The 63,639-nt window shown below is 34.4% G+C and overlaps 8 protein-coding genes across 22 annotated transcripts in view; 4 read left to right on the top strand and 4 right to left on the bottom strand.

Moving 5' to 3' along the window:
- Positions 1–13,449: 13,449 nt before the first annotated feature.
- LOC109188034 (polygalacturonase At1g48100) lies at positions 13,450–16,157 on the top strand. The gene is made up of 6 exons (XM_019338511.1): positions 13,450–14,060; positions 14,156–14,323; positions 14,434–14,478; positions 14,571–14,778; positions 14,922–15,003; positions 15,244–16,157. Exons 1-6 carry the CDS (start codon positions 13,620–13,622, stop codon positions 15,740–15,742), a joined length of 1,443 nt encoding a protein of 480 aa, XP_019194056.1. The 5' UTR covers positions 13,450–13,619; the 3' UTR covers positions 15,743–16,157.
- A 2,680-nt stretch (positions 16,158–18,837) lies between these two features.
- LOC109188038 (acetyl-CoA acetyltransferase, cytosolic 1-like) lies at positions 18,838–23,983 on the top strand. Its single transcript, XM_019338527.1, has 14 exons — positions 18,838–18,958; positions 19,546–19,610; positions 20,254–20,352; positions 20,468–20,641; positions 20,780–20,885; positions 21,311–21,449; positions 21,538–21,615; positions 21,725–21,790; positions 22,106–22,191; positions 22,660–22,759; positions 22,849–22,959; positions 23,068–23,109; positions 23,501–23,587; positions 23,696–23,983. Exons 2-14 carry the CDS (start codon positions 19,574–19,576, stop codon positions 23,783–23,785), a joined length of 1,215 nt encoding a protein of 404 aa, XP_019194072.1. The 5' UTR covers positions 18,838–18,958; positions 19,546–19,573; the 3' UTR covers positions 23,786–23,983.
- Positions 23,984–25,791: 1,808 nt separating this feature from the next.
- Positions 25,792–28,243, top strand: LOC109188039 (RPM1-interacting protein 4-like). The gene is made up of 3 exons (XM_019338528.1): positions 25,792–25,954; positions 26,711–26,893; positions 27,922–28,243. Exons 1-3 carry the CDS (start codon positions 25,949–25,951, stop codon positions 27,964–27,966), a joined length of 234 nt encoding a protein of 77 aa, XP_019194073.1. The 5' UTR covers positions 25,792–25,948; the 3' UTR covers positions 27,967–28,243.
- Positions 28,244–28,529: 286 nt separating this feature from the next.
- LOC109188035 (GPCR-type G protein 1) lies at positions 28,530–33,964 on the bottom strand. Of its 2 annotated transcripts, XM_019338512.1 has the most exons (13): positions 33,640–33,964; positions 32,881–32,981; positions 32,608–32,715; positions 32,107–32,227; positions 31,719–31,848; positions 31,187–31,265; positions 30,789–30,877; positions 30,367–30,459; positions 30,044–30,070; positions 29,839–29,925; positions 29,496–29,567; positions 29,090–29,220; positions 28,530–28,965 (listed from the first exon to the last, which is right to left on the bottom strand). In XM_019338512.1, exons 1-13 carry the CDS (start codon positions 33,852–33,854, stop codon positions 28,812–28,814), a joined length of 1,407 nt encoding a protein of 468 aa, XP_019194057.1. In that variant the 5' UTR covers positions 33,855–33,964; the 3' UTR covers positions 28,530–28,811. The 2 variants fall into 2 exon arrangements, with proteins under 2 accessions (XP_019194057.1, XP_019194058.1); XM_019338513.1 differs by lacking the exon at positions 32,881–32,981 and having other exon boundaries at positions 33,640–33,951.
- Positions 33,965–35,593: 1,629 nt separating this feature from the next.
- On the bottom strand, positions 35,594–40,269 carry LOC109188036. Of its 11 annotated transcripts, none has more exons than XM_019338526.1 (6): positions 39,825–40,269; positions 37,345–37,641; positions 37,216–37,246; positions 36,822–37,110; positions 36,223–36,301; positions 35,594–36,073 (listed from the first exon to the last, which is right to left on the bottom strand). In XM_019338526.1, the coding sequence occupies exons 1-6, from the start codon at positions 40,128–40,130 to the stop codon at positions 35,879–35,881; spliced, it is 1,197 nt and encodes a 398-aa protein (XP_019194071.1). In that variant the 5' UTR covers positions 40,131–40,269; the 3' UTR covers positions 35,594–35,878. The 11 variants fall into 11 exon arrangements, with proteins under 11 accessions (XP_019194071.1, XP_019194070.1, XP_019194069.1 ...); XM_019338525.1 differs by having other exon boundaries at positions 36,822–37,116; XM_019338524.1 differs by having other exon boundaries at positions 37,210–37,246.
- Positions 40,270–42,299: 2,030 nt separating this feature from the next.
- LOC109188415 (ribulose-1,5 bisphosphate carboxylase/oxygenase large subunit N-methyltransferase, chloroplastic) lies at positions 42,300–46,440 on the bottom strand. Its single transcript, XM_019339081.1, has 12 exons — positions 45,949–46,440; positions 45,621–45,784; positions 45,389–45,472; positions 45,196–45,253; positions 44,472–44,525; positions 44,318–44,389; positions 44,143–44,223; positions 43,390–43,562; positions 43,109–43,211; positions 42,897–43,028; positions 42,617–42,739; positions 42,300–42,503 (listed from the first exon to the last, which is right to left on the bottom strand). Exons 1-12 carry the CDS (start codon positions 46,315–46,317, stop codon positions 42,417–42,419), a joined length of 1,500 nt encoding a protein of 499 aa, XP_019194626.1. The 5' UTR covers positions 46,318–46,440; the 3' UTR covers positions 42,300–42,416.
- A 731-nt stretch (positions 46,441–47,171) lies between these two features.
- On the bottom strand, positions 47,172–53,996 carry LOC109188225 (long chain acyl-CoA synthetase 8). Of its 3 annotated transcripts, none has more exons than XM_019338809.1 (13): positions 53,890–53,996; positions 53,614–53,683; positions 52,649–53,200; positions 52,472–52,552; positions 52,085–52,357; positions 51,408–51,539; positions 51,148–51,321; positions 50,812–51,041; positions 50,523–50,640; positions 49,700–49,831; positions 49,483–49,617; positions 48,859–49,065; positions 47,172–47,588 (listed from the first exon to the last, which is right to left on the bottom strand). In XM_019338809.1, the coding sequence occupies exons 3-13, from the start codon at positions 53,159–53,161 to the stop codon at positions 47,424–47,426; spliced, it is 2,160 nt and encodes a 719-aa protein (XP_019194354.1). In that variant the 5' UTR covers positions 53,162–53,200; positions 53,614–53,683; positions 53,890–53,996; the 3' UTR covers positions 47,172–47,423. The 3 variants fall into 3 exon arrangements, with proteins under 3 accessions (XP_019194354.1, XP_019194355.1, XP_019194356.1); XM_019338810.1 differs by having other exon boundaries at positions 53,587–53,683; XM_019338811.1 differs by lacking the exon at positions 53,614–53,683 and having other exon boundaries at positions 53,890–53,984.
- Positions 53,997–61,181: 7,185 nt separating this feature from the next.
- Positions 61,182–63,639, top strand: part of LOC109187197 (50S ribosomal protein L9) — a 3,156-nt gene continuing 698 nt past the window's right edge. The window contains exons 1-4 of one of the 2 annotated variants that reach the window (XM_019337323.1): positions 61,185–61,574; positions 61,690–61,824; positions 62,502–62,609; positions 62,862–62,933. In XM_019337323.1, the coding sequence (XP_019192868.1) occupies positions 61,440–61,574; positions 61,690–61,824; positions 62,502–62,609; positions 62,862–62,933 (450 nt within the window). In that variant the 5' untranslated portion in view covers positions 61,185–61,439. Of the gene's footprint in view, positions 61,575–61,689; positions 61,825–62,501; positions 62,610–62,861; positions 62,934–63,639 lie in introns of both variants that reach the window. The other variant, XM_019337324.1, reaches the window with a different exon arrangement.

Below are 63,639 nucleotides of genomic sequence, written 5' to 3' on the forward strand. Positions count from 1 at the left end.
ACTAATTAATAATAATAAGGATATGAAATTAACTTAATAATAATAATAATAATAATAAAATTAAGAATTAATAACAATAATAATAATTATTATTATGATTAATGCTAATAATAATTAGTAAAAAATTTAGCAGTACTAAAAAAAAAAAGAATTCCTAATTCACTGATTAGAAAAACGAAAAAATAAATCCTACAAAAAATTACTAATCTATATCTATATTCTATATATATAATTAAAAGTAAAATCCCCCTAGCCAAATTTCTCCCCAAAAATATAGGGACATTTCTGTAATATCATCCATTATTTATATATAGATATTATATATAATTAATAATATTTTATATAATAATCAGTATAAAAGTTAGCAGTAAAAATAGAAAAATAAAAAAAAATAAAATATCTAATTCACTGAAAATGGAAAAGAAAACAAAATTCACTAATTAATACTAATAACAATCAGTAAAAAAGTTAGCAGTAAAAATGGAAAAAAATCCCTAATTCACATTGAAAAAGAAAATTGATCAATACTAAATACTAATGTGTAAAAAATGAAAATAAAAAAGGATTCATAATTAACTCAAAATATAAAAGGAAACGGATTACACTAATTAATACTAATAATAATCAGTAAAAAAGTATGCCTAATTCACTGATTAATGGAAAAAGAAACAGAATTCAATGATTAATGAAAAGAAAAATCCTACCAAAAATAACTAATTAATAATAATAAGGATATGAAATTAATTTAATAATAATAATAATAAATTAATAATTAATAATAACAATAATAATAATAATAATAATAATAATAATATGATTAATGCTAATAATAATCAGTAAAAAAGTTAGTAGTACCAAAAAAAAAAAAAAAAGAATTCCTCATTCACTGATTAGAAAAAGGATACAGAATTCACTAATTAACGGAAAAATAAATCCTACAAAAAATTACTAATCTCTCTCTCTCTCTCTCTCTCTATATATATATATATATATATATATATATATATATATATATATATATATATATATATAAGAAGAATATTATTATTTGTGGTAAAGCTTATTTGGTAAGTAAATGTCAAATGGAAATTAAATAAAATCTATTAATTGATAATATTGTTGTTCAAATATAATAAAAATTCTATGTAATAATCTAATAATAATAAAATAAAAGTAAAATTAAAATAATAACAATAACAATAACAACAACAACAACAATAATAATAATAATAACAATAATAATAATCCAAATAAAACTATATATAAAATAAAATTAAAAAAATAAGAAGAAGACAAAAATTAAAATAATAACAATAACAATAATAATAACAACAACAACAACAACAATAACAATAATAATAATAATAATAATAATAATAATAATAATAATAATAATAATAATACTAATAATAATAAAACTATATACAAAATAAAATTAAAATTAAGAAAAAATAAGAAGACAAATGTGGCTCCCCTTTGTAAATGATGTGGGATAATATTGATCCCACATTAAAAATGTTTGGAAAGAGGACCTCTTGAGCTTCTCAATATAAGAGGAGCAATGCATATAATTTCTCCTCTTACAAACATATAATTTCTTGCCCATCAATATGGACAAATATTGAAAAGTCCAAAGACTTTTTTTTTTTTAGTCGTATTGACCCGACAAATTATGTTGTGGAACTGTGTCCAGCTTGCAAGGTAGACACGGTTCAAAAATAGTTCATAATTATGAATATATAGTTCAAAAATTATGAACATATAGTTCTATAATTAAGAACTTAGTGTTGTCAACATAATTATAAACGTATAGTTATGTAATTATGAATATAGAGATTAAATAATTGCGAATATGAAGTTAAAAAATTATTATGAATATATATCTTTATAATTATGAACATATAATTTAGTAACTATGAGCATATAGTTCTGCAATTATGAATATAGACTTCAATAATTATAAATAAGAAGTTCAAAAATTATGAATTTATAGCTTTATAATAATGAACATATAGTTCAGTAATTATGAACATAGAACTGTGTCCACCTTGCAAGGTGGACACAGTTACACCGCATAACTATTCGACGCAAATTATGCTGTGCAACCGAATGCACCTTGCAAGGTGCATACGGTTGCAAAACGTCGCCGTTTTGGTTAAAAAAACGCGCGTCCCACTTAAAGAAGAAATCAGGTTCGATTCCTGGCAATAGCATTTTTATATATCCAGAAATTCATAACTATATATCCATAAATTCATAACTATATATCCACAGTGAATAAATGAACTAAATATCCATAATGAATGAACTAAATATCCATAAATTCATAACTATATATCCACAAATTTATAACTATATATCCAGAAATTCATAACTATATATCCACAATAATGCTATTGCCGAGAATCGAACCTGAATTATTTTTTTTTTATTAAAGTGGGACGCGCGTTTTTAGTCAAAACGACGTCGTTTTGCATCGTATGCACCATGCGCATGGTACATTCAGTTGCACAGCATAACTATTGACTATTCGATTGACCCTATTACATGTAAACTTTCTCAACCTATTGAAGCCCAACGTGTCAAAAGGCTCTTATTTAAGAAACCTTATTTTAATGGCTTCTTATTTTAGTTTTTTTTTTTTAAAAAAAAAAAAATTAATTTATTAGGGGGTTTGAGAAAGATTAACCCAAAATGCATATGAGTTGTTTTAGTTTTTAGCAGTTTGGAGCAAATTGCTAAGTTACTAAATACTATTTTTAGTGTTTTGATTAAATATAAAAGGTTAAACAGCTGAATTTCTTAAAATTTTGACAAATTTGCCAAATAATCAAATTACAACAACAACAACAGTAGTAGTAGTAGTAGTAATAATAATAATAATAATAATAATAATAATAATAATAATAATAATAATAATAATAATATTAATATTAATATTAATATTAATATTAATATTAATATTAATCCAAACAAAACTATATACAAAATAAAATTAAAATTAACAAAAAAAAAAAAAAAAAAAAAAAAAGACAAAGGGGAGTCACGGGCTCCCTTTGTAAATGATTTGGGATCATTTTGATCCCACATTGGAAATGTTTGAAAAGATGCGCTTTTGAGCTCCTCTATATAAGAGGTACATACATAATTTTTTGCCCATCAATATAGCAAGTATTATGAAGTCAAAAGGTTCTTATTTAAGAAACATTAGTTTTGTCTTCTTATTTTAGTTATTTATTTATTTATTATTTATTATTAGTGGGGGTTGGGAAAGATTAATCCAAAATGTATGCGTTGTTTTAGTTTTTTCTTTGCAGTTTGGAGCAACTTACTGAGTTATTAAATAATATTTTTGGTATTTTGATTAAAAATAAATTGTTAAAATGACGAATTTGTCAATAATCAAATAATAATAATAATAATAATAATAATAATAATAATAATAATAATAATAATAATCCAAACAAAACGATATATAAAATAAAATTAAAAAATAATAATAGGAAGAAGAAGTCAAAATGGAGCCACGGGCTCCCTTTGTAAATGATGTGGAATCATTTTGATCTCACATTGAAAATGTTTGGAAATGTAAGCTCAGCTCCTCTGAGGAGCAATGCTCCTCTTACAAAGAAGTCCAAAGTGTGTTTTTTTTTTTTTTTTTTTTTTTTTTTTTTTTGAGAAGTAAAGGGAATGTTTCAATAATAATATTTTACATCATCAAATAGTAAATGCATATTTTAAAAAATAGTAAAGGTAAATTAAAAATGAAACGAAAATATTTCAATAATAATATTCTACATCATCAAATTAAAATGGAACGGAAATTATGTAAAAATATCACTGTATCTATATTTTAATTGACTAATAATTGACTGAAAATAAAAAAGAATAATTGACTACACATTAGCTATTAATTTGAGCAATTATTTGCACAAAATCAAGCAATAATAACATCAAAATATATAAACGATCCAAATGATATCTTTAATTGCATTATATAATATTTGATGTTCTAATTTAAATAATTATATATCAATTCATATATTCTTAATATATTACAAAAAATTCATTCCGTGCATCGCACGGGCGCAAATACTAGTGTTTTAAAAAATAAATTAAAAGTGAAATGACAATTATAAATTTAAGATAAAAATAAAATTAACTCTATTAAAAATATACCTTATTTAGTGGTCCACCTTATACTATGATATACGGAGTAATTGATTATATATATTATTAACTCCCCTCTTTAAATAATTCTACTTTGGAAGCCCATAACTTTGCATTGAAACCATCGCCCTCTGTATTACGTGATTAGCTTAACATAAAAAAGTTTCAAACAAACCGATCTGGATTGTAGGTGGCCTTCCCCATGCATGATTGAGGCTAATTGCCGTGAAGTTTCTTAAAAAGTAAGAACACAGATCAGACATGTTCGCAGCTTTAATTTCTGATTCAGAAATTAAATTAAAACTACTTTTATCTGCTCTGGGAAATTAAAGTTGCACATCAGATCAGATCGTCGTGCAGATGATGAGCCCAGAATTGAAATTTCCTGGCTGGCTGGCTAGCTTAACTTGCAGTGCTTTGATTATATATTTATTATATCTACGAGGTATATATTCCTTCAGATAAGCGGTCGGTAGCGAGTAGCGAAGAAATGGAAGATAATGCTTCAAGAATAATGATGGGAGAAACCAATATAATGAAATCAAAACAAACTAAATATAGGATTTGGGAATTGTATTACTAAATTTAATTTAGAACAAATTGCACTTTTGGTCCTGTGAGTATTAGGGTATTGGCAATTTGAATACGTGACTTTCAAAACTCCCAATTTAAACATTTAACTATGCAATTTTTGGCACATTTGGTCCTCCGGGCCAAATTGCCGGCCAATTTTGGCCGGAAAAAGATTTAATGTTTGGAATAAATTTATGATGAGGGTAAAAACGTCATTTTTTTATTGTATTTCACCACCGAAATTAATGTTTGGAATTAATTTCCGCTTCTTCTCATCGCTCATGATTGGGTTAGCGAAGAAATTGAACACCGATTCCTCCGTGAAGACTTTCTCGATCTTCTCCAAGTCGCCTACGGTTGTCTCCATAGTTCCGTTCGACTTGGAGACGTCGCAGAGCGCGAGAGTTTCTTCGAGGGGGCCCTGACGGTGAACTTCGGAAGCCTAAGGCCTCCGGAGAAGGAGAGCTTCGCCGTCGGCGACGATGATTTGAGTCGACGGCGGGGAGCGCTACTAGAATGTGATCGGAGTTTGTTGCAAAGCGCGACTGGAATGTGATCGGAGCGCGACTGGAATGTGATGATTAGTGGAAGAGCCGGCGCGGCAACCACCCTCCTGCTTCAACTGCAACTGTTTCAGCTGCTACATGAGCTACTTGGTGAGGTGAGACTCGTCGCCCAACCGGCAGCTCATCCACGAAATCATCGACGCTTATGAGGACAGCCCGTAATTGCAGAGCAAGAAAAACAAGAGAGAGAATAGAAGAAACAAGGCTAACAACAATGGCGTAGAGGAGGAGGAAGACGAAGTCGGAGGTGAGTTTAACCTCCGATGAGCACCGTCGCGCCAACGGCGGCGACGACAGTGGCGTAGACGAGGAGGAAGACGGCGGTGAGAAGGATTGTTAGCTTTCTGGGAGAGAGAATTTGGACCTGAAAAATCTCTCTCAAGGTCTCTGCTCATCATCATCTTCATCGTCTCTGCTCAATTTGGACCTGGGTTCTGCAATGAAAAGAAAGGGTGATAGGTTTTATATAGTAGTTGTTATGTCCGACATGAGCTTTATCCCTTTTACTTCCCTCCCTCGATTCGCCGGAAAAATCCACCGTCGCCGCGTGGGAAGCAAAGAACTACCGTGTGAGTCGCCGGAATGAAATCCGTCGCTGCAACGATGAAGAAGGGGGGAGAATGGAGAAGAAGAAAGAGTGTGAAAGGACTACTTTGCCCCTCTGATTAATTAATTAAAAATGATTTAAAATTTTCCGGTCAAAATTGGCCGGCAATTTGGCCTGGAGGACCAAATGTGCCAAAAATTGCATAGTTAAAGGTTTAAATTGGGAGTTTTGAAAGTCACGTACTCAAATTGCCAATACCCTAATACTCACAGGACCAAAAGTGCAATTTGTTCTTTAATTTAAATATGTTTCAGGTTGAGTGGAGGTTTCTAGTCTTCTAGGGTCGAGTTCAACATTCTTCCAAAAGGTTGAACACCAACCTTAAGGGTCCCCATACCCCGGCCCGACAGAACATTTGGGAGGATATAAATCATGGTCACTCAACTAAACATGAATTACAGAAGTTAGACCTTTACTCACTGCGTACAAGGAGCCCCCCTCATTTTGAGAGGTGATCCATGGTCATTCTTCTAAAATGTTACCTCTATGACCAGTTGAGTTACCCATACGGGTAGGGTCGAGTTCAACATTTATTAATGAGACGTGACATTGATTGTTATGCAAATATAGTATAAAAAAATAAAATTATATTGTTTGTTTTATTAAATTATTAATTATAATTTTTAGTGTAATAATAATAAACACTTAGTATATACGACTTATTTATGCTTGGACTATAGTCCTATGAACCCTTTGGTAGTAGTTAGTAGGGTTGAACAAGATTATTTTTGTTGATATTATTCGTGTTATTTAATAAAAATTTGTATAATTTTTATCATCATCATTATTAATTTTATAGATTCATGGTCTACACAACTGTGTAAATCACAAACAAAAAATATATTATTTATATATGTATATAAAATATATTCTATATTATTTAAAAGTACATTATTTAAATAATGAAATACATTATTTTAGTAATACAAGTTAAGTTATACCTTGTATTCATGCATATACTTAGGGTATATATATATATATATATATATATATATATATATATATAAGAGCGCTCATATGTGGTCATGTCATTAGGTGTGGTCGTGTGGTCGTATCTGTGTTGTTCAATCAGTTTCATCTAACGGCAGTTGTAATTCTGAGGATTTTCGCGCGTTTTGGTAAGTGGGGGTGTTATGGTAATTACAATGGCCATTTATAGCGGGCGGGTTTCAGAATACACCAACAGTGTTTACAACATACACCAATAGTGTAATAAAACACACCACAGTGAAACACACCAATGGTGTATTCCCGTGTTATGGTAATTACTGTGGCCACTTATAGCCGCCGGGTTCCAGAATACACCAACAGTGTTGACAACATGCACCAATAGTGTAATAGGACACACAACAATGTGATTTTCCTTATTCCAGTGTTTTATGACGAGTTTACCCTTGCAGTTCGCTGGGTAGGAGAATATGCACAAAAATACTGAAAAAATCTTGATTAGTATGATTCATTGGATCCATCTAATCTAATGGCCTATAATTGACCATATGACCACACCTAACAACATGGCCACATGTGATCACCCCTATATATATATATATATATATATATATATATATATATATATATATATATATATATATATATATAGTCATATTCTACTTTACACGCTTATTGTATTTTATTATTTAACAACTTCTAGAAAGCAAGTAAAATATATTTTACTTGATTTCTAAAAGTTGTGTTCATATTAAAAGTTAAAAATATACTCCGTATAATAATACAAATAAGAAAACAAAATGCAGGCCAGGGGAAGTGACGAGTGAAAGGATCCATGAACTTTTAATGGAATGCCATGGACATTTCACTTTACTTTGTATCAAAATTGTATGTCCCTAGTTGTTAATATTCCAAAAACAAACAAAATACATAAAATGGGAATTTTATTAAATTACGTGTTTTAGTCGATTTGTCTAATTATGTAGTCAGATAATGTCAAGATCAAACATTTATTACTATATCAAAAGTTATTGGTATCAAACATTTATTACTATGTCAAAAGTTATAAGTAGTAAAGATGTAATTTTATTCTTTCAAAAAGTTGAACCCCAATCTTAAGATGTAATTTTATTTCTTTATGGTTCGGAGGAGACCGACCAGTACGTGAAGGGTTAAGTCTAACAATTGGTAACTAAGAAAATTGTTAGGTGAAGATCAGCCGGTAAACAATCAGCACCACATTTCAATAAAGACAATAATAATAATAATAAGATATTAGACTGAGCGCTCAAAGTAGTCGCCCAACGGATAGAAATAGTCTCACATGCATATATATATATATATATATATATATATATATATATATATATAATTTTTGTTATTTAATAATTATTATGTGTGAATTCCTATGATAAAATTATGAACATAAATATATTTACAATTAAAATAATATTTAATGTGGATGATTACTACAAATCTTAAACTATATTAAAAAATTTTAGTACATAGTATTTAATATTACAAATTTTTAAGAACTTAGTAAACTACAATAGTAATTGAATTACAATTTTAGAGTCACCACGGATCAAAATTTTTAGACCTTTGAGATTTCTAACTCTAGATGTAGCAACTGCAATTGACCTTTAAAGACCAAACAATTACAATCTTAGTTCGAACATTGATTTTTTCTTCCAATTACTATCGAATTAAGTGTGTAATCAATAAAAAATGAGAACTAATAATTCGAGAATATAATCTTAATGTTACTAAGCATACTTCACGTGAATTAAGTTGGAGATTGTTGTTGGATAATATCCGATGAATCTATAAATAACGCATCTTTGTCTCCGTAGTCCTCGATATGCACATCAACAATTTTAAATATTAGGCTGCCTAGCTATGCTATATATTAATTTCAAACTTATGGACTTTGGGGTTGCACGTGTGGTGTGCATGCATGCTTCTTAAAGCCATATGGTCTTGTGAAAAATAAATGTTGTTAATACCAACATTTAACCATTAATATTAACATTTAATTTTCACAAGATCATATAACTTTATTATAATTAAGATTTGATCTTACTGGTGGATAAGTGTTATCATGTTTAATTGGGGAATGACTGGACTTCCATTTCAGATACAGTTGAAAGTTTCAAAACCACATCAACCAACTATGGTGGGCTGGGAACAACTTGGTCTAACCATGGTGCCTGCATTTTGTGGGCATCTAGATGGCCTTATGGCCCATGTAGCTCAATTTTGGAACCAAATTAAATCCGTTTAGATCAAAGGCTAAAAGTCCGGCAAATTATGGTCCACACAATGTTATATGAATCATAATAAAAAAGTATATTTTTAATATTCTAAATATACATTATTTTTGTACTGTATTTATAAAAATGACACTACATTTAAAAAAAATCAGTATTTCTCATCCATTAGATCTGAACACATGAACGGATAGCATACGTTCTCATTTTTTTTTCTGGACAGACCGTTCGCACCTGAACGCGCGCCCCTATATATAGGCATGCATGTATCATATTCCTAACATAGGAAAACCAGCAGCGCAATTATGGGTAATTGTGCATTATTAACTTTGTATTATGCAATAACTTTTTGTTGTTAATCCCTTTTAAAAGGCATGTTTTGGAATGACATTAGTGCATTACACGAGGCTTAAATAAAGATTGTTCCCAAATGGTGGCTGTCTTTTCCTTTGTTTTCTCTTTAGTTAGACACTGTACAAAGATATATTAGGGGTGAAGCCTACCTATAACTCTAATCGGTAAAGAATTATAAGAAGTTAAATTAGTCTAGTTTGTCTATAATTAATTAATTTAGACCTATAAAATCAAAAGACAATTCTTATAAGGAGTCGAATTTGAAACTATATGTAATTAACAAGTTGCTAATTGTCCGACCAACTCGACTAGATTGAGTTGCCCTTGTTACTTGTTAGACACCATATACTGAATCAATTTTTGGTGTCAACTTTTCTTAATTTTTTTATGGGCACAACTAAACAATTATTAGACAAATCCCAAATAATTTAGTGGCCGGATTGTTGTTTGTTGGTAGAGCGTAGACATGAACAGCTAATAAAAGTTCATTAATATTGAGTACGTGATGGGTACCCTTTTGATTCTATTGAGTCCGTGACTTTGAATTTCACCTGATGAAGACAATCTTCTCCCATTGTTTTCACACTTCAAAACCTTATTAAAAATGCATTTTGTGCATATATGGCTGTGTCTATCAGGGGCACCCATCCATTTGCCTATTGCATTATATTGCAGTCCCAATAGAATATTGAATATAGATAGTCCAGTCCAGAAGGCTCTTTATGTCGTTAGTTCTATTTTGTTATCGGTATTCATCCATAGACATAATCTCATTAAACATAATTTAAGAAATAGTTGATTCTATTTTTAATTATAGATTTATATGTGACAGTACACTTTTAGTCATTTTTTTAAATCAAAAATATTACTTTTTGGTCATAGTATTATTGTGACATGATCAATTTTGGTCCTCTATCAATAAAATCAATAAAATTGTTGAAATTTCGTTAAATGGAAGGACATTTTGATCTGTTTAATACAAAGTGCGTTGACTCATTATATATTTTATGTTTGTTTTTTTGAAAAAGTTCATAATTGAAGAGCAAAATGCTTTTGTACTTGACACAATTTCAATGATTTTTTTATAGAGAACTAAAATTGATCATGTTATAATAATACTACGATAAAAAAAAATACTCTGATAAAATACTAAAAGTGAACTACCACATATATGATTAAAAAATGAAATTATTTCTTTAAGAAATTTTAAAAATGAGTGTAATTCCCTAATCAGTTCACTATAATATTCTTCCAGCTGCCAATTTTTTTCTTTTTTTTTTTTTTTTTGTTGGCACAGACTCCACAGTGCAAAGGAGTTGAAAGGCCAAATTAATGGAGGCACGTGTCACCTCAAACATCACAACAGACGATTGCCGATTTGTGGTCTTTGCGCTCCCTTTTGCGGGCCCCACCTGAAAACGACGGCACGTGGCGATCAGATAGTGGCCACGGCGGATCCGAAAAGTTGGAAAAAATGAAATAAAGGGAAAAGAGTAAAAGAACAAAAATGCTAGTCATGTATGTCTTTAATAGTACATTAGTACTTCCTCTGTCTATGTAAGGTGTAAACCAATAGGATTTGTAAAAAAGATTTCACCCCATCTCGACGTCCCCACTTATTCTAGAAGGTTAGTAAATAAGTTGGTACGAGTTTAGTTTACTGGTTAACTAAACAGTATTAGACAGTATTTGAGAAAATAAGTCAAGGTTCAATCTTTCGTAGCGGCAGTATGAGAATTATGTATAAAGTGAATACCTTTCCTATTGTCTAGAAAAATGGATAATTTTTTAGCATCTTAACTTTTATGATAATAAAATTCTAAAAATACTATTAATAGAATTATTTGTAAAGTTCATTTTGATTAGACTGCATTTTAGGAACTATTAAAGATAAATATGGACATCTTTTGTAAGGTAAAGTAGTAACAAAGAGGGAATTCAAAATCTTCACTCTATTATTGTGCAAAGCAAATCTTTATGAGATTTAAAAGATTGTTTCTATTGTTTTTTTTGGTATACCCAGATTCCATCATCGGACACAGTGACTAATTCCCTCACTGAATTATAGACACCTCTTTTGGGGGATAACTTGCTTGGATATTTAAAGTTACTCCATTCTCAAGAGTCAAGGATCAAACTCTTGACCTTTGATTAAGGATATATGAGTCCATTCTACTCAATTACACCATCCAGGTTAAAGTGTTTGTATTATTGTGAACAAATGTGAAAAGACTTCTCAGTACAAATATCAAGAATGAATTAAATTTTAAATTAGTTAAAAACATAATGTAACATTAATATCAAAATTTAACAAAAAAATACTAGAAAAATCAGAATTATTTTACAAAAAAAAAAAAAAAAAAAAAAAAACTTCAGAATTATCTCTCCATGATGCAAAAGTAGCGCTGCATAATTTGGATGAGTTGAATGGCCCAACCACCAACACCACCCGTGAAATTGAAGTCGGCTAGTCCTGCCAAATTATGGTTCACGGGCTACTATCTCTTGGCTCTCGTTTTACCTCTTTTTTGTATTTTTTTCCCCCTTCTTCGTTGCACTAATTACATTGCTTTTCCCCCATTTTCCCTTTTCTTCTTGGGCAGTTATTTGTCAATTCTATTGGCACACGTCATTCTTAATGCGTTGTCTTTCACGAAACACTTCATGTGTCTCACGTTATGGTATTATGTTATTCTTGTCTGAATATACCATATTAATTACACCCGTTCAAACGTCGGCTTCCATGGCTGAAAACTACCCTTTTAATATAATTTTGAGATCAGAATCCTTCTTCTCCTAAAAGGTTGAATCTCCAATTTTAAGTGTATCCACATCCCAGCTTGACAAAGCATTCGGGATGTAAATTAGGGTGACTTACTCATGGCGAGCTTCCAATATGTAGCATGCACTATTGCACAACGCACAACCCAACTAAAACTAACCGGATATATTGTATATAGCCCCCGAACATTGATCAAGTGGATTAGAATTCTCATGCACATAAGATTTACTCTCAACAACAACAGGATGCAGTTCGATTTATGTAATTGCTCGCAATTTAACTGGTTGACCAATTTAAAGAGAGTTAATAATAATTATGTTTCATTGGTAGTTGAAAAGGGTAGTGTGGTGGAGTATAACTGACCGGGTGCCAAATTTAAAGAAAGTTAATATACAAAGTAATTTTTTTTAGTAATGAGTGAAATTCATAATTACTATTTGAGAGTATGTATTGGATAAATCCTACTTCTATGTAATTGATCGCAAATCATACTATGAACATCATATGCCATAAACTCATGCAAGAGGATATTAATAAAAATGAAATTCGTAACTTTTATATAAATGTATAAGAAGAGGGAGTACAGTCTAAAAGATATTGACAAAAATAAAACTGGTAACTTTCGTATGCAGGAAGAGGAAGAGGGAGTCTTTGGCAAAGGTAGATGATGGGCAGGAGTAGATGTCCTGCCAGATAACACGTGACATGCCATAATAATATTTGTTGTGCAGAGTAAAATCAAACAAGAACCAAGAGTTCATGAGATTCGGTTCTTCCTTAGCTTTCTGGTTTTTGGACCATCACAGGGGGAGTGGTCCTTCACCTCATTCCTCCATTCATCAACACATCCTTAAACGCAACAACTTAGCCATACAACAACCCAAAATATTCGGCGGCCTAGTGGCTAAGGGCGAGTTTGTAGATGACAATATATTGTTGAGCATATAATCATTAATGTGCAAAAGCACATGCTTCAATTTATATTACAGAGTAAATAATATATAGCTCCCGGCCTGATCTGAGACCAAGCTAGCTAGCTAGCTACAATCCTGCAGATAATCGAAACATTATTGTTTACAATGACACTTGGGTGAACGAGATCTCAACACGTGTCTTGTCACGCTTGCCGGAAAAGTTTGCCCTTTACTCACTATAAATTGCGCAGTTGAGCTTGTCGTCCACCTCATCATATATCATAGGTGGTTTTATCAACTGTTAACTGCCCTGCATTCCTCTCTGTTATCTTTTATGCTGTCTTCTTAAATCTTAAGCGTCACATCTCCGCATCTCCTCCCTGTGTCCAACACTTAAAAGGTGGTGGTGGTGGCCGGAATCTTGGATAATTAGCTATGGGAACCGTTACGCGCCGCCGGGTGTTGGCGTTTTCGGTGGTAGCTGCGGTGTTGCTGCTGAGCGTTATGGAGATGGGGAATGTGGAAGGGAGGCATCACATTTCCAAGAAGCAGAAGAGCAAGAAGCCTCGGCCTAGGCCTAGGCCGGAAGATGAGCCTGCTCCGCCACCTCCGGTTTACTCTCCGCCGCCCGGTGGCGTAGTCCCCTCCGACCCTGTTTCGCCGCCGCCGTCAGATGATTCGGGTCCCTGCATTTTTGACGTCACGGATTACGGCGCCGTCGGCGACGGCAACAGCGACGACACGGCGGCGTTCGTGGCGGCCTGGAAGGCCGCCTGCCAGGTTGAGTCGGCCGTCGTTTGGGCGCCGCCGGAGCATACCTTCATGATCACTTCAACCATTTTCTCCGGTCCCTGCAAGCCGGGGCTCGTCTTCCAAGTAAGAATTCCGATCTTTTACTTCATATTTTACCAATGCAGAGCCGCAGAATTGAAGTTACTTAATTAATTTTCCGGCTGGATTGTGAATGAAAGGTGGACGGAGTTCTAATGCCGCCGGACGGACCGGAGTGCTGGCCCAAAGAGGACAGCGCGAAACAGTGGCTAGTGTTTTATAGGCTCGATGATATGACTCTGAACGGTACCGGAACCATTGAAGGAAACGGACAGAAATGGTGGGATCTCCCCTGCAAACCTCACAAGGTAAATTCCACCATTTTTTCCGGCCATTTACTGCTTCGATTTTTTTTCTGTCAACAAGAATCATTAAGTGTCTTTGTCGATGATTAACACTGGTAAATGTAAATTTTCAGGGGCCTAATGGATCAACACTGCCAGGGCCATGTGACAGCCCTGTGGTAAGTGACAAATTAAACACTATAAATGCGAATTGAAGAAAACTATGAGGTTCCAAGGAATTGAATAAATGAGATTTAATTATTTTGTGCAGCTAATTCGATTTTTCATGAGCTCCAATCTGGTGGTGAAGGGTCTATGCATCCAAAACAGTCCCCAGTTCCACATCAAATTCGATGGCTGCGAGGGCGTAGAAATCCATGAATTGTCCATCAACTCCCCCAAGCTTAGCCCCAACACCGATGGCATTCACGTTCAGGACACCAAACATGTCAAAATCTACAACTCTGTCATAGCCAATGGTAACATCATATCATACACATCACCTCCTTCCATTTTTATTTTTTTTTCCTCGACTGATAACTGACCAGAAAAATTTACAGTCATTACTCAAGAGTACGTACTGAATAAAATTTTCTTATTTAACAATCCTTACTTTCAACAGGTGATGATTGCATTTCAATAGGCCCGGGATGTGCCAACGTTGAGATTGATGCGGTCACATGTGGACCTAGTCATGGAATCAGGTAAATTCTTGCCTACAAATTTAAAATTTTCTCGTTCTAAATTGTAAACAGTATGTAAATTGTGAACATTCACTATATAAAACTGTGAACATTCAACAGGTAAATTGTGAAAATTCTGTATGAAAATGGTATACTTTTGGACTCAGATCTACCTTACAAGGTGGACCCGAGTTCACGGAATAATTTGCCAAAAACCCCACACCTTGGCCTTTTTTATTAATCAATGTTAATTTACTGCAGCATTGGAAGCCTAGGAGTCCACAACTCCCAAGCCTGCGTGTCCAACATAACGGTAACCAACGCCGTGATAAAAGACTCCGACAACGGGCTGAGGATCAAGACGTGGCAAGGCGGCACGGGCTCCGTCACCGGAATAAGCTTCGACACCATCCAGATGGAAAACGTGCGCAACTGCGTCATCATCGACCAGTACTACTGCCTCAGCAAGGACTGCCGGAACGAGACCTCCGCCGTCTACGTCGCCGACGTGTCCTTCCGCAACATCAAGGGCACGTACGACGTCCGGAGCCCGCCGATACACTTCGCCTGCAGCGACACCGTCGCCTGCACCGGGATACTCATGTCGGAAGTCGAGCTGCTCCCGTTCGAAGGCGAATTAGTCGACGACCCTTTCTGCTGGAACGCTTATGGGATTCAGGCGACGCTCACTATACCGCCGATCGACTGCTTGCTCGACGGAATGCCCAAGTCTATATCCGAAGCAGAATATACCTGCTGACATAGTTCATACATAATAAATAAATAATATATATATACACATATATAGACACTAGCTACTAGCTACTAGCTAGGGTCAAGTTTCTGTCCGGCCACTCATTATTAACTAGGTATAAATACACCACAAAGTGTTTAGAAATGTACATTAGATCTGGTGCATTTTTTAATACTGTGTGGTGCATTTATGCATACCTGATGGTGAATCTGCACCGACAACATGGGAAACACTGTCCGCATTTGAACTGGTATCATAGGCATAAGACAATATATGTTTATGGATGATATGTAGATGGATTTTAATTTGTAGGTGTTGGGTGTTGGGTGTAGGCTCCATCCCAGTGGGATTCATTTCAATTCCCTTCTTGTGTGATGTGATCCATATGAACCATATATATAGATATGCTATTTTCTGGATACCTTTTGCAAGGTTAATTCTTGATCCAACATCTAACATCTGCATATATACTAAGAATAGGTACAAAAGCCCAGTTTATAGTTGAAATATGATTAACAAATGTTTGAACTCAAGGCAAGGCCCAACACTATTGATTCTGAAATTAAATTCTTTCTTCAAGCTCCCACTCACTCTTGAAACAGACGTTATGCCATGGAACCGTGTTCACCATTCATGGTGAACACGGTTCCAACGGTGTTAGTGCACCGTTATTTTTTTTTTTTTAATTAATTACGTGACTGCCTACACATTCACATTGGAATCATGCCTACACATTCACTTTGGAACCATGAGATTATGAATTTTCTGTTATGAGATTATGAACTTTCTGTTATGAGATTATGAATTTTCAGTTATGAGATTATGAATTTTCTGTTATGCGATTATGAATTTTCTGTTATGAGATTATGAATTTTCATTACATTCATAATTTCGGAGTTTCGGACATTCATAAATTATGAATTTATGCATGCACATTCACTTTGGAACCATGCCTACATATTCCCGTCCGAAATCACGGACATTCATAAATTATGAATCCATGCCTGCACATTCACTTTGGAACCATGCCTACACATTCACTTTGGAACCATGAGATTATGAATTTTCTGTTATGAGATTATGAATTTTCTGTTATGCGATTATGAATTTTCTGTTATGCGATTATGAATTTTCTGTTATGCGATTATGAATTTTCTGTTATGAGATTATGAATTTTCATAAAATTCATAATCTCATAACAGAAAATTCATAATTTGATCAGTAACGCGCCGTTAACTCCACATCCGCGATTTTTATTTTTTTTTTGCCTAAAAACGACGTCGTTTTGACTTGTGTTCACCATTCTCGGTGAACACGATTCCACGGCATAATTTGCGCTCTTGAAATGAATGTGACGTGGAATAAAATTCTGTCTTACTATGAAAGTGATGAGTCAAGGAAGGCGACTTCGGCGGCGTATTAGTTAATCTTGATCAAATATTTTGGGCACAAATTGCAAATTCATAGCGGTGGGGCAAATACTCTGATTTTGATGCGTCCATGTATCTAATTATATGCCATCACATTCTTATTTATCATTTCAAAAACATCTCACATAATTACAACAATATACACGCTAAAAACAATAAATTAGTGTTCATAATACAAAGCGAGCACAACTAAATACATGATGGATATGAGATGCGATAGATGTTAGATGATACATGACATTAGGACATATAGTTGTGAAGCCTAAATATATATATAATTGTAGATTGAATCTATGTCATGATGACACCTTACAAACAGGGTTGTAAAAATCGGTCTAGGCGCCTCTAGACCGTGGCGATTTTCTCCCTAGGCGCCCGCCTAGGCGTCCGCCTAGCGCCTAACTCGGCCGATTTGGCCGCCTAGCGCCTAACTCGGCCGATTTGGCCGCCTAGCGTCTAAGTTAGTCGAGTTAACTCGTCCATTTCGGTCGAGTTAACCCGATCGGCTCGGCCTATTTTTTTATTATATTATATATATGTGTGTGTGCGCGCGCGCATACATATATATAATATGACATATATACACTCATAGACTAGTTTGATACTTTGAATCTTTGAATGATTGAAGTATTTGAGTATTTTTAATTTTTAATATTGTTTTAATGTTCTTTCAAAAAAAATATTGTTTTAATGTTTTTTTTTTTTTGAAAATCATTGTTTTGATGTTATGACTTATGAATTATCATTAATTCATTTATTTGGATGTGTTGTTTGATTAAATATTGAAAACAACCTTATTAAAATTGTCAAACTGCAAGTCTACCACTATTTTTTTGGCGCCCGCCTAGATTCTGCCTAGGCGCTGTCCGAATGCCCGACTAGCGCCTAGCGCCTACTGCAACCATGCTTACAAGTTGGTTGACGTTGTGTCTCGGATGGAGAGTAGTGACCAACTAGTCAGGTGTTAATGAAATAATATTCTTAAACGGTTATGATAGCCCTATGTCACTAACACTATAAGTATAGATCAATTAATTAATTAAAGTACTATAGACCTAGGCAAGCTTACTAACATTTTGTTTGAATATTTGACTTGAATTAATCTTTAAGAAAGCCTAATTCTTTAGCTTGAAAATCTATATTTACCGTTCAAGTCATTGTATTAGTTGAAAAATATAATTTCACAAAAGACGATCAAAAAAATAAAATTTCATAAATTAAGGTCATGTAACTCTCAACACAGCGATTGTGTGAGACGAGATGAACATTGTTTGAAAAGCATCCAATATTTGATAATCAATTGCAAGTTTTATAGCAAGTAGCTATCCATTTTTTTATAATATTAATTTAGTATTAGTGAATAAAATTTATATATTTAAAATTATCACACAAAATCATGTTTGAAAATTATAAAAATGCTATGAATTTTTTTAAAAGAATTAGTTTAACAAATGAAATGAAATAAAGTGTATAAAATATTAAATTTTTCTCAAAAATTATTAATTATTCAACTAAAGTCCATAACTAAATGACTAAATACTAGAGAGAAAAAAAAAAAAAAAAAAAAAACTAGAGAAAACAGTTAAACAGCCAGTCAACAAAGCCGGTCCAACAAAAAGCATAGGATACAATATAAAATGAAATTATTAGGTGTAGCTCGTGCGGCAGGCGGCCAGCCAGCCACCATGGCGGTCCACCCAAGCCAATATATATAGCCGCCTCTGTTTCCCATTCAATTCGCGTCCTTTCACTCATTCTCCCTCCCAAGGAACCAACACTACAATCAACACAGGTAAACGAACAAACCACTACTATACTCATTTCACCTCTTTACTTATCGTGTTCTTAAGCTTTCGTTTCGTGTTTATTCTTCCATTTCCTAGTCGAATTATGAATTTCTGGCACTTTTGATTGGATCCGATTATGAAATCAAGCTCTGAATGTATGGTTATGTGCTTTAATTTCAACAACTTTTGGTTGATATATATTCTGGATTAAGTGTTTGGAAGTTAGATCTAATTCGTCCATCATCTCTGAAACTGCTATGAATCAATCGTAGGTTAGGTGCGGAGTTAAGGCAACGATAACATTTTTTCATCTGCTGGTGGAATAATTATAAATAGAATGGCTAGTTAATGAATTAATGAGCCCGTGAAATGCCAGTTGAATGTTGTTTGATAACTTCAAGGTGGTCTAGTTAAAAGTGGTTGATGAGAAGATACTTCATGCTAATGCTATGATGTGGCTGTTATGTCATATTGCTAATTAGGAGTTTCCAGTGATTATAGGGTTGCATATTACCTACATGTTGTTAAGTTCTGCTGCAATCTTTCTCTCGAGAAAAATTGATTATGCTAATTGGGTTTTTTGTATGTGAAGGTCGTCCATTTGCATACACTAACTAGCTATGGCTCCAGCAACAGCAGAAACCATCAATGCTAGAGGTAAGTCTGCAGTGTGCTAACATATAGGCTTGGAATCTCTTATAGTTATTGAAATGTTCAATAATTTAACAATAACAAGACTTTGTTTTTGTTTTAAATGTACTTTTTCCCTCCATTTGATGAAGAAGTAAGTACTTTTCCTAAGATGAGTTCAGTAAATGGAACTTAGATTTCATAAAACTTGTAATTTCTAAAATCCACTTTAGTGTTAAGTTACCTATGACAAATCAAATGCATAGATATATTAAATATAATATATCTATATGACTATATATAATTTGAGAGGAGAAAAGAGAAAGGAAACTTAACAATATTTATTACTTCTCACAATATCAAAATGCTTTGTAATGCAACATATTTATAGTAAAAAGATGAAAACAACAATTGTTAAATTTAGGCCCACTAAATGCACCACCTATTGCCACTGCCAAAGCTACTCCGCGTACTGCTGCGTGCTTCCACATACCCACGTCCACTTGGTTTAATTAATAACCATAACAAAAATGGGTGGGTAACAGTTCATTAAAATTTCTATATCCAATTCGTTAAGTTTGTTGATCATTTACTCTGACTTTTGACTTTTGTTTCACCTTGAGTTTCTTATTCTTGTCTGATCATTACTTTTAACTTCTATTTTGACTAGATGTTTGCATTGTTGGTGTTGCCCGTACACCAATGGGTGGCTTTCTGGGCTCTCTTTCATCATTGCCAGCTACCAAGCTTGGATCCATAGCTATTGAAAGTAAGATTACTACCAAGTTCGTGTAGTTTTTTTTCCCACTATATATGGCTTCGTATTAAATGTCTCTCTGTTATCAAAAAATATTAAATGTCTCTCTTCTTCATTGTCATTTCAGGTGCTCTTAAGAGAGGGAGTGTTGATCCGTCTCTTGTTGAAGAAGTTTTCTTTGGAAATGTACTCAGTGCAAATCTGGGACAGGCTCCAGCCAGACAAGCAGCACTGGGTGCAGGAATACCAAACACAGTGGTCTGCTCCACTGTTAACAAAGTTTGTGCATCTGGAATGAAAGGTATGATCCTTGTTGAAAGCAGTGGATCTGCTTCCTAATGGATTTTCCCAATTGCCACCCCATCCCCTCCACCAAGATTCTGAACTATTATATAAAATACAATGGCTAATAACATGATTTATTTATTTCCCATTGCAGCAACTATGCTTGCTGCACAAAGTATCCAATTAGGCATCAATGATGTTGTCGTGGCCGGTGGAATGGAAAGCATGTCTAATGTTCCTAAATACTTTGCAGAAGCAAGGTTCGTGTTTTTTCTAGAGACAGCTTTTTACAATTTTGATATGTTAATTGAGCCCCAAATTCCCCTCAGCCCTTCCATTATCCCATGGGCCAAACAAAACGTATAACTGTACAAGGGCTTACCTCCACCCATCCCATAAACTTGTTCAATTTAACTTTGGGGTTTCTGAGTGCTCTGAATATTAACGAAGAACAAAGTTTGAACTTCAAAATTGGCTGTTATTGAACAACATCCATTGTCCCCCACCCCCTCCCATAAATTCAGATGCCTCGTGTTTATAAATATATAAACAGAAATGTAACCTGTAATCAATTGTTAAGTCTTCATTGTATACTACTCATTCAACATATCATATTGTTCTTGCAATTGTAGTAGTTCCAAGTGAGTTTATACTTTATCTAACCATAATCACTCTGTAATTGCAGGAAAGGATCTCGCCTTGGGCATGATTCTCTTGTTGATGGGATGCTTAAAGATGGTCTGTGGGATGTTTATAACAATTGTGGGATGGGAGTATGTGCTGAATTATGTGTTGAAACGCACAAACTCTCAAGAGAAGAACAGGTTTGTTTATAATCTATATGGTTTTTTTGGCCTCTTTCATATAAAGTCTTTATACTGAGGTTTGTACACACTTCAATTATATATGCAGGATGACTTTGCAATTCAAAGTTTTGAACGTGGGATTGCTGCTAACAATGCCGGTGCTTTTGCATGGGAGATTGTGCCGGTATAACAACTAGATCTTTGTCAATACACTCTTCTATAAGAAAGAGAACTCTTCCGTAATTCTTTTAAATCATTGTATAATTGTTTAATCATGATTTGGTAATTTGTAGGTTGAGGTGTCAGGGGGAAGAGGGAAGCCTTCCACTATTGTTGATAAGGATGAAGGCCTAGGGAAGGTAAACATATTAATCTGTATGTTGTACAGTCAGCACTTACAAGGAGAGTGCATAGATACTTCATGCACTAAAAGAGACAAAGGAGAAGAGAAGACAATGCTTCCTCACAATGGAATGCAAATTTTAGATGACTCTTCCATATAAAATTACTAGTTCTTCAAAGAGTTGCATTGTTTCGCTGCATTGCCCCTATATGGAAGTGTCATAACTCAAAAATGGATCAAATATGTGAAAATTTACAAAGCAGTTCTTAAAATGATGTTTGTTGTTATTTCCTTATTTCCTTTAACTATATATTCTTATCTGCCTTTGCAGTTTGATGCTTCAAAGCTGAGGAAACTTCGACCAAGTTTTAAGGAAGATGGAGGTTCCGTGACTGCTGGTAACTCTTCCAGCATAAGGTTTGTTAATATTCACTTAATATAATTGTGCTAACCACCATTCTGTAGGTTACTTCTCAGTCTGCATGTACTAAATTGCCATTATGTATTTATGTGAAGATTGTTTTGGTTGTGAGGTTGGGGTCTTAGGAATAGGGGTGGGGGGTGTTGGATAAATTGTTATTGTTAATATCAACAATAAATGGCTATACTTCACACATAAAACTAATTGCGTCCTTTTTCCTTTTTTTTTTCCCATCATCTTATTGAACTGCAATATCAGTTGTCTGGCTGCCTGCCTATGAGCTCAGTTCATAGGATTGTTAATCACAGATTATTTCATCATATTTGCTCCTTTTTCTTTTCAATCAGATTCCGGGGTTGCACTTCTTAAATAAATTCTTTTCCAATGGGAATTTACTGAATTTCTTCAAAAAATTCTGTCTCACATTTTATGAAATATTGCTAAGTAAATTAATCCCATTTCAGTGATGGTGCTGCTGCTTTGGTATTGGTGAGTGGAAAGAGAGCCATTGAGCTTGGTTTAACAGTGATTGCAAAGATCACGGGATATGCAGATGCTGCTCAGGTACTGCCTACATACTTAGAGATGGTTTATTAATTATTATTGTGTTGGCAATATTATTGATGCGCAAATAATTTTACGAAATCTTTCAGGCACCAGAATTATTTACAACTTCTCCTGCTCTTGCAATTCCAAAAGCAATAAAAAATGCTGGTCTAGAAGCCTCTCAAGTTGATTATTACGAAATCAATGAAGCTTTTGCGGTATATATGTTTCTTTCTTGCCTAGTTATTTGAAATGAAATTAAAGGCACTCATAAAATTTTCCTGTGATCTTATATTCATCTTATTCCACACACATGATGCATGCAGGCTGTAGCCCTCGCAAATCAGAAACTACTGGGGATTAATGCGGTGAGCTCCCTCAGCCTCTTTCTCTTCCTCTCCATGTCCCTCCGAGTCGCTTAAAATTAACTTATTACTCATTGGGCAACCCAGCCAAGTTGGTTAGGCTGTTAGCTTAGTAACTACAATGTTATAAATTTGACTCCTAGTTGATTTAAACATGCAATTTAAACTTGTTTACCTCTTTGTGGTCATTTATCGACTAGGGTCTTAACTCTCGGGTTCCTTGTCACTCAAAAAAAAAAAAAACAAGAATTATTACACATTGCTTCTTCCCGAGAATGCTTATTTGGGTCTATTGTATATTACACTTACACCTACAAGGCTACAACGCTTCTTCCCCATCCATTTTCTATAAATAAACGAGTCATCTTGTTAATGTGTGGTCTCCACTCTCCAGGACAAAGTAAATGTACATGGTGGAGCCGTGTCTCTGGGTCACCCTCTTGGATGCAGCGGAGCCCGAATATTGGTTACACTTCTCGGGGTATGTTCCACTATACTGTTTGGCTCAGATCTTAATTAATAGTGATGAAAATGGTGTTATTAGCTTAAAAATGAGTGGAACCATTTTATTCAATTGGGAATGCTGCAGGTCCTGAAGCAGAAGAACGGAAAATACGGAGTTGGTGGCATTTGCAACGGTGGAGGCGGCGCTTCAGCCCTTGTTTTAGAACTGCTGTAACCCAGTTTACGGCTATTTACAGATCGAGGCGGACTTTCCAACATAGATTATTGTTTACCAGACATGGTGATTTCGAGTATAAAATTATGTTCGAATTCCCTGTATCTTTACCCCTTTTTTTTGTATTCTTCACCAATAAATACTAGTGTGTTTAAATTATTGAAGAAATGTATACATGAATTATTATTTTTCGTCTGAGCTTTCATGGTTTAAATCTTCATTATTCTTTTGGTACATTCATAAACCCCTAAAACCGGACATAAAGTAAAAATGATGTGTGAAACTGTGGTTAAGAGTACACATCACACGGATATCGAACTTCGTAGCGGCGTGCGTGCGTGCTCCAGTTGTATTCTCGGAAAATACTATATTCCCTGCTGTCCAGCACGGCAGCACTCTTTTTTTAGCTATCCCGCTTTAAGAGCATCCACATCAATGGTGAAAGAGGAGATAATGTCAGATCTATTAACTTGGGTGGGGATAATAACAAATGTGGGGTGGGATTATTTGTGAAAAGAATTGCTCTGCAAATTCAAGCATAATGTCAGAAAAAAAAGAAAAAACAAAAAAAAAGAAAGAACACTGGCTGTGCGCGTTTGCGCACAGCCATGTCTACACGGGCGCGCCTGACGCGGCAGATTTTTTATTTTCAATTTTTGTTTTGTTATTTTTTTTTTCTTTCTTTTTCTCTCCCTCCCACATTCTCTTTCCTAATCACTCTTACATTATCTCCCAAATCTCTCCAACTAATGTGGATGCTCTAAGACATTCCTAATTCCAATTGGCATTTTTTTTTTTTTTTTGAAATTGTGAGTTTTTTTTCCAGCCTTTTGGTGAGATGGATGGGAAATGGGAGAGGGTGTGCAAGTTTTTCTGCTAGATGAGTTTTACTTTTTGGTGTGACTTTTAAATAAGGGAAAAAGTTGTGGCGCTTGCTAAGTAGTTACTAATTTACAGTCATCTTCTTTCAAACTAATAATCTTGTTCTTATGATCTTTACGAAATATTAACTGACTTTTTAATAAAGAATCTTAATTAAAAGATACATATCATGCTTGTTTTGTCTCGTCAAAACAAATTATAGATAATTAACTAAAACATACCATATTATGTGAGATTTGACTTATCATGTATGATTTAATAGATGAAACATATCACATTACATGAAATTTGTTTGAATTAAAAAAATAATATGTAATACTATTACTCTTTCAAGTTAAGTTTCAAATCTTTTTTCTTAAAGATATATGTGTATTTATAGATCCCTCGCAACAATTGAATTGCTATCGATATTTCCACTATCAAACATGGCAATTAGTATGATTAACAAGATAGGTCCTCTTACAACGCCATCTAATAGACACTCTTAATCAATGAGATCTTTTGAGTTGATTTAATTCACATGCAATGAGTTACTAACTAAGAATAATTTAAGGAGTTATGCTTCGGCCTCAAAATTATATGCATTTCGACATAATTAAAGCAATTGAATTGGCCAAACACCTTGTGCTTAGATGGCATCCGGGTTGGACTTCTATATGGGAGGTTGTGAGTTTGAGCCTCAATGGAGGCCTTATTGGCTCTTTATGCTTCAGTAGGTTGAGAAAGTAGCTATGAACAGATAATACATTCTAATAGAATTAGTACCATTCAAAAAAATATAAGAAATTGTAAGAAGATTAATAAAATATGGGATACCATTCAAAAAAAAAAAAGCAATTGAATTGAGTTGTGATAATTTATACACGGAGAAAAAAAAAAACAAATACAGTTCATTGTGCACCGCATTCATTCAAGTACGATGAACATGAAAAGCGGTTCAATTGGACAAAACACGAGCCCTGTACGACGCCGTGTAAGGAATTTTTGCATAATGGTACTGTTTTCACTATTCACTAATCACTATACAGAGAGAGAGAGAAACAGAAAGAAGAAGCAGCTGCACAGTGGGGCCCAGAGGAACTGGGACCAAAGATCCACATAGAAGCCAGCTGTACTCTCTCTCTCTTCTCTCTCCCTCTCACGCCAAGTCTTCTCTAAATCTCCCTCCTCTTCCTCCCAACAACTGCCGTCTTTCATTTGCAGAGAAACGGTGAAATTCGTATCGGCGGTATCTCTCTCTTTCTCTCTCCACTACTGTATTCCTCTCTCTCCACAGTCGTCATGGCGGTATCTCTCTCTTTCTCTCTCTCCCTCGCGCGAGCGCGCTCGTTATCTCTATATTATGTGTGTATATATGTATGTAATATGCGATATGTAGATATGCACGCATACATCGATACATGTTCATCTCAATGATATTTTACTTGTTATATAGAGCGCCGTAGTTTCTTCATTTTGTAGTTTTTTTTTTTTTCCTTTTTGATTGTGTTTTGTCAACTTGATTTTCCTGCAAAGCAAAAGGTTTACGATAATGTTTAATGTTTTTGCTATTGGAACGAAATCGAATAGCAAAATTTTTCTCTCCTGTTAGAGTTTTGCTGAAATGTAGTGATAGTGAAGAAGGTTTTTGCTCAATAGAAGTAATGATTATCCTGAAAATGTACTTGTTGGGAGAAAAGAGGCATGATTCTGAAAATGTTAACATTAACTGATTAAGCCAATCTGATCCAGGGATTTCATTGCATAAGCTTTCAGTCAGTTTACTGTTTCCGTTTTATAAAAGATATGGTTTGAGTACAAGTTGTTTGTTCTTTGGAAATGCAATTTTTCAATTGGCAAAACGAGGTTCTAAGTCTTTTTGAACTCTGTGTGGTGCTGTATGCACACTTGATTGTCACTACTAACCACTGGAATTTTCAGTTTAAGATTCACATATACTGAGTATGAATATGGATTTGAACTTGTATAGTTGTATATATTTACTCAAATAATGAATTTTCAGTTTAAGATATAAACAGAATACTAACATTCCTACTTATGTAGGAAAAAGGACTCCCATTGCCAAAGTTCGGCGAGTGGGATGTCAATGATCCAGCTTCTGCTGAGGGATTCACAGTGATTTTCAACAAAGCTAGAAATGAGAAGAAGACTGGTGGCAAGCCGGAGTCACCACCAAAGAGTGATTCTGAGTTTAAACATAGAGCTGTGCTTGGAAAGCCTCAATCAGTGAGTTGTTGCTGGCTTACTTTTCTAGATATGTCTTCTTTTATTCGTTCAAGCTCAAAATTTCTTGAAATTTTAAGAATGAAAGAGGGCATATCTATCATATATATATATATTCCGTATTACTTTTTCAAGTATGGTTGCATGCACCCTTTTAATTGGAAATCCTATTTAACTAATGTGCAGTTTGTTCATGAAAATAGGATGGAAAAGTTCAACAAATAAATTGTCTACTTTTTTTCTATGAAGTGAATTTTTTTTTTTTTTTTTTTTACATAAAGCAGTGTTAGAGTATGTTTATTACATTCTTATGGAAGAAACAACAACTCAGTGCCACCACCACCACTTTTCCTTCACCAAAGACTCACATGAGAACTAAGGAACAACAAATAAAATAAAAATGATCGCCTGAAATATCATAATGGTTTATGAATGAAAATATTATAAAATGTTCTCAAAGGAGAGACATTCTGGCCTCAGGTTTGCTATGGTATTGTTGGATGCTGAGGGTGGAAGTATAGTAAGAAAGGAGCTGGATGAGTGGGTAGGAGTGAACTGTATATGCATTTGTCAAAAGGGTCTGCTACATATTTTCTGTGGAAGGGAATAATGTATTTACATTATAATTGCTACTGCAATGGACCTTATTGATCGCATGAAGTTGGATTTATGGCAATATGAGTATCTATGTTTTGTCAAAAAACCTTATCAAACAAGAACTGATTGCTATAATTTCATCAACATATGAGAGGGCAGGTCTGCTATAGTAGTTTCTCACTAATCATTAAAGACTTATGTTCTAGAACTAAACTCTGGGGAGGGGATTGATTTCTATAGTTTAATTGGAACTAACTGTTTCACTTACCACATGCTTGTTCATTCCCACCAAAGCTATAGATGTCTGAAAACTTGTGCAGTGAATAAGATTGTGAGAGCATGGTTAATGCATTTTGATATTGCTTCCCTAATTTACATATGGGGGTCATTTCCATTTATTTTGTTGTTGATCTGGCTGTTCTCATCATTTGCAGAAGAGATGGTTCTGCTGTATGCAATCAGCTTCTGCTGAATCCTGAGCTTTTCCAGCATCTTTTTCTCTGTAAAAGAAAAGAGCCATTGGCTGAAAGCATGTCCTGCATTGCACGTGTGTTCCACTAGTCTGGATGGAGCTTTGCGACAAGTCATAACGGAGTTTGTTCTGGTTTGTGTTTTGGAATGTAATTTGACATATGGGTTTTTGTAAGAGGAATGATGGGTGGTGGTGTTCTATTTGTTTAATTAATATATTAATATATTCCTTGTCTAACTTCATTGTTATCACGGCTACTTATTTTTATGCTTCACTTTTAAATCCATGCTCCAAGGTCCAAAATAATGGGTTGGCATTCACATTGCATCCAAACGGATCAATTCTCCCTCTTTTTCTTTTTCAATAATTAATTTATATTTAGTTAAGGTAGAGTCTCAGTTTTAAAGATAATAGGTTAATAGTGGAAATGAACAAAAGTGAAGTTGATTGTGAACAGTTTAATGCAGTACGAATAGAGTTCACTACAAAGTAAACTGAGTTTCATCGAAAGCACCGGGCCGGGTTTTATGAAGAAAAAAAAAAGGCATTGCCAGTGCATGACAGCACAAGTTACAAGAAAAGAACCTGCAGCATTTGTTTAATAAACAAGGAAGCGCATTTAAAGGAATAAATATAATCAGAAAAATGGCTGCAAGGAATTTTTTTGGGTTATAACAGGCAGATATGGCATTTACTCAAACATACAAAAGCAAGTAAGCAAGCTTATCCACATATGTTTGGCAGAAACCGCATGGCCTGGGATGAAAATATGGCTATATTAATCATATCATGGGGAACTTTATACAAAGTAGTATTATAAAGTAGGTGCAGCAGCAATGTTCATGTTCTACTCTAATCAATTGGGTGCTTGTCTGCTTGACGGGATGTGTAGTGTGCAGAAAGCAAAAGCAGAGAAAGGAAAGCACTGGCTACAAAAATAGCATCAAACCATCTGTGGTAGAAGTCGAATTGAATATCTCCACCTAGCACATCTGTTATGATCATCCTGTCAATACAAATCACCTTATGAATTGTAAACCAAATGTTCATCATCTTTTCCGTACCAACATTTTTGTAGTGGTATAAATGGAGTGGGGAATTAAGTTCAACTTCATGAAAAGTAAACATACCGATATTCAGTTGCCAGGCTCTTTCTAATCAACAGAATAGAGGACACAAAATACATCCCCATGATTTCAGAAAGGAAAAGCACAACATTGCTTGATGATCCACTTCCAACTCTGGAAACTGCAAAGAAGAACTGTCCATAACCAAAATTGCAGTTAGGCTCAAGATACATAAAACAATACAAATATCAGAAAGTATCACTTCACAGATCTTAACAGTGAAATGTCATATTCATTGTGTTCTGTGCATGATCCAAGCATGTTTTCTTAAGTGGGAGCATGGGGCACACCACCTAACCCAACCTAATAGCCCAATATCCCAATAATGAAGCAATAAATTATCCCTTTTGGACCAAACAACACCAGAGGTAGACTCTGCTATAAACAGAAGCACCAAGGCAGAACTTACCTTCATCAAATTAGTTAGGAATCCCCTAACGGATATGACAATCAGCATCCCAATGAATAAGAGGGATATATACTGCACAAAAGTGTAAAAATGGTAAGTCCACACTCATGTCAAAATAATATTTCTCATGAACATTAAAAAATAAAAAATAAAAATAAATAAATAAAAAAACAAACAAACAAAAAAATGTTGATTTATGTAAATGTAGGCGAAATGAAACATATTTGAGTTTCTCATTGCCACAAGTAAATATCTAGCTTTTCAATTTCCGAATATCTTAGTAGCATTAATAGAGCTGCACAAGAAAAGTATAGTAGCAATAACATATGAAACAATTAAGAACCTGTGACAACATTGTGGCATTTATTCCTATGTCAAAGAATTGCAAAAATATACTGATTGTCCGGGTCACTGGATCTACAGAACCATCCTGTAAAAGAAAAGCATGTTTTGGCCAAAAATCATGCACACATCTGATAATAGGGGCAAAAACGATTATTATAAATGAAGCTGAGCCACTAAATTGATGGAGTTGTGGAGAAATATACCTCCTTGAAGACAACACTTTGCAAAGACTGCAAAAATAAAAATTCACTAATTAATCACCTAGTTTTAGATACTAAGAACATTGTACACAGATCAAGAGATCTTCAACGGAGATCCCATATGTTGTCTGGTAGTGACATTATATAATATATACAGCAGTGGACCTCACCAACTCATAGTTTTCAAGAAGTTTTATGAGCTTAAAAAACACTATGGGAAAGAAAACACTGTTTCTTCAACCATTGAAGTGTTTGTATAAATACAGTAGAATTATATGAATTGAGATTTTTAATTGTTCAGTCATTTTTTATTAGTATAACCGTACCTTAATCATTTTATACACACAATAGACAGAACAAGCATAACCCAAAAGATTCTGCAGGTGACCTTTCCATGTACGAGAATAAGCAGCAGCTTCCTGAAATAAATATATAAATTGCTGAGTTACATGATACAAGTTTTAGAACATGTACTATTGAGCCAGAAATGGGCCAACAGAATATGCATCCAAGCTTGCAGCTAACATATTATTGATAGACTGTTGAAAACAACAATCATGGAGATTTATGAAAGGTCAGTGTGCGTGAGAGAGTAGTAAAATGAGCATGTCATGTAGGTCTAAAAAACCTTCAATTAAATTCAAGCAAGCTTTTTAAAGATAAGAGTTTATGACCACAATCTCTTCAAAGATCAGGAAATGTAAAAGGTAATTTCTTAGAAGAGAAATGGCAACACATCAATGTAAACCTTAGCTTGGCGAAGCTCATATATTTCCAAGAAAAGCTGCTTTGAGAGTTCTTCCAAAGCTTGTACCTCGGCTTCCATATTTTTTATATCTTCATCAAAACAGCATGCAAAATTATAAGAGTCAAACAAGATTGAATATATTTATTTTCATGTATGATACTTGTACATTTATAGCAGTAATGGAAAATAGTATGCAGCCACACAGAAACAATACTCCACACTCATACTTGGGAACAGAAAATTTCACTGACCAAGTTTGGAGATTTGAGAAACTGACCATGAATATCATTGAGCAAACAACACATACTTCTGTTGCAATTTTTTAAGTGCAACCCATCACAAAAATGATCAAACTTGCTGGTCAGTAATATATATACAAAAGTGTAGCAGATACTAACCCTGCTCCTTTTGGTCATCTTGAACTGATCGCACAACTGTTCCTACAATTCGTTTTAGGAAGGAAGTAGCATTTGTTTTCTGCAACACCAGTGAGAGAAGTTCAAAATCATTAAAATCAGAAAGTCACATACTCACATGAAATAACCCCACTTCTCTCTTCTTTTTTTTTTTCTTTTTTTTTTTCAGCCCATCTGTCCTCATTTGTAAGTATCATCAGGTAAAAGAAAATCTCTAGCATCATGCAGCTTACATCTTTGACTATCTTAAAACAATTATTCATTAACTGAGCTGGAAGATGATTGAAAACTATCTACTAAGTATGCTTTAAAAAGATACTTATGTTCGTCATACATTGACTGACAAATTGCAACATCTCATCTTTCTAAAACTTAACTTTTGCAGTCTGAAGGACTACACATTTTCTATTTGTTGCAACTTTCCATTCTCATTTAAACTATACATATTCTTAATTTTACAAATTACTGGAACAGAATAAGCAAAACAACAATAGATGAAGTTAAATATGCAAACCTCTTCAGCACCTTGGATGCGCTGAATTTCCCTTTGGCAGAGAATGATTCTCTTTTTCTTGGCAATGCTGGTCTCAATTGACTGAATTAGCTGCCTCTCCACTGACTTTATCTCTGATTCTTCAATTTCTCTGCCATGTAAGAGCAAGTGCAGAGCTTTCAAAAATCCAGATATCACTTGTCACTAATGTAACCAAAAATGGGACAGCAACAAGAAAATATATTGACCACTTCTTTTTCTCCCATGGTCAACCAAATTATCCACTACAAGGCAAGGCAGTACAAAATTAAACAAACAAAACAACATATAATAACCCCACTTGTCTCCTTTTCAGTCATCCTTCTCTCGCATCAATTAAAGTCAGAGGCCTGCCCCCAACCTTCTTTACCTGATGAATAAAGACAGATAACTGTATGGTAAATTTACGGCTCCAAAGCCTGAAAGGATAGCCATGACAGTCACACCAATTACTCCAATCCTACTCACGAGCTGAGGCATGGTGAAAAATCCTGGAATACAAAATCTCAGTAATCAAGATGTAGCAGACAGGAAAATAAAGATACATAAAATTCAAGGATGTCAAATGCATAAACAGAGTTTAAAAAATTGAGCTAGACCAAGCCAATGATAAGATATTCAAAGTTGGGCCAATAATTATTCAGTTGAGAACACAAGCTTGAATTTGGCTCAGCAAGCAAGATTTCCTAATCTCTTCCAAACACAATTGAGAAAGTGAGAAGATAGAGGCAAGTGTAAACAAGCCCGATTCGAATTTCAAATAACTCAATACTTTTACAAATAAGGCCAGAATCACGTTCAATGTTTTTGAAAAATGAAAAGAAAAAAGTAGATATTTCGTAATGAAACGAGCATTGAAACACAGCCAAACCTTTATCAGGTGAAGGCATTGGAAAGTGAATGCCCATGCGCCAAAATGCATATAGGAATGCCATCAAGAACAAGGTAGAAACAAGTGCAGCCCGCTCCTTCCTCACACCTGAAATGCGAAGTCAACTTTTAGAGGAAAAAAAACATCCAATAAAGAATTTTAGCTAAGCTTGTAGGGTTTAGAGTGAATGTGCATAGTGCATGCCATGGATAACAGGTTGGACTCAATGTGTTAAGGTTTTAGCATTATGCAGTCCAGAAGTATTGAACTTACCACTGTTGCAAAGCATCAAGTAACAATGATAATAAGGCAGCATGAAGACTAGTAACATTATCAAACAAAACAGGTCCACCTTCCAATTGATCCATCTTGCCCTACAAATCAACAAGGAATTAAACAAAACCAAATTACAGTACTGAAAATGAAGTATTAAACATATTCGAATTAGCTACTTACAAATTAAACATTGAAAGGCAGAAATGTAACAGAATTTCCCCTAAGGCCCCCTTTTCAGTAAAACAATACACCTAAGAACCAAGCTCTAAGAACTTACCCTGCAACTAACTTATATGCTCCCTTCAACTAAAATTATTTAGTTGACATTTGCAAGGGGCCATCAGGAGCATAATCAGTTCATAGGTCAGAAGTTAAGCTGGGAGTTCATCCACTATTCCTTATTAGCATTTTTTCAACCTCCATCCACATATTTTTAAGTGAAATTTCTACACACACAATTGCTCAGATCTTTCTCTACTTTCACCTAAAGTCTTCAACAAACAAGATCTAGTTATTTAATATACAGGATCCACATCAATTTAGCAAATAAAATTTTCAACTGCATCCACTGTAATCCACAATTAATTACTCCACATTACCGTGGAATTCACGGATTTCATAACCGAGAACAAATCTACAACTCAACTCTAGCACAAATCACTATTAAATCACCAAAACACCGAGAATTTCGAAAATGTAAACATGTGTAACAATTAAGAAAGTTGAATGAAAGTATAAAGTGGTAGATACACGTACTCTTTAGAGAGGACGGGGATAATCTCGAAGAGGACAAGCTGGAAGAGGTTGCAAGAGAAGGCGAAGACGACACTGAAGATGATCTGTACCAGCACTCTCTTCTCTTCATACTCCTTGTAAAGCCTCCGGTTCAGAAACCATAGCCCAGCCCAGCCGAGCAGCGCTATAGAACCCACCACTATTACGCCTTCGAAGATCGAACTTCCCCATCCCATCCTGCTTACCGGAAAAACGATAAGAAAAAGGCGGTTTTCCCCGGTTCAATTCCGAACTACCTCCAAGCCGATGGAGTTTCGCTAATTTATACTCCCCCATACTCTTTCTATAATTATCGTTTTTAAACTATGCTTTGCCCATCTATAAATATTTTTCTTCCAAATACTCACGTAAGTTATTTACTGTGTTTTTTTTTTAAACAAAATTATTTACTATTTTTAAAAAAATATAAATGTAACTATTTTCTATATTATTACGGAGTATTATTTATTATTAAAAAAAAAAAACTGAAAAAAGTAGTGTCGATCAACATCATGCTTCATTGTACATCCGATAATATATAAAAATGAACTTATAAATTGTACAAACTTTAAAAGTGAATCAAATTATAATTTTTTCATATTATAAAAGTGCACACATTTTCGAAATGGAAAATGTTTCTTACCCCTCTTAAATTTTTCTCTCATACTTCACCTCCTGATGTGACTTCCAATCATTAGGTGACCATAAATATGCTAACCAACTAACTCGCTTGATTTGCGTAATTGATTGTGCACTCTCATCCCTTAAAGAGAGATCGGGTGAACTCCCTCTCGTATGGAAAAATCAATCTAGTCAGCACTCCTCATGGCTTGATCCAAAATAAAAATAAAAAAATGCTAACCAACTACTAAAAAAAAAAAAAAAAAAAAAAGTTAAGCCATTTAAATGATGTCAAGTCAGGAGAGAAAATAATAATAATAATAATAAGAATATATAGTATTACTCTTTCGAAATTAATATTCTCAAATTTTTGAAACAAAAACAAAGATTTTCTTTTTTATTATTTCACTAATATTGTATGCATGTGCCATGGTATAAATAACGCAGGCTTAATGAAGAAAATTTGAAGGGTGAATATTCTTTAATTACATTAAATAACATTCTGATCTATTAAGTATTTACGGTTCAAAAATTTTTCATTAAGACTATTATTTAAACTAAAGTATGAAAGAGAAAAATACAGCCACTACTCAAAAGTATGAATTGAGTGAAACTCGTCTTATGCTCGACAAAGAACCACAAATAGCTTACCAGTTTATACCAAAACAGTTAGACTGGGAGTCGAATCTAGGACCCCACGAGTACCAAGACAACTGCCTAACCAACTCCCAAAGTGAATCCTAATATTTCACAATTGAGTTAATACCCAAAATCGTCCTCGACTGTAGTGATTTTTCTCAATTTCGTCCTAAACGACTTTGGTGATCTAATATTGTCCCAGACTTTTGTGTTTCGCTCAATTTAGTCCCCCATTTGTTATTCCGTCAAATTGGTGTTAAATTAAGGAATAATTCAGTAATGTCAATATTGATCTCTCTTTACTTTCAACTTGTGAAGTGCGAAATTCCTCTTTCTTGTACGAATTACACCCAGATTTACTCCCGGACCTGCAAATCAAATTTTATATTCGCAGTTTTAGGAGTAATTCTAGAGTAATTCGTAAAACAAAAAGGGATTTCGCAGTTCACATGTCTATGAGTAAAGAGATGCCAATATTAAAATTACTGAATTGTCTATTTATTTAACACCAAATGGACAGAATAACAAATGAGGGACTAAATTGAGCAAAAACACAAAAATCTGGGACTAAATTGAGCGAAACACAAAAGTTTGGGACGATATTAGGTCACCAAAGTCGTTTAGGACGAAATTGAGAAAAACCACTATAGTCAAGGACGATTTTGGGTATTAACTCTTTCACAATTACATCAAACTTTAATCAATTTGGTATCAAATCCAATATAAAAGTTCAACTAATTTGCTATGAAATCTCATATTGAGAGAATAGTTCCACAGGTTACAAAACTCATTATGGTATGATGTTGGCAAAACTAAGGGGTAATATTCATGAAATGCACAAAACTGTAACAGAACATGGACACTATTTCGCAGGCTAACTTGGCACTGATAAAAGGGCTGCACAAGAGAAGCAAATGAATTGATTAGAACTTGTTCAGACATTATGTACCACTGGATTCAATCAGGTAGATACTTCGTTGGAAAGAAGAGGCTGCAAAATCCTCATTTCTTCCTCAACGAACCTCCTATACAGTTGCTTCTCGTGGTTATGCAACTCCATAAACAAATCCCTTAACTGTTGGGCGCATTTGTAAGCTTCAGTTCCAGAACGGACCACCATTAGTTCATTATCAAGGTAAATGTCATCGTGTTTTTCCTAAGGAAGAAACCACATGAAAAGCCTTAACAGCGAAAATCCAAATAAGTTTTGCACAAGGGTATGAGAGGTGTTCAGTTACTAAGAAACCATGTTGATGCAGACAAACCATATTTCATCACATAAACAATAAATGGTCTGGAGCTTACCTGAATTTTGCGGACTACACTCCCGAGTGAGGTCCGATGCATTCCATGCTTTGAAACACTTTCAATTACAACCCATGGCCTGCAAAAACAGTTGAACAAACAGAAGGTAATCACAGACAGTCGGGATGACTATGATTCTATGAATGTGCAAGGAAATTTGGCAGCTAAATGGTGACATGATCAGCACAGATTTAGAAGAAAGTAAGTAGTCCAGGTCTTGAAATCCTTCGTATTACAAAGGAATTCAAAACAACATTCGCACTAATTGAGACAGAAGTAGTCATTAGCTTTAACAATAATACCGTACAATTTTTTCAAAACAAATACAATTCGAACTTTTTATTCAAATGATAAATATACAGAACCAAATTTCAACATCAAAAACTTTACAGAACACAATTAACATTTAACAAATTTAGGCACATGTGCAACCACCATCTACAAGACTATAAGGCCAGTCGCACACACATGCCAACATATTTAGAAGCTTGTGGCTTAAAACAAATGGCAATGTACAGGCACTAATGGTGGTACTGTAGTACAGGCTGTACAGCAAGTCAGCAACACTTTTAAGAGAAAGGTGCGATTCTAAGGCATACCTTCCCCTCATAGACACAACGAAGTGATCAGGATTGTCGAGAAATCGGTACACCTTCTCATGCTGCTTCTTGCAGTCCAGCACGATAACAGCTCTTGCAAAGGGCGTTGACGAACTTAGAAGTATATATGCTTGTGGGGAAATAAATGTATGCCTATATATAAACTCCCTTATTGATGAGGGAGATAAGGTTCTCTCCAAGTTTCCAATTAAGATGAAATGGCTATTTAAAGTTTCACCACCAAGATCTTTATCTTGATCCTGATTAGCATCATGGTTGCTCATAGTTCCTGTGTCTTAGATGGGAAAAAAAATAGATGAAGGTAAAGGAGAATGAACATATCCTTTGGGCCAATATTACTAAGTTATAAACAAACTTTTGGTTTCACCTTTACCATCATCTAACTTCCAGCCGTTCTGAATGTCCTGCAGGATACACAAAAGACATTAAATCATAAATGCATGCATCAACGATACCAGATTAATCTTGTGAAACTAGAAAAGATAGCCTGAGATGAAGTTGCCTTCTGATCAATGGACAGGTGACTCCCTCCTTTAGCAAGCACTGATCCTTTGAGTGCTGATACTTTATTCCTAGGAATAGCAGTAGATTTGCGAGAAGAAACTTGAAGCTTATCTTTTGCCAATTTTGAGAAGGAAGCAATTTGTTGATCAACCTGGCAATCATCCTTTATAGTACATATGCTAGCAACACCAGCAATGGTAAAAAGACCCTCTTTAGGACCATGAGTCCAGGATAGTACAAATTCGCATAAACATTCCTCTTGTCCATTGACTAATGAATGCTTTTTGCGGTGCACCTAACAAATAACGAACAAATAATCATCTTAGAACTTTGCAAAAGTAAAGAGAAAAAGACATTTTCTGACTAAATATCTAGAAATAGCAATTTGTCTACAGAATCATAATGGAAAGAAGAATCCAATTAATCATGTTGGATAAATTCTCCCTCCCACCTGTTTTTAATTCTCATGAGAGTCAATATACTGCTTTTTCATTGAAAACAATGCACCCTCTCCCTCTTTTCCAGTGCATTCTTATACAGTCATAGAAGAAGCTATTGATAATGCAAATCCCAACAAACTTCTTCTACTTATTTTTAGAAAAAGTAAATAAATATTTTGAAGACAAAACTACTGATAAAAGAAAATTTAAAGGACTGAAGTAGCAAATTGTATATAAACTATAAAGACAAACAATTAATGGGAAGTGCGAAAGGTGGGGAGGCCACGGATTGTGTACGAAAGGGCGTTGGCAACATTGTCAGCATGGTCCTCGGCTATGGGCCGTCTGGAGAGTCAACAGCCACCGCCTGCAGCTACTGCCGCCACTGGGCAGACCCGCGCGCTGCCACGCTGCTACATGGATGCAGCGTACTCGGCCACTACACGGGGGGCGGCCTACGGTTTATATCTCCAAGATGCGAACGGCAATTTTATGGCAGCCAAGAATGGTCCATTACCACTTTGTCAGGGACCCTTTATGGCGGAGGCATATGCATGTAAGGAGGCCCTGTCCTGGCTTAGGGATCGGGGGATCACGGAGGTGGAGTTACGATCAGATTGTTCAGACCTGTGTCACGCTCTTGGCAATTCAGCGACGGAGTTTCGCACTTATGAAGGTTTAGCTGTTTCAGCATGTCGGGATTTAATGGGTCTTTTTGTTTCCTGCTCTGTTGTTTATATTTCTCGCTCTTTAAATTTTTTAGCGCATTCGTTAGCTCAGTGAGCCTCTACACAGGCATACTCTATGTTATGGGAGGATACCCCTCCTGCCTTTATTTCGGCTTTGATTGATTAATATATTCAGCAGTTTACTTTCAAAAAAAAAAAAAATTAATGGGAAGTGAAAACAGTTCAGGTTATCTCACATAACCTTAGGAATGTGAATATGGTAACATCAGATTCTCTTGTTTGGTTCAAGGAAATGTGAGATTCCCAAACTTTGTTTTCAGTTCATTTTTTGTAGCTTTCATGGTATCACATTCCCCCACATTCTTAGATTATGTGAGATTCTTGAGAACATGGTTGAAAAAATCGTCAGGCGTTTCCTGGGCGCTCGGGGGGCGCCTAGCGCCTAGGGCGGGGATTAATCGGCGCCTAGGCGTCCGTGTATTTTTTATTTTTTTAAAATTTGTTTAAAATGTTTTAATGACACATTTAGAAAAGAAGGGAACAATAGCTAATCGGCCGACTAGGCGACCTAGTAAGCGTCTAGGCGGCACTTAGGCGGCCACCTAGCCGGCCAACCGCCTAAACCACCGATTATGGTGATACGCTAGGCAACCGGCCAGCGCCTAGCACCTAGGCGCCGATTAGGGATTTTTGCAACACTGCCTGAGAGGGTTACATTACCTTAAAATATCCCTTGAACCAAACACCCCTAAAGGACTTTTGAGGTTCTCATTATAGTCGCCAAAACTAAAAGAATTTGGAAGAGAAATTAGAGAACAATCTAGTAAGTCATATTGGGATGAGCAGAATCCTTGTTTTGAAATTCTAAGGTCTAAATCAGATCAACATTTTCTGTCTTAGATCAACTTGAATATGAACATCATCATTCTAAACATTAAAATATAGGAAAATTGTACATTCCGTCCTTAAGTTATAAGAAAATTGTAGGGGATTTGTCCCTACTTGTTGATTGTGCTTACTTCTTGTGCCCTAAGTTACAACTTTTGTCCTTTTTCTAACAGAACACTTCTTCAATATTCTATTCAAATCCTACCCCACATTCACATTGAAATAAACATTTGCAGATTTACAGGCTCTATCACGCCATTGAACTCTCTAGTCTCCAACTTCGGAAAATAATTTTTTTTAAAATAAACACAATACAATACGGAGTACTGTTGAAATGAATAAGTATGAGGATGACTCTAGCAATCTAGCAGGTGGATTAAAAAAATACTGAAATAAGCAGAAATATGATTTTGCGGAAGAGAAACAGATTTAGCACCGAAAATACGGAATGAGTGACTCACTGCTTCAACGAGGGCATCGTAGTAGCGCATGTCATCCCGGTAGGAATCGTGGCATGCCGCGCAAACCAGGGAGCCTTCCGTGACTCTGCCGCACTCGTTGTCCTGAAGCTGCGGCGAAACCTCCCGGAACCTCTGGACGACGCCGTCAATATCCTCCTCGGACTCGAAATTTGAAGCTACGAACTTGTCGGTCTCCTGCAGGCCCTGGAACTGGATCGTCAGGGTGTCGCCTTTCACCGCCACGTGCACACTGTACCAAGCGTCGTCGTCCCTCGCCCGGTACTCCAACACTCGCTCCCCCGCCATAACCACCTTGCTCTCTTGCAGGCGGGTTTGATGAAAGAGGAAAAAGCTTAACGAGTCCAGATCACACACTGGCACACTGCACACTAGCCACGATCGCAGTACTAACCAAATGGGCGTTTTGCATTTTGTTTCCTTTTTTTTTTTTTTTTTTTTTTTGCAGTACTAACCAAATGGGCGTTCTGCATTGATCACTGATTCACTGAGGCCTGACTCCTGAGCATATACGTTTCTTGTAGCCTTAAAATTAAAAAGAAAAAAAATTCACTTTTGGTCGTTTAATATTGTAAATATGTCAATTTTGATAATTAACTATTAATATTTTTAAATTAGGTGTATGACTATGTAATTTGTATTAAATTTAATTTTTAATTATTAATATTTTTGAATTAAGTGCATAATTTTGTAATTTATATTACATTTAGTTCTATTGTCTAATTTTTTGACCAATTATTACTGAAATTTTAACGAGAAAAATAGTTTTTCCATTAATAATTGGTCGAAAATACTATTTTAATTAGAATATATATATATATATATATATATATATATATATATATATATATTTTGTTGAAATTCTAGTAATACTTGGCTTGAAACTTGGCCATAAAATTGAAAACGAGATACAAATTACATACTCATGCACTTAATTTGAAAATATTAATAGTCAAGGATCGTATGTGATACAAATTACATAATTATGCACATAATTTTAAAATATTAATAGTCAATGATCAAATTTGATACATGTACAATAGTCAATAGATAAAAAATGAATGAGATAGTGTAATAATGAATAATGAGATGGATGTTGTGACCCACAAAAAACTTGGAAAAAAAAGTCAAACTATTAAGGTTGCTCTAAGTCTCTATTGCAAAAATCACGCCTAGGCGTCGATTAATCGGGGTTTAGGCGCTAGCAGTGGCGGAGCCAGAAAGTCGAGGGGCCAAATTTATAGAGGAAATTTATCATCTTAGTCGATATTAGTACCAACCACACAATATTATTATATACATACCATATATGATTGTGTCAATTATTATTGATAATTATTTTTAATTATACTATGTGCAATAATATATGAAATATATAATTATATGAGTACGATCGTTATAATTGTCAAACATTATTTTTGATTTTTTACATAACACAAAAATTATACAATAGTAAAAAATAGGAAAAATTACACTTTTAATCACTAAGTTATAGGGTAATGGAAGAATTCATAATTATTATATTAGTCGTGCTCACTTTTCGTCCCTAAAATATACTCTGTAATTGATGTTGCAAATTTCATCCCTTTACTAACAAAACATTAGGAACGAAGTATAGCTTAGAAAGGAAGAGTGACCATAACCTGTTATTAAAAGGACGAAATTTGCAACGTCAATTATAGCTTAGGGACGAAAAGTGAACACGACCAACAATTATGAACAAATTCTACAATTATCTCATAACTTAGGGACGAAAAGTGTAACTTTCGAGTTCATTTAATATATACATAATTTAAAAAAAAAAAAAAAAAAAAAAAAAAAAAAAAGAGGGGGCCAAAAGTGTAATTTATCCATATTATAATAATATATACCTATATATTTACTAAAAATGGGGGTGGGGTGGAGGGGGGCCCCCTGGGCGCTAGGCGATGCCGGTCGTCTAGAATTTTGGTGGAATTGTCGTTTTAGGAGCCCACCTAGGCAGCCTAGGCGCCGATTAGGTCGCAACGGCTTAGGCAGTTGTCTAGACGGGCGTTTAAGCTACCAGTTAGCTAATTTCAGTGGTTTTTTAAACAAGCTATTTTGTTCAAATTTACGTCTTTTTAATATGTTAGAACTAACTATTAAAGTATTAAATAATTTATAATTACCAAGTCTTAAATATATATATATTTTTAAAAAAATCTCTTAAATTAAAAAAAAAAAAAAAAAAAAAAAAAACTAGGCACCCAAGGAACGCACTCCAACACGTTGTACTAAAGTAAGCTCTCATTTGGCAACTATAGTTCAATTGGTCAGACTATTGACTTCGTAATAAATTTAACTATCTACGAGAGTGTCTTATTGAAATTTGCACACGATGGAGTAGTGATTGCACTCAAAAGCTATTAATTCATTGATCATACATATAATTAGGGTGTTTAGTTTTGTAAAATTTGGAATGTGTAGATAACAGGAAAGAAAGTAAACGATGCATCATTTTTATATTCTCAAAAATCAGAGTACACGAAAATAAATACTGGCATGTTTAGAACTAAGTACTTCATTCCCATCCATTTCCCTCCCCTCAGATTCTCATTTGAAAAGGTTTCTCAGACCATCAAAAATTTTAAGCGCCCTTAGTTCACCACTCCTTATATCCCTCAATCTCCTCCTCAATATCTGCAGAAAAGCAACCAATACAGCATTATTAAGATTCAACCCTGATAAACAGCTATTGAGATTAAGCATTAGTTTGATGAGCTAACACAGAATATGTATGTATATGCTCTTACATATTGTGCCCGGAATAGTATTCTCCTTTCGCTTGTGCACAAATCCACGGCTAGCTGTTTCAGAAACACCCTTCTGTTAAGTTGCTTTGGATTTGTTACATCGAGATCCATTTCCCCACTCGCCTTTTATAGAAAAACACATGCAGAATGGAAAGCTTAGTAAATGCAATATACATTTGTGCACCTTTAAAATAGATTTTGTAACACTCGTAAGAGACTTTTTCGACAAAGTTAATTAACTATTTACATTTTGTTGGGGGGGAAGGAAGTGTTTTACTACCTGAAGGAATTTGGAGTACTTCGATATGCCAGACTCACAACTATCAAGAATATACTGCAATGCATCTTCCTCTATTTCAGGATACCTGATATCCTTCTTGGATGATGTCCTATTTGATGCAGCAGCAGCCATCTGGAATAGATCTCATATCAGTGTAATATCATATTTCCGACAATATATCTTGAATTTACATGATTATATCTGTTACATACCTCTTCAAATTGTCTATTCATACTTGGGGGGCTGACTGCTAAATAAGCATATGCCATCAACTCCAATGGCCACCCAGTAATTTGTACAGGAAACCGTTCTGATCTGTTAGATGTACATAAAATTGCAACTTGTGTTTTTATTTAAAAAGAATACACACCAAAATCAAGAAGAGCATCCAAACTCAGTGATATCGAAGGCTATATTCACAAGGTTGCACTGATACACATCATTATTCATTCCACACAAATACAATGTTGATGACTACCAATCAGATACTCACGTAGATAATCCATGCTTTTTCAAAGCTTCCATCTTCTCCTTGTAACATTTGTCAGACTTCTTAATTGACACTGACACCTCAACTGAATCACTGGGATTTGTGCCTTCTCTGGGGACAAATCCATATGAAAGCAACAGCTCTCCATTAGACTTCTTTCCATATGATATAAAAACCTGCAATGCAATTTGGTAACATGTATAGTAGTAACCCAAATGGTCTGATGAATATCAGAAAATAAAGTTTTTAGCTACACCACATGCTAGGCTAGTAAATGAGAATGAAAAATTTTGCATGTATAATTTTCCAGGAGAGACAATGAGGCCTTTGGTCCAGTAGTAAATGGTGGAAACACCATGCCTTCTCCACTTTGAGATGGGTTCAACTCCCACAAGAAATACTGGGGGGAGTTGAACTTTGTCCCTTTCAGTTCATGTTTATGTTGGATATTGTCATTAGATATTGTAATTGTACCTGTGGCTTTAGTAATTGTAATTTTTGGCCATTCATCAATTGTAATAATTGCGATTGACTAGTAATCATCATTGTATCAAACAAATAAAAGAAAGCTTCCAGGAGAATTTTTACCAATTGTTTGATTTTGAAGTTCATGTGTATATAATCAACCTTGATCTAAAGGGAGTGTGGAAATTGAAGACTAATGAGATGAAGGCTATATGACTTTGGAAGCTAGTAGTTTACAGAATGGTGAATAATTCAATGAGTCAGTGTGACAAGAAAGACAGAACTGCATACCTGTTCACCTGGCTGATATGTCCTATCTGTTGTGAACACAATGCCTTGTGAAGATTTATCATAATCCAGAAATGTTTCCACCTTAACAAATTAAATGTAGCTCAAAGACATTAGAATTAGGATTTTGTAGTATATCACTGTTACAAATATTTATTGCAACAGTGTCTTGACATACCTCACAACTATGGTTCAGCATGTCTGCCCAAGGAACCAAGGCAACCCTTCCATCCATTGAGGGTAAACGGACCTGAAATCATCACTCTTGTCTTTAGGCATAGCTGTCAGCTTTAGGAATTAACCAATCAGAGAGTTTAAAATCAAATACTCACCAAACGTGAGAAGAGGATGCCAAATGACCATTTAAAAGTCTCTATATTGAATATCTGCAATAACATGGAACATGGATTTGCCTTATTGTGACAACTTAAAGCATCACCAAAATAAATCTCATAATAAAGAATTTCCAGTTGCCATATAAACTTGCACATAAGAACTCCCTTCCCTCTTTCAACACTACGAGAAAAAGCAGGATAATGAACTTTTAAAAATTTGACAGCCCTGCTATGAACTTTTCGTCAAGACATTAAGACAGGTCCAAATTGGTTAATCTTTGGGAGTAGAACCATCAAATTGCTTTGGTCTTGTTATTAGGTTAGAGACCCAATGAAAAGCCTTGAAATTGTGATTAAGTGGACCTCTTATTTAACTTTCTCTTCTCGCTCGCAAACACAACAGACTAGCTACAAATAATACATTCATTTGTTGAACATTTAGTAGTTCTCAACTTATATACAGTGTGTTGCTTTGGTAGCTTGACTAGTGACTACATCAAAACAGACTGATGTCCAATAATTGACATTGCCATCACATCAATACAACAAAACATTTCTTGTCAGGTTAAGAAAATGCCTCAAACTGCCATGTATCTCATTAACAACTACCAATCTCCAAAATCACCATGATTCTCAATCAGTCAGTCCCACAAGTTACAGAAAAATAAGATGTTGCATATAGATATAATTCAATATAAGCATAAATAACTCCTACAAGTACCTGTTCGGGAAATAACTCAGGATGCTTGGAAAATATTTTGAGCCTCAAGTCATTGTACCTGCAGAAGAAATAAGAAAACAGCTCAGTAGTAACCAAAGCATTGAATATACACTGAAAACATTGAGTTCTCTTAATTAAGGTAGCATCAAATCCATATTCTAGTTTGTTAAGGATTGAAGGAAAGAAGACATACGTTCCAATAACATCATTCACTCTTTCAATGGCTCTCTCCCGTATTTGTGATGCTTCCAGATACCTGTCGAGCTCTGATCGAGTCCTGAAATGATATACAGCAGCTGTAGAGAGAACCAACTGAGAATCGAGCCATTATGATTTATGTAGCAGAAGAAGGAAGAACCTGTGATGTCTAAATGAATTTTTCTCCGGACCAGGAAGGAATCAATAGACAAGAGCGAAGAGCTCACCAATATAAAAGCGAGTAAGGCTGTGTAGGCAAGGCAGAGATATAGTTACTCCATCTTGAAGACTTGATCAGACTTGCCTCGCTGATTAAATACGTTGCTATCAACGGCCAATCAGGTACACCATAACGTTTTAACACTTGACCAGCATCTGGTACACTCCATTCCTAATATCAAACAATGGAAAATGAAAATGAAAACCAAAACCGACTTCAGCAAGTCTTCAATTTAATAATCACCAAATTCTGAGCTAGCATCTAGAAAACAACTGTATATAATAATAATCCAGTCTCGAGCAATACATTGAAGCAGAATTGAGTGATAAGATTACCGAATCGGCAGTAATGACGAGCGAGGGAGGCACGAAGAGCAGCTTCTCTCCCTTCCTGATGTTCTTGAGAGCAACGAGACCTCTCTCTCCTATATCCACTCTCTGTATGGCCATTTTCTGAGGAGGCATACCCGAGTCCGACAGCCATTTCTGCAAAGCCGACGCGTTGTCGAGGGAGTCGGTATCACAACCCCAAGGGACTGTCTGGATTTTTGCGGCCTCGGTGGAAACTGAGGAACACCGTATGGTGGTGAAACTTGTTGGGTTCCTTCTGAAGAATGTGTGACAGATCGGACTGGAAAGGGCTCTGCGAGACTGAGAGAAAGGAGGGAGGAGAGTGGATTGGAAGATGGTAGAAGCTTCAGGCATGGCTGAAGAGCGAGGGAGGGAAGCAAGCAAGCAAGCCACAGAGACAGACGGAGAAGAAGATAAAACCAACCCGCTTAAACCTTATCTCTACACTCTACTCATGGGGTGACATAAGGTCAGGACTCAGGAGTCAGCATTGCAGGTTCGTTTTGACAGTTAATTTTGACTTCGCTCCCTTTTTTTTTTTTTTTGGGGCAGATTTTTACGAAGCTGTACGTAGTACGGAATTGCAATTTAGAAGTAATTTTATTCAATTTATTCCATCGTTAAAAAATTTAGATTTACAACCTATTTGTTCAAGTTGATTTTTCAATATTCCTTGAGCCACGAAATAATATTACTTCAGTTACATTATATATTGCGTCATAAGCAAGAAGGAGAAACACAAATTTAGATTTACAACCTATTTGTTCAAGTTGATTTTTCAATATTCCTTGAGCCACGAAATAATATTACTTCAGTTACATTATATATTGCGTCATAAGCAAGAAGGAGAAACACAGAAAATAAATATGATTATCTTATTCTAGAAAAGTGTTTGGTAAATTAACTGTTAACTTATTACATACAAAATGACTTTCTCAAAAAGTTTGATAAAAAAATTACTTTGAACAGTTTTTTAAATTTTAACATAAATTATTAATTTATTACATACAAAATGACTTTCTCAAAAAATATGATAAAAAAACTACTTTGAACAGCTTTTTAAATTTTAGCATAAATTATTACAAAAAACTAATTAATTAAACACTCATATTAATTGTTTAACCAAGTCAAACAACTGATCAAATAAGTCAAAATTGACGGCTAACTATTTTACCAAACAGGGTCATTAACTGTTTGCCACAGGTAAAGGGCATATGAAATGAGCATTCTCCATAATCCAAATGTAAAGGTGTACCGACATAAAATGAATATATACAACGCAAGAAATAGGAATGGAAGTACTCGCAGCAGAAAATTATTACACGCTCAGCATTTCATGGAGAATACAAAGAAACTGTGGCAGGAGTCTGAGACATAAATTGATAATGCTGATTCCGAAGGAAGAACATGGAGCCATACTGATGAGCTTAAAGCGAATCAGATTAAAGAAAGTTGACTCATCATTTATACAATTTATCAAGCTCCTCCTTAAACCGGGCCTTGATCGGCTCCCTCTTTAATTTAAGAGCTGCTGTAACTAATCCAGATTCTGGAGTCCATGGCTCTGGTATTAGCTTAATCTTCGCAGGAGTCTCAAACTTGTCCAATCTTGCAGCTTTGGCTACCTGTACATTGTTGAAGTAAATTTCCGAGGACTATTAAGTTTTGACCCCACTACAAGTTTCAGTTACAATTTACTTTAATTTACCTTCCATGTCATCAGTGAGTACACAAAAATAGCCCTAGTGTTGGAATAATAGCCTAGGCAGGCCCATTCGGAGTATAGCTTCTATGTATATAAATATAGAAAAATACTACTTCAACTCCCTTTATTGGAGGGAAAAAAAAACATGACCATTCCTTTATATTAAGGGGTCAAAGCATGACACATCATAGAGAGTATCACAAATATATATGACACTGTACATGTTTTCTACATTTCTACATACATTAAGTCATTAACATACAAAACTTCTTTATTCTACAATTTCTAAGAGACCAATAATGTTTTTCCAAAAAAAAAAAAAAAAAAAAAGAGACCAATAATGTATTTCAAAGATAAATGACTATTCATGTATTTATACTAAATATACATCTGTACACAAAGCAAGCGTCAGGGTGGGGAATCTGGGGGCTATTGACTGAAATGGGAAGGAATTAAAACATATGGACAAAAATAGAATGATGCTTTTAAAAGTTGGACAAATCTAGGAAAAACTCATTTAGAACTTCAGTTCTGGTAAAAAACGCAAGCACCAAACGAGTTTGTCAATTTTTTGAAATATATATACATACGAGATATGCAAGTTGTCGTATTTTAGGCGAAAACAATGATTCCAGAAAATTGACAAACTCGTTAGGGACTTGTGTTTTTTTTACCAAAAACTCGAGTCCCAAACGAGTTTTCCTAGGTTTTCCCAACTTCTAAAAGCATCCTATTTTTGTCCACATGTCTTAATTCCTTCCCGTTTCAGTCAAAAGCCCGGGGAATCTGGGTTATCTGGACAATAATCAGACCAAAGAAGGAAATCGCTAGAACAATTGAAACAATGAAAAAAGGGGCGCTTGAGCTCATGCTGTTTGTGATATAAAGTATCAACAGATATGGCTGGTGGTTTTAATGTGCAGTGGCAATTATTAGCATCTCTTTCTTGTTTTCCATGGTTTTGTGGTCGAATGATGGAACTGTAGGTGAAAGTCGTCCTAAGTAGAAAATAGAACAGAGGGCTTTGGGCAGCAAATAATATCTTATAGCTAGTGGTGTGACGTTTTGGGCATTTCGACTATACTTGGGACAATTAAAAAGAAATTCACCCACTACTTCAGAAACCTTAAAAAATGGGCATTTAATGTAGTTAGGATTCATTTACATTTATCTAAAGAGAGGACACAAACCTGAGATAGAGCTTGCTGAACCTCTTTGATGGCTTCTGCTTTGTCACACAACTCAGAAAAATTTCTGTACTCTATACTGTTTTCCTGTGCCCATTTCTCAAGGATCTGCTGTGAAGGAACAACTAGAGCTACACAATAATTGTGAAAGGGATCAGCATAGACCATTATGTTATCCACATAATTGCTTGACATAAGTGCTGCCTCAACCTGTGATTAAGCACCAGATATTTGATTAGTGCCCCATCTACCGAGGAATATAAAAGTAGAAATAAAAAGGAAGAGAGTGAACCTGAGAAAACATGAAAAGCAAGAAAAGAAAAGAAAAAAAAAAAAAAAAAAAAAAAAAAAAAAAAAGAAAGAAGGAAGTAAGGAATCAGTGAAAGAGGGGGAAACCCACACGTGAAAACTGAATAAAGCTCTTCCCCAATGACCAAGAAATATTGTAAAACAGAACACAACAGGTTATCGTATATATGTTTCATATTGATGATTTGTCAACATGGCATTGAAGCTTTCCAGTGGGGTTTCTTGTAAAGCATAATATCAGGTAACAAGGGATAGCTTACAAATAAGACACCAAAAGGAGAGGAGAGGGGGGACTGGGAAAGAAACATCCATCTATACCTTTCCAAGAGAGATGTACTCCCCATGTTGAAGTTTTACAATATCCTTCTTTCTATCAATAATTTCAAGGCATCCATCAGGATGAAACATTCCAATATCACCAGTGTAAAACCATCGCATACCCCTTTCATCAACCTGTAAAGGAGTTGGGCATAAAACCACTCATGAAATTATGGTTTTTCATTTGTGCTCACTAAAGCAGAAATTGTGTACTTACTTTGTACACCTCATTAGTTTTCACTTCATTATTGAAGTAGCCAGAGGTAACACTGCATCCACCAACAACAACTTCTCCTCGGGGCATTGGCTTGTCATTTATTGTATAACCACCTTCTTCCCAAGAAATAAGCTGCAATTTTGGACTCAAGAAACTTCATACAAAAGCAACGTGAAACAAAAATGGCCAATTCTCTAGAGTTTAGTATTTACCCCTAAAAGGGGGTAAAAGGAAGGAATAGCAATGAAAGTTAACTTTGCCCTCACTTTTTTAGCCTGTCTGCCTCAGCCTATGTAGAGAGTTACTTTGTATAACGAATAAAACAAATCTCTTGCCTGAAGGAAATCACTAGAAATCCATTATCTGTGGACCAGCTAGATAGTGAAGCAGAGTAAATTTATATTCTTGAGAATTTTTCTTTGCCTTGCTATCATTTCAATGGCATTGAATCATTAAATCACTAGAAGTTCAACACATGTTGTGAGGCAAAATAAAATGATGTATGTTAATTAAAGATTGTCAGTTTTAGCATTTTGTAATGGTTTGGATGGCTACAACAGGAGGTAGGTACAAACTCAGTTGTATCTAATATAGGAGGGGTGAAAATTTGGGATTTAATTTACTATATTTGCAGACATAACATGACAAATTGAATCTACCTGTATATACATTAACACAAGAAGGCAGCAGATCAAATGCAATTTTTTAAAGATGACATGTTCATGTGTTTGGTACTTTGGTTATGCAGCATGCAGGCTTAGATGTAGTCTAAACATTCCATTCTGAATCTAATTGTTTCCTTGTCACAGAGAAGTCACCATACCTTGACATAGGCACAAGGAAGTGGTGGACCAACACGCCCAATAGAAACATCATCCGCCTCAGAAAAAGCAGCTCCAGCAAAGGTTTCTGTCAACCCAAAACCTTGTCCAATTGGAGTTCTGTCAAACCAATCACTACCATCAACTCTAACCATAAAACATGAGGTATGGAAAGCTGATGAAAAGCATATAGTAACTCTGCCAGTCGTGTCACTCATGCACAGAAAATAATCAGACATTATTTTTAAAATAAGATATAATACATCAGCACAAGATAAAAAGAAAAGTTACCCCACACAGATGTTGATGAACCTTTGTGTTTCTCCAGACAAAGGAGCTCCACCACAAAGCATGAAACGTATTTTCCCCCCTAGTACTGATCGAATCTTTTTAAAAATGATAATATCCCACAATAGAGCTTCTAGGCCTCTTGCACCAAACCAGCTTCCTTCTATAGCTTTTAGTCGGCGCTTAAAAGCAATGTTGAACAGGCTTTTAGCAAAACCTCCTTTCTCATCAACCTAATCCAGCAAAAAAGATAGCCCAATACACATTTAAGCCAATACACAGACTAAATTGCCACTGCACATAAGAAATTAAGAATCATAAATATGCGTCCTGTTACACCTTCTTTATTACTCCATCTTTAACACGATCGAGAATGGCAGGAACAGATGTCATTAGAGTAGGCTTTAGCACTGAAGCATCTCCCTGGGTTCCTTTCTTGATTTTATTGGATGTGTCTGTTAACGTCAATGCTGAACTATAGCCAATTGAAGCACCACCAGCCATCATCACAATCTGCAGGACAATGAGAACATAGCAACGTTTCTCACTATAGCATGAAATCAGAAATCAAGAAAAGATCATTTTCTTCTGGGTGTTACCTCAGCAGCCAATTCAAAAACATGAGCTAGAGGCAAGTATGCCACATAGACATCATTGGTTCCAAGGTTTGGGATCACAGTCATAACTGCAGCCGATGTAGCTACAATGTTGCCATGAGTTATCATAACACCCTGTCTTATAAAAAAAGTCACTTAGTTAAGTATACAAAGCATCACTAACATTGAGGAGAGGGAAAATTTTCAAGTACTTAATAGAGTTATTAACATTGAAGCATTGACAGAAATAAGCAGCATAGAAAAATGGAAATGAATGACTCAACATGTTATGCTTATGGGCACTCAATGTCTTCCTTGTTTTTCAAATTGCATTACAGCTTCAAAAGACCACTATTAGTATTATGCAGTCTTAAGCATTACTTTCTTGAGGATTATTTTGTACCAAAGAGATAATGAGAGTGATCTCAAATCTTGATAAATCATTGACCAGGCATATATTAGATTTCAACTTCAAGGCTCATAAGTGTCCATACACATGAAGTATGGCCCATGGCCCATGCACTGCAAACTCATTAGGGAAGGTCAAAGGCCAAGTGTCATCAAACCTTGTTGTGTATGTCTGTGTATATTAAGCTTAAAATTAGCAGCCTCTGTGTGTGTGGTGAGATTAACAACAATAATATCCCTGTGCAATTAACATAAGTGAAGCTGGTTCAAACCTTAGGCAATCCTGTACTGCCACTTGTATACATGATGACAGCAATATCAGTCTTGATAGGCAGTCTAGGATTAATAGGTGCATTTTTACCAAGCTTTTCAACTTCAGAAAAAGAAGACACCGTCCAGTTTCCAGTAGGCTTAGAAAGGTTGGAATCATTTGCAGTCTCATCATCTTCAAAATAAATGACATTCCTGATGCTTTTCAAGCTTGAACTAATCGCAGCTAACTTTTTCAGTTGTTTGGAATCACAAATTAGTGTGGACACTTGAGTCTGTCAAAAGTAAAGGCCATTAAACAAACTAGCAAAAATAAAAAAATAAAAAATAAAAAAAATCAAGAAGAATTAGAATTCTTTGAATTTTGACATCACTGAACATATGCCCACCTCATTTAAAGAGTGTATAAGAGCATCATCCCCTAGAGAAGCATAAATGGTAACAACAGTAATACTTTGGCGGAAGCATCCCTGAAGTTGAAGCAGGAAAAAAAAAACATTTTTCATTTTTCAAAACAATTTGGAACTCAAAGATAAAACTGTATAAATAACAGTTAACAAGGCTACCTGAAAGGCAATGAACCACTCTGCACGAGTTTCAGAGAAAATAGCAGCCCGAGTGTCCACATCATGACCCAATTTAACAAGACCAGATGCAAAGTTGGAAGCACGATCAAATATCTGACCATAACTTTCCCAACGGTACTCTCCCAAGTGAAGCTTCTCAAACTTCCTTCCATCACTTCCTGCTACAAATTCCCTACCTATTACTTTTCTTGTTCCAAGGAAACGTTCCCGCGAATGCTTTTTGCTGGACTGCTCAAATAGAGCTGCCACAGTAGTGGCACCTTCCCAGGGAACATCCACCAATTGGGTATACTTAGCATTACGCATTGCAAAACCTGCCTCACCACCAACTTCTACTGGAACCCCTCTCTTTCTTGACTTCTTCTTCCCTGAGAGGGCCATGGAAAGTATGATGGGTATACTAATAGCAGCAATAACTGCAAATAGTTTAACATTATTATCAGTTGTCCCCAAAATAGTTGTATTTGGGGTACTTCCTTCAGGCCCTTCCATTTTGCAATCTATATGCTTCTCCTTTTACAGAATGAGCAACTGTCCAGAAAAAGATTCAACACCAGATTAGTCTAACAACATAAAAGCTACACAAAATGAACCATTAAAAAAAAAAACAATAAGCAGCAATGCTTTAAAACAATTGTTAGAAAGTCAATTGCTGCATTTGTGACGCCAAAAAAGAATATATCTAGACACACTTGCCAACAGTCCCAGGAGAAAGCCTTTCTCACAACATAAACCAAGTTTACAACGTAAGAAAATTGCCAGAATACAATGAAAACGCAAAAAAATGGGGAAAAAAATAAAATCTTCCTGACTGCTCTGAGAAATCCGCATCACTACACATTTTCATTTACAACCAAAAAAATCCAAACGAGTGAAGTAAGATAGATCAGAATAACTGGAATCCGTAATCATCTCACTCGTAAAAATACGCAAACGCCGAATACCTAAAGGGCAGCAAACAAAACGAACGCCGTGATCGTCAAGCTTCCGAAATCCGCAACAACTCTAGCGGCTCTATTTGCAAACAAGAAATTCAGAGCACGGTCAGCGGCGATAGTAACAAATTCAAGAGCATCGAAAAATTCTCGCTAGAACACTAAAAACAAGCCGATCGAGATCATACTGATTACAACATGCTCGGATTCACGAAAATTTATTTGATCTTCGAGGCAGAACGAAAGTGATAGCGGAGTGCGAAAACTGGAGAGAAGATTATTTACCTTCGAGAGTACGGCTAACGGTCTAGAGCTGCATTCCTGCGATAGGAAAAGTCGAGAAAGAAATCTTTCCAGAATAAGATGCTCTTCTGTGTTGCAACGTGTACGCATTGAAATGCATTTATTCTTCCAATACAGACAGTTAAGGAAACATTCTCAGAAATCCAAAATCAACCCCGTACTCACTGATATTTCTAGAATAGCCCCTGTACTCAGTAATATTTTCTAAATGAACCCGATACTCGCTGCTATTTTCAAATCGACCAATCTCTTTCTCGTCAGGTATGGTAAAATGTCCAGGGACTACGGTTGCAATTATTAATTATTTGATAATAATTACTCTGCAAGTCCTCATAATTAGTCATCCGTACCGTGCCCGATAAAATTTTATGAGTAAACTTTTTTCATTAAAAAAATGAGTTAATACCCAAAATCGTCCTCGACTATAGTGGTTTTTCTCAATTTCGTCCTAAACGACTTTGGTGACCTAATATCGTCCCACACTTTTGTGTTTCGCTCAATTTAGTCCCAGACTTTTGTGTTTTTGCTTAATTTAGTCCCTCATTTGTTATTCTGTCCATTTGGTGTTAAATAAATAGACAATTCAGTAATTTTAATATTGGCATCTCTTTACTCATAGACATGTGAACTGCGAAATCCTTTTTTTTTTTACAAATTACTCACAGAATTACTCCTAAAACTGCGAATATAAAATTTGATTCGCAGGTCCGAGAGTAGTTATGGGTGTAATTCGTACAAGAAAGAGGAATTTTCCACTTTACAAGTTGAAAGTAAAGAGAGATCAATATTGACATTACTGAATTGTCCCTTTATTTAACACCAATTTGACGGAATAACAAATGGAGGACTAAATTAAGCAAAACACAAAAATGTGGGACGATATTAGGTCACCAAAGTCGTTTAGGACGAAATTGAGAAAAACCACTATAGTCAAGGACGATTTTAGGTATTAACTCTTAAAAAAATTAAAAAAATATTATCCATTGCAAACGTCAAGCTCCCGTCTGTCTTCACTATCAGGGAGGGCCATCTGCCCATCTCTTTCACCGGCGCGAAATCATGATGTTTCGCCGGCATTTTTTTTTGGAATAAGGTTCAAATTGGCCACTGAACGTAACCTGAAAATGCAATTAGGCCACTGAACGAAAAAAAAGTGCAATTAGGCCACTGAACATTCCAAATGTATGCAATTTCACCTGATAGCAGGTTACCATCAATTTTATCAGGTTACCTGCTTACGTGGCAGCTGAGTTGGCATTTTTAATAATTTTTAATAAAGTTTAATAATAAAATTTTTTAAAAAAAATTATTTAAAACAAATTTAATTTTTTTAAAATTTATTTATTTATTGATTTTCAATTTTTTTCAAAAAAAAAAATTATTATTAAAAGTTATTAAAAATTATGAAAAATGCCAACTCAGCCGCCACGTAAGCAGGTAACCTGCTAAAATTGATGGTAACCTGCTATTCGGTGAAATTGCATACATTTGGAGTGTTCAGTGGCCTAATTGCACGTTTTTGGGTGTTCAGTGGTCTAATTGCATCTTTTTTTCGTTCAGTGGCCTAATTGCATTTTCATGTTACGTTCAGTGGCCAATTTGAACCTTATTCCTTTTTTTTTTTTTTTTCTTTTTAGGGATAAGAGAAACAGCAATTAAGTCATCAAATTCAAATAATTTTTATATAAATCATTAAATTTAAAAGAAAAGAATAATTAATATTTTTAACAAGTTAACTTTATGTTTTTACTGACTAAAATGTCAAATATTTATTTTATTTACATTTTTTATTATAATCCACCTACATAGTAATATATTTTAAAATAATTATAATCAAAATAGTTTCTGTCTTGTTTAGATATAATTTATTTGTTTATTATTATTTTTAAACAGGAGAATGAAAAAATAATAATAATTGAATCAATCAAATCTTGACAAAACAAAACTATTTTTATTATAATTACTTTAAAATATAATACTATCCATGTGGATAATAATAATAAACATTTGGCAATCTAATCAACAAAAATAGAGTTAAGTTGTTAAAAATATTAATTGCTCCTTTTTTTCGGGTTCAATGCCTTATTTGGGGGTTATTTGAGTTCGATGATTTAATTATTATTTTCCTAATAGTCAGTGACTTATTTGTACTTTATCCCCCATCTTTTTATAACACATATTTTTTACTAGTCTTTTCTATACGCGCTGTGCAAAAATATATGTCCAATATTTATATTTTTTTAAATAACTAATAAATCTCTACTAATTAAAATCTATATGAAATCAAGTTTAATTTTATTATAATAATCCAATATATATATATATATATATATATATATATATTAAAGAATATAATAAAATATATGGAGGATGCATGTGCATGTTAACAATAATGGAAAAGATAACGGGAGTTATAACGGTAAGGGTATTTTTGTTCAAAAAATTATATAGTACAACTCTAAAAAGCATAAGGTACAAAATGATTAGCATTAAAAACATGGACATAAATGAGGAATATATATTTGATTGAAACTTATTATATTTTTATATTTTTTGATTTTGTAGAATTATATTACGGACCTAATGTTCGTGTCAATAATTCAATTATAATTTTATTGTTGAAAATAAGTTTTAAATGATTTTTTTAGAGTAAATTTCACTAAAGATCCTCTGAATTTGAGACACTATTAGTATCTAAAGCAATCACTATTTTTTTTTTTGGTACGTACAATAAAATTGGAGGACAAAGTAGTAATATCCACTTTCTTCTCCACTCAATATATATGTATATATAACCACAAAATCAAAATCTACAAGGAGATTGAGAGAGCTATTGTTTGAAATGGTTACGCTATGGGGAAAGTAATTTTTTTGTTTGTCAACAAAATCACATATTCTAATAAAATGTAAATATCCCCCCCCCCCTCCCCCCCCCCCTATTTTTTTTTCCAATAGATATTTTAGGTAAAAAATTTACACACTTTTTTATTTATTTTCATAAGTATACAGATTTGGCATAGTTAACTATTATGGGAGTGTTTGGTAAATAACTGTTAGCTGATTGGGTTAGTGAATTTGAATAGTTGATTATAGAAAAGTATTTGGTAAACTATCTATTAATTGTTAGCTGATTACATGCAAAATGACTTTCGCAAAAAAATTATTTTGAACAACTTTTTAAATATTAGCATTTTGAATCAATAAATTGTTACAAGATCAGAGTCAATCATTCCTTCCTTTGACTTACAATTGTTCATAAATTTTTACATTTTTGTTAGGTTAGAAATATGGAGTAGTATTTTTATTGGCCATTTTAATACAAAAGTTTGTATTGTTTTTTGGAGATTTGAACGTTGTCAATGTAGGAATTCGCAGGCAGTGACGTATATGTTCATGTTGACAATGCAACATATTTTACTAGTACTAGTGATTTGGCAATGTTTTTATATATATATTTATTTGTAATTCAAACTCCTTTGATTTTTATTATTTTTTTAAAAATTCCTATGATTATTTTAGATTAGATGTCAAATGAGTTTAATATATTATGACCAAGTCATGATTTTTTGTTATATATATATTTATTTGTAATTCAAACTCCTTTGATGATTTCAGATTAGATGTCAAATGAGTTTAATATATTATGATCAAGTCACGTATAAAATTCATCTAAACTAATTAATTCTTTTTGTCAATTCGTTTAACACTCTTGAATGAATCAACAATGTCAAATATGTAATTTTAATTTTTTGTCAATTACTATGTAATGTGATGACACATTTGTTATTATTTCAACTAAGTGTGACCGTATTGAACCAATATTTTCAAAAATAAAAAATAAAAAAGTGGCGATATAGCTAAACTAACATGATTTTATTGACTAAGGAATTTTTCTAATGTTTTGACTCTTTAATTCAAATATTGTTAACTTTGAATGATGTTTATAAATAATCTAAAATCAAATTCTTGAATTTCCAAAAGGAAAATAAAGTGTAAACATTGAATCTTTTGAGATCATATGCGAATTAAGAGCTAAAAGAAGCATCTCTAGATTTAAAAAATAATAATAATAAATGAGTGATACAACTCAAATATATCTTTGAAACACACGCACAAAAAAGTGTAATTTATGCTAATCCATAAATCTATTAGCATTTTTGGAATAACAATTGAGAAGATCATATGCTAGGATATAACTAAAAAGCACAAATAAAATTATAAGGGTAAGACCAATGAGATACACCTCCATGGATTAAGAATAATTTAAAGTACAAATAAAACAAATTTTCGATCTAAAGCTTATAAGAGATGATACCTTTCGATATATTTGCCTTCATACGTCATAGTGAGAGAGATCATAATGAAATAATTAGAAATCAAACAAAATATTATATAGATTATCAAATGTCAAATGATGAATGTCACAAAATTATGTTTGGTGGAAGAAGTTGATCAATTAGAAATATAAGATGGCGCAATTTTGGCGTTATAAATTCCATTTATATGACACCACTCAATTTTCATGAAACTAACTTAGTGAGGTGGGTAATACATGGAGTAAGGATTGTTATGTACTTATATCAACAATCTTACCATGGTTGTGTTTGGAAACCCGGGAAATGATTTATATAAATCATTTTTTGAATTTTCAGTGTTTGGATGTGCCTTGAAAATCAAGTCAACTGAAATTATTTTCCGTGGACTTTTGGAAAACATGTTTGTTTTGGAGGAAAATGACTTTCCCTATTTTTTTTTTTTTTTTTTTTTTTTTGAAGTCATTTTTCCAACTTTTACACCACCACCACCTTAGGTCACTACCACCACCCCCGTCGCCACCACCACCATACCACTGCAACCACACCATCACCATCATCGCCATACCACCACCAGTAATTATTATTATTATATAACAAATAACACAACTACCACTATCACTACACCACCACCACCAAGACACTGCCACCAATATACCGCCACTACTATACCACTTTTTATTATTATAACTAGTTTTTTACGCGCATTGCGCGATTAAGATAATGCCCAATGTTTTTTTTTTTAAATAAGTACTTTAAAATATATCACGGCAAGATTATATTGAAATTGTTCATGCATAGATAATTGAATGTTAAATTTGCGTATTTAAATAGGTAATTCTAAGTTTATAAATGCAAGATAATATAGTCAAGATTGCCTAATTTTTTTAATCAAATGAATGACTCAGATTGATTAGATTTTAATTTTTTCTTAAGATTTCCTAATTTATCCTTAATGAATATGATTATCCGTTAACTTTTCCGGTGACGGAAAATATAATATTTAATGAAAAAGTTAACGGATAATCATATTCATTAAGGATAAATTAGGAAATCTTAAGAAAAAATTAAAATCTGATCAATCTGAGCCATTCATTTGATTAAAAAATTTGACCGTCATTTTTTCTGCCCATTATAGGCCTAACTCTATTGGGCTCTTATTAGTATAGTAGATAGTAGATATTATTGTTGTTGTTGTTGTTGTTGTTGTTACTATTATATAACAAATAACACAACTACCACTACCACTACCATCACCACCACTACTATACCACTTATTATTATTGTTGTTGTTATTTTGAATCACAAGACTTTAGTTAGTTATTTTGATATCTTATTAGTTATTTTTTATTATATTTAAAATTATTATTATATATTATTATATATGTTATATTCTAAAGCTACCACTATCAAATATCAATAGGTGCTTGTAAGATAAAGAGTTAATAGTACAACTAAGATCATATCATATACACAACAAGGCAAGTCTAAAGCTTCCTACACATATCCATCTATGCTACCACCAGTAACCCAATTGCACATAACACACCACCAATAAAAAAAAATGGACATGTACTAAAGATGAAAACAATGACAGTGATACCCAAAAGAGAATTAAGAAGAATTAGAGAAATTTAAATAAAAAATAGTATTTATTTAGACTATCGTTTTTAGACTAGCGTTATTACAAAGTTGCAAACATTTATTTTAGTGACAATATAGTCAATCTCTCATATATTATATTGCATTTACATACTTTAAATTACTGATTTAAATAAACAAATTCAATATTTATTTACATATGCATGAACATCTCCGATATAATATTACATTGATATACTTTGAAATACTTATTTAAAAATAATCATTAGGCATTACTCCATTCGCGCAAAGCACATAAAAGAACTAGTACACAGATAAAATGTAATTACAACAATCATTATTGTGTGGACCTTGGTCCACACAAGTTGTATGAACCATATTTTGTAAATTGTAAAAGAATATACATTCAATACAAAAATATTGTACATTCAGTACAAAAATAATGTACATTATTTTTGTACTGAGTGTACATTATTTTATATAAGGAATAAGGGTCAAATAGGCCATTGAACTGCACACAATAATACAATTAGGCCACTGAACCTTAAAAAACAACAATTAGGCCACTAAACTAACAAAATTCACTCAATTAATCTAATTTATAGGTCTTGTAGGTTAGTAACAGGTCACCCAAAAATTTTAAAATATTTTTTTTTTAAATTATTATTTAAAAATAATAAATTAAAATAAAAAAAAAGGTTTCTTCGCTCTGCCGGAGACGAAGAAAGTTTCTTCGTCTCCGGCCATGGAGACGAAGAAAGTTACTTCGTCTCCGGCCAGAGACGAAGAACCTTCTTCGTCTCCAGCCAGAGACGAAGAACCTTCTTCGTCTCCACAGCCGGAGACGAAGAAACTCTTCGTCTCCATGGCCGGAGACGGAGAGTCTCTTCGTCTCCGGCCATTGAGACAAAGAAACTCGTCTCCGGCGGAGAGGGTTAAACTTTTTTTTTTTTTTTTTAATTTAAATTATTATTTTTAAATAATAATTAAAAAAAATATATTTTAAAATTTGGGTGACCTGTTACTAACTTGCAAAATCTGTAAATTGACTTAATTGTATGAAAATGATTAGTTTAGGGACCGAATTGTTATTTTTTTAGGTTTAGTGGCCTAATTGCATTATTGTGTGCAGTTCGATGGCCTATTTGACCCTTATTTCTTTTATATAATATACATACAATACAAAAATAATATACATTTAATATTTAAAAATATACTTTTTATTATGGTTCACATAGCATTGTATGGATTATGGTTCACACAATAATTTACCGTAATTACAAGCCAATGGTTAGGTCTGGCAATTGGCCAACCATGCTTACCATAACTTCCTGTAGCCCATTACCCATTCCAAAACCCAAATAAGCCTAAAACCTAAATCCCAAAATCCTAATCGGTATATCAAATAATTCATCGCCAATGCGACTCACCTAAGCTGAAGTCAGCAACTCAGCCCTCGCCACTCACCAGTCAGTCGCCCGGAGTCCGCCGGACTCACCCATCGCCACCGCACGCCGGCGGCAGATCATACCTTTGAACAGGCAGGCAAGGGCGTAAGGCAGCAGTGCTGTACGCTGTTCTCTTACGATTCTGTTGTCAATTTCACAGCCTAAAATAATGGCCTATGCACAAATCGGCAGAAATGCCGTCCGCCGCCAACTGAAGACTGCGTCTGATGGAGTGCTCCACCACCCACTCTTCTACGCCGTTCAAGGCGTCCGCTACAGAAAAGTGGAAGTCATTCTCACCAGTGTGAGTTGGTTTTTGTTATTTTTACCAATTTATTTGATTGATTTTGAGAAAATCCAGAAGTCCTGCACGCATTTTAAACCATTTTTAATTGATTATTAGTTTCATTATGTATTAGAGCATTGGCAAGCTTGGAAAGGTCGGCGATACTGTGAAGGTTGCACCGGGTTTCTTTCGGAACCATCTGATGCCAAAGTTGCTTGCTGTCCCTAACATTGATAAGTATCGGCATCTCCTCGAAGATCAGCGCAAGGTTTTTGAACCCTCAAACTGAATATTTCCTTTACTTTTCTATACAGTTGTGCAATTTCCTCTTATATGTTTGGCATTTCTGTTATAAACTAAGGAAATTCTGAGCCAAAGACATACTGTGATCACAGGTCCACTCTCCTAAATGTACCAATAAAAAAAGAGGGGGAAATTATGTGTCATTTGTTTATGATTAAAGAAAATCTCATGTTAATTTTCAAATCTTTTGTAAATTTTGTCCAGTTTGCCTGTAAACCCATGTGGAACCGATATTGCAGGCTAATAGAATAAAGTTGGTGTGTCCTCACTTAAGTTTTAGTGAGTATATGTGTATTAATGACTTTAATTTCTCTATCTGAAAATGAAATTACCACTTTATCTCTTGTTTCAGTGGAGACTATTTACCTATTGTGATCAAATACCTCTTCCATATGCTTATATTTCTAAAGAATGAAACCTTTACCTTTCAGCCACAAGCTTATACATGTGAGTGCATCGGTGCAGCCACATGATTCCCTAGCGGAAACATTAGTCATATGGAATGTATCTATCTTCTTTTTTCCATTAAAACAGAATAATAATTTATTTCTCCAATACTTTTCCTTTCATTTAGTGCCAATATTGCCCTTGTATGTGGTGTGCATAATATTAATCATTGTAGTATATCACTCCTTTGGCCAGATTTACCAACCAAAAGAAGATGAAGAGGTTAAAGTGGTTCCACAGACCAAGGAAGATAGGATGAAAGAATACCAGGCAGCAGCCAATCGCCTTGATAGAACTAAAGTGGTGAGTATCCCCAGCCAAAAGCTTTTAGTCTCTACCTTGAAAGTTTTTCCTTTGTGGATGCTTTCTATTATACTTTTTTTTTTTTTTTTTTTTTTTTTTTTGCAATTTATTCTTTTGGGAAGGGGTAAAAGATAAATGACCTGCGGATAAAGTTCATGTGTCATCTTAGAAGTTCTAAGGGCAATGAGAATCAACTATGGACCACTTGTTTTCCTAAACTTTCCTTCCCTATCTAACCTGCTTCACTTATAGGTTGTCAGAAAATTCATCAAGGTTGACAATGAGATACGAGAACCTGTAACAAAAGAAGAAATTGTAGATGAGGTAAGATTTCTTGGCATGGATGTTTTACCCTTCTGTTTTCCTTTTTCCTTTAGCCTTTTGTACTGAGAAAGCGTATGCGATGTTTATCTTCTGTCTTTGTGTATCCATCTTTTCTTATGTTTTTGCTTCTGTGATTAATACCTAGTGTTTGGATGGTAGGTAAAACTGAATGTTTTATTGGATATATCTGGGAAAAGTTGATTGCTTTTGTACTGCAGAAAAAGAATTAGGAAAAGTATGCAGGGAAAACCATAATCTTCAAATCAATTGGTAATTGTTAGGAATGAGATCTACATTGAAGGGAGAAAAAAATCCAGAACCCTCTAATTTTTCTTCACCAACTGTTTTACATGTAAACAGAACCCAAAAACAACTATAACTGCATTTCCCCCAAGGTTGCTGCTCTTAATTCTGCATAATCCAGAACCCTCTAATTTTTATTCACCAACTGTTTTACATGTAAATAGAACCCAAAAACAACTATAACTGAATTTCCCGAGGTCGCTGCTCTTAATTCTGCACAATTTTTTAGTGACATATATACTCGGCCCAATCTCTCCTCCTTTTGCTACATTTGGTTTATACTTACAAGTTGATTCACAACTCTATCCATTCAATGCCTATGTAGAAGAGGTCTTCTGATAGTTTAAATGCACTGTGACTTCCTTTTGCACACTATTCTCTTTTATATAAATAGTTGTTCCAT

This window comes from Ipomoea nil, unplaced genomic scaffold (assembly GCF_001879475.1).
Source record: "Ipomoea nil cultivar Tokyo-kokei standard unplaced genomic scaffold, Asagao_1.1 scaffold1421, whole genome shotgun sequence".
Lineage (NCBI taxonomy): Eukaryota > Viridiplantae > Streptophyta > Magnoliopsida > Solanales > Convolvulaceae > Ipomoea > Ipomoea nil.

Coding starts and splice junctions, on each gene's coding strand:
- LOC109188034 (XM_019338511.1), top strand. CDS start 13,620: ATGGGAACCGTTACGCGCCGCCGGGTGTTGGCGTTTTCGGTGGTAGCT. Junction 14,324..14,433: donor TCCCCTGCAAACCTCACAAG/GTAAATTCCACC, acceptor GTAAATTTTCAG/GGGCCTAATGGATCAACACT. Junction 15,004..15,243: donor GGACCTAGTCATGGAATCAG/GTAAATTCTTGC, acceptor AATTTACTGCAG/CATTGGAAGCCTAGGAGTCC.
- LOC109188038 (XM_019338527.1), top strand. CDS start 19,574: ATGGCTCCAGCAACAGCAGAAACCATCAATGCTAGAG. Junction 20,886..21,310: donor AAATACTTTGCAGAAGCAAG/GTTCGTGTTTTT, acceptor CTGTAATTGCAG/GAAAGGATCTCGCCTTGGGC. Junction 23,110..23,500: donor AACTACTGGGGATTAATGCG/GTGAGCTCCCTC, acceptor TCCACTCTCCAG/GACAAAGTAAATGTACATGG.
- LOC109188039 (XM_019338528.1), top strand. Junction 26,894..27,921: donor TGCTTGGAAAGCCTCAATCA/GTGAGTTGTTGC, acceptor CATCATTTGCAG/AAGAGATGGTTCTGCTGTAT.
- LOC109188035 (XM_019338512.1), bottom strand. CDS start 33,854: ATGGGATGGGGAAGTTCGATCTTCGAAGGCGTAATAGTGGTGGGTTCT. Junction 30,460..30,788: donor ATGAGCTTCGCCAAGCTAAG/GTTTACATTGAT, acceptor TATTTATTTCAG/GAAGCTGCTGCTTATTCTCG. Junction 30,071..30,366: donor GTGTGTATAAAATGATTAAG/GTACGGTTATAC, acceptor TTATTTTTGCAG/TCTTTGCAAAGTGTTGTCTT.
- LOC109188036 (XM_019338514.1), bottom strand. CDS start 40,130: ATGGCGGGGGAGCGAGTGTTGGAGTACCGGGCGAGGGACGACGACGCT. Junction 37,247..37,329: donor AGAAGGCAACTTCATCTCAG/GCTATCTTTTCT, acceptor TGTATCCTGCAG/GACATTCAGAACGGCTGGAA. Junction 36,074..36,222: donor GTGTAGTCCGCAAAATTCAG/GTAAGCTCCAGA, acceptor TTTCTTCCTTAG/GAAAAACACGATGACATTTA.
- LOC109188415 (XM_019339081.1), bottom strand. CDS start 46,317: ATGCCTGAAGCTTCTACCATCTTCCAATCCACTCTCCTCCCTCCTTTC. Junction 45,785..45,948: donor TCGTCATTACTGCCGATTCG/GTAATCTTATCA, acceptor GTTTGATATTAG/GAATGGAGTGTACCAGATGC. Junction 45,254..45,388: donor GTGAATGATGTTATTGGAAC/GTATGTCTTCTT, acceptor TTTCTTCTGCAG/GTACAATGACTTGAGGCTCA.
- LOC109188225 (XM_019338809.1), bottom strand. CDS start 53,161: ATGGAAGGGCCTGAAGGAAGTACCCCAAATACAACTATTTTGGGGACA. Junction 52,358..52,471: donor TTATACACTCTTTAAATGAG/GTGGGCATATGT, acceptor TACTTTTGACAG/ACTCAAGTGTCCACACTAAT. Junction 49,832..50,522: donor TTCCTTGTGCCTATGTCAAG/GTATGGTGACTT, acceptor CCAAAATTGCAG/CTTATTTCTTGGGAAGAAGG.